Source organism: Coenobita brevimanus, chromosome 45 (genome assembly GCF_032717465.1).
Source record: "Coenobita brevimanus isolate Jiangsu-jjx chromosome 45, ASM3271746v2, whole genome shotgun sequence".
NCBI classification, from domain to species: Eukaryota; Metazoa; Arthropoda; class Malacostraca; order Decapoda; family Coenobitidae; genus Coenobita; species Coenobita brevimanus.
The window spans coordinates 29,427,883-29,499,971 of NC_136998.1; the positions used below are offsets into that span (position 1 = coordinate 29,427,883).

The following is a 72,089-nucleotide window of genomic DNA, read 5'->3' on the forward strand; positions in this document are numbered from 1 at the left end:
TTACTAAAAATCGATGTGGAAAAAGCCCGCATAATGTACATACAGACGGCGGTGAAAACAAGGACATTAAACGTATGAAACGTTGGCGGCGTGGGAGGACGTTGTAACTTCACGTTCTGTGTATCACAAACACAGGAGATCTAGAGTTCCGGACATTCCCAGGGGCTACGCATCTATGACGCCAAGCGGGGTTATGACGCATCGCTGACGTCACACGTGGGGAAATACAGCTGTTCTCCCTTTAACCGGTAGTTTCAACACACTTTTCTCGCTCAGTCAAGATGGGCCATATTTTCTAGGGTGCTACAGAATCTATTCACAATATGATGCACACAGTTCTGCAATAGTATCTGTTTTAATGGTTAAGAGCATTTTAGTAAGCTACAAGCAAATCTGGAGATGACTTGCCCGGGTATACATAATCTGCCACCACTTATAACAATAACTCCTTGTGTGTGATAACTATTTATTTATTTATTTATTTTATTCTGATTAACACCGGATGACCGATGAGGTTAACCTTTGTTGCTGTTGTTGAGTAACCACAGTCTGTTTGGCCGGGCAGACCAATCAACCGCAGGCAAGCAACTGGCCCTGTAGGGTCATCCCGTCCAGTGAATCGATGTTCCCTTATGGCAGACAGCATCTCGTTACAGTGAAACGCAGAAATGTGTGGAAGTTTGGTAACCGGATGGACGCCGAATTTGCGTCCTTTCACCCTGTTAAGAGGAACACCATAGCAGGCTCCACAGCATCCCTTTATCTGACTAAATGGTTACCACACACCGTTGAAAATGGCTTCCTGGGTTACTGGAAACCATTAGGCTTGTCACACAAGGCAGAGCCACTGAGGCGGAAAGAGTATGGTAACAAAAAGTGACAAGAAGAATAGAGAATGGAAAAAAAGACGGCAGACACAGATGGAGAATGACAAAAGCGAAGGAAGAAATAGGCAGCATTTCATCAAGTCAGTGGATGATTGTCGCCACCACATACCATCCGAGGTCAACTAAATCTGATAAATAAACCACCACAGAATCGTAAAGTGACCTACTGTACTCATACCACAGTTGTCAGCAACGATGTGCACCTTACTGGTAAAACAGGTGCCATGGCATGTGTGCACATGGTTAAAGGTTAGACCTTTACAAGTTAGGATTCCGGGAGAATGAACAGTGAAAGAGTGTTTGGTCCTTTTTCACTGGGCATGCTGCTAATTATCTCTTCTTCTACTGTGTTCTATCTTTCCCTATTTTCTGTATCCTACATCACATTCTTAGGTGGGAAAAAGAAGCGATGATGATGATGATGATGATGATGTTGATGATACCTCCAGAAGTGTTCTCATCTTTTGATAGGCTCTGAAAGGTGATACTGACGGCTTCTAAGTAACCTTTCTCGAAGTCCCCCCAGACCAGAATAAATCGCCTGGAGACAGCATGAAGAAATCAGAAATAAAAATAAAAAAGGCGTCTCCGTAATGAAAGGGTAAAGGCTATGCAAGGTCTAATGGTGAGATCAGCTGAGAGTGTCATAGCAGCCTGAAAGTGTTAACGCGTAATGTGCAAAATAAGTTGCCCAGGAAGAAGTGTTACGAAATCTAAGCCAACGAGAATACGGCTTTATAAGAAATAACATTACCAGCGAAAGGCTATACGCATAACAAGGAAGAGTGTGAAATGACAACACATAATTTTACCCTGATTTGCGTTCTATTTAACAGTGCACAGTACCGTATCAAACAAAAGTAAATCAAGTCCATTTCCGATACGTACACTATGAACCGTAAACCAGAATATCACAAAATACAAGATTACATGAAAAGTCTATTCGATTTTTTTCTCTCCTGTTTTTGTAATACTGACTACGAGGCTGCTAATAAGAGGGAAGTTAACGGAGGAAGAAGACAGACGTGAAGAGTAGAATAATGCAAAGAAAGGGATTTTGCGGGCATGCTACTACTGTACACTGATTTTGCTCTAACCTGGCCAAAAATTGCCATCTCTAGGTCGTGTATGCAGAGTGGTAACAAAAGATTAACACTGGAACATGATGTTAGTCACAAAGAACTGCTATGGAAAGAATGTCGAGCCGAAGTGCTGCCTTTTTCTGCCACCGAACTATATGAAACAAGTTGAAAAGGACAAAAATCTGCGCCAAGTTGGAGTAAAAAAACAGTACAGCAACAGAGACGTAACCACAGAAAGCTTTTCAAGGTCGACTTCGTGTACAGTATACGCACCAGATAGTTGAGTCTACATACATGACATGAAAGAGTCGAGGTTCCCATCCTAACGGTATTATTAGCCCTGGCTGGCACAAAAACACCGGTAGGGGAAACAAAGAAAACGGCTGTTGTTCACCCTGATGACGTATAAGACCGCCCTTGAACGCACAACAGGAAACTATGCCAACCCGTCTATAAAATAAGCACACAATATCATACCACCTGCATAGCACTGTTTCACCTTATCACAGAATCTTCCTGCGACACCTCTATCACGAATCTCCATTTTATTTCCCTGTCGTAATAGTCCCCTAAGTAAAAAAATCTTCCCATGCCCTTTTCTCCCTGCACAGTCACGATCAATCCTTGTCGTAACTGTTAAGCGTTTCATTTTGCTGGAATGTTAAAGAAGGAACAGAATCATCCCATGTGAGCTGTGTATCTTGTTCTTCCTGCAAATACATACGATCACTTCTATGGCATTTATTATTACAGGATGGACACGAAGAGGGCAGAATCATGTCGTCTCCGTTCTTCATGTAATAAGCAAACTTACGAGCAACTCCTTGTCGGTTCTGGTCTAGGGCATGATTTGTTTTGACAGGAATGGTAAGCAGACTGCATAAGCATCCTATGAGGGGCATGTCTCTTGTTTTTCATACTAAGCAAAGGAAATACACGTTAAGACTGTTAGGTGATCATAAGTTTGTGCACTTCAGTACTTGTCTTTTTAAATACTCTGGATACCATGAGACGATTTAAGCTACTAGAGTTACAAAAGACATATCTAAGGAAAGGATTAAGGCTTCACCCAACACTTAGGATTCAGTGTGTCTCCCGTAAGCTGAATAAAATTTTCTGGAGATGGCAAGAGAAAACTAAAGGAAATCACCGTACTGAAATGTAAAGCATAAACTGGCTACTGAAGGCCCTTATGGCTACGTTGATACTTGTTCACCTTGTTCGTACAATGCAAGGTTACAAGTGTACGTAACTAAATGACAAACAATCTAGGCGTCAGTGTCGCCCTCAAAACATCTCTATTTCCTTCTACGTTCCATCACGCCAGGTATATAACTGAAGTGAAGGTTAAAAGCATCCCGTAGGTTACTTGCTTCCACGTTCTCAGTAAACTGGAGATTTGTAGTGAAGTGGTATCTGTAGATCGCTTTAAGGAAGGTCAGTAGTCTGTGGGTCTGCGCAAGAGTAGGTATTAGATGTTGTTATTAATTATCCTACTAGACCACCCATATGGCCTGAAGACCAAGTTGTCGTTGCGTGAAATTTGATCAGTTTTAGTTATGAGGTAGAAATAGGTCCCTTTTGTTGCTGGTAAAATGGGCCCTTACTCAGATTACACTTAGCCTTCCAGCTGAGAGGGGTTTGGGGTTGTTGTTAGGTCTGAACAAATGCGTTACAGTTACAAATAATACCGGCTACTGATACACCGATATTTGAATCTTCCTCATCAGTATAAGCCAGTACACAGCCACTACCCACACAAGTTGTATCTGCATTACACTGGTACACGGTCGAGCACACCTGAGAATACAAACTTCTACCAATAATTTTCGTCCAGGTAAAAAATATGAACAATTACTTTTCCAATGTACACAATCAAGCTATCTATTAACTATATACCCTTACAATGGCTAGAGGGAAATCAGCCTGGAATTTACACTAAACGAGGACCCGCTGACCAATGTTTTGAAAATATGGTGATGGTAGAGGCTTTGAAAGACACGAGAGTAACAATGTCGTCACTAAAGCTTCTCGTGTCGTAGGGCAAAGCATCCACGTACCACCTGACAATGAACAATATGCATCTATTCGGTGTGAATCCCCACCTATGACTTTTCGCTCTAGCCCGTGACAGGGGGAGAGGGTGACCAAAACTACTGCTGGATAATATATTCTCTCTCTCTCTCCCTCTCTCTCTACGTCTCTCCTGCAGCCAGTGGTAAGGGTAGAGGGTCATCAGAAAGTATGGCTCACGTGCACAGCCTACATGTGTTGCATACTCAACTACAGTATGTACAGTCATCCACAAGAGTCGTGTCGTGTATCCTGGCCTTCAACTCCACCCCCAAACACCTAACCCTCCCACCATCGTGCCCTCATTAACCCATACCTGATTTACTTTGTTACCATATCAACGTAGCTCTCTTTGCTGGGTCAATTTAACTGTCTTTCACTGATGGGGTTACTGCCAGGCTGATAGCTACACGATTTCTGTGGATAACTATATTGGTATGGCATACGTGTACGTAGAAATGATAATTCATACTGGGATATCTCCACATCAGTTAGCGTTCGTGACATGAATAGTAATGAACAAGTGTGGCAGTTAAGCATTACTGTAAAGATATATATACATATATATATATATATATATATATATATATATATATATATATATATAGATAGATAGATAGATAGATAGATATGGATAGATAGATAGATAGATAGATAGATATAGACAGACAGATAGATAGATAGATAGATAGATATAGATATAGATATATAAAGAAAGGAAAAGAAAGAAAGCATATGTTTACTTATAATAGTGCGCTAAGAGGCAGTGCAGCAAGGCCAAGACTCACAGGCAAACTTAAGATTACTATAACGTCGTAACTACTTACTTGTTCTTGCAGGAAAAAAAACAAGACATAGGAAATTTCTGTACATACTTTTCACAATCCCCCCAGCAAAAACAAATCATAATTACGACCAAGTTTGTCAGTCAACGTTCCTGTTATTGTCGCCCGGCTCTAGTGTGTAGGTACCTTGTCTTTACTAGAAAAAAAAAAAAAAAAAAAAGACTCGGAACGGACAGCAAGTTGTTTAAATCAGCCGAGGAATATGTTAATCCCTTCAGCCCGAGGACGTATTTAATTTTTCATATACTACCGCCAGGCTATTATATTTGCCTGGGGTAGAGTTCCTCTCAGTGAGTGCTAAATTAAAGTTGTACTAAACCCACCAGTTCATCAAGTGCTTCGTAATCTGAATAAAACCGTCTGCAGCCAGCAAAAAAGGTCTATAGGCTTACTTTTTCTACTCTAACTTGGCCAAAAATTATCACCCTTACATCTTGAATGCGGCACTGTAACAGTAGACTGACGCCGGCTAGATTATGGAAAGAATGTAAAGCTGCAACACAGTCCTTCTCTGCCCCTGAACTCCGAGCAATAAGGTAAAAAACAAAAGTCTAGGCCAAGTTAAGGTGAAAGAACTATAGAAATTATGTTATCAAGGTGACGTGGTTAACCACCTACAGTACGGCAGATCATTCATATTTCATTCCTATTACTTGCTGACTTACTTAAACATTAGGTTCAACGGGCTAAAATGAAATGCGGTACTAGTGCTGACGTGGTTAGAGTGGAGGAAATAATATATACATCATCGTCCTGAAGGTGTCCAGTGAACTTGGTCTGCTTACGTCAGCGCTGGAAGGAGTTGCCACCTACACCACGCCTGAGGTTGACCTTGAGCCAAACCAGCCATCAAACTTACATACAAAAGCGAGGTTGTGTGCACGCGAACACTAGAACAAACATAGGAACAGTACTCTCGTTTATTAAGCAAATTTTATAGTATTTCTTCCTTGGCATCAGCTTTACCTTCTTAATATCAACATAATTTTATTAACCTAAAAGAGAAATCATAAGAACCTGATAGTACTCGCAGTAAGACAGTCTTGTCCTCGCTGGTTCAGGAGACCAAAACACCTCCACCTTAACGAATAATTTTATATATCAGTTACACTTTAATATGTCAATAATAATAATAATAATAATAATAATAATAATAATAATAATAATAACAATAATAATAAATGAATATAAACAAAATAAAGTGATATAGCACAGAAAACGACAAAAACGTCTCATTACTCTCTCCCGTGAAACCTTATATTTAACATTTAAGGGAAAAAAATACAAATAAATAAAATGCAAGACGAATAGTACATCATCAAACTGCAACAATCTGGCTGAGCAACACTGACGACGAGGCATGACAAGTATATAACGTATCATACACCCTCCCCCTCTTAACTCGCCACCACATCCTCTACACTGCTCTTTTTACGTAAACACCCTGATACATTGCTCTTTTTTCGTAAACATTCTGATACAATGTGCTCTTTTTACGTAAACACCCTGATACAATGTGCTCTTTCTACGTAAACATCCTGATACACCTCTCTTTTTATGTAAACACCCTGATACACTACTCTTTCTACGTAAACACTATGATCCCTTCAGCCACGAGCACGTTTTATTTATCATAACTTATTTATTTTTATGTCCTCTTCACCTTCCCAAAAGATTCTGCTCAACCGAGAGAGAAGTTTTGTGGTGAATCGGTTAATGAGGCCCATTCTTAACGCCTCCAGTTTCAAGCGTTCCATAAGCTGAATAAAGTCGCCTGTTATTGACAAGGAAAAAAAAGGGGAGTGCGGAATCTGGCAAAAATAATAATAATAATAATAATAATAATAATAAAAAAAAAAAGTCCTCCATCGCACCACACCCCTCGACTCAGGTGACTCTTTCTTCATGTATTCTTGCTTTTACCAGACCTTTTTCTTTTTTAGCTTAAAATTAAAAAGTGAAGGGTAAGACAGATATCAATATCCACTTACTTCTATGGCGCTAAGTTGAAGAAAAGGTTCTAGTGAGAGAGAGAGTGAGAGAGAGAGAGTGAGAGAGAGAGAGTGAGAGAGAGAGAGAGAGAGAGAGAGAGAGAGAGAGAGAGAGAATGACGTCCTCAAGATAAAAGTTACTGCATCACGCCCCTCACAGGACCTAAACATTCTGAAACGTGGGACAAAACACTGACACAAGGCCCACCTGTGATGTAAGTGCAAAAAATAAACAGGTATTATTCACATCTTACGTAAAACGATTAGATATGAGATGTTAGTATACTTTGAGGCGACATATTTTTCCATCCGTGTCTTAACTCCTAATGAATGACGTCCTTTTTTATTTTTCTTTCTTTCTTTTTTTTTTTCTTTTTTCTACTGTACTCTTCTCACATTAACCTGGCCCAGATTTTCGTACTCATGTAGCTTGTTTCACGTGGTTCAATAACGGAAAGTGCTACAGTTCTCCATCTTTTCCCTAGCGCTTCTTCGTGACTAGTACAAAATTCTAGTGTCAAGCTATTTACAGGACTGAAGATTGAAAGATGGTAATGTTTGGCCAAGTTTGAGTAAAAGCATGCAAGACGATTTTTTTTCCACGTTTAGAAGAGCCGCTCGTGCAGGAGGGGTTTACTAAGGCTGTGTCTAACCCTGCTAGTTGGAAAAGTCTACCTTAAGCTGAATAAAATCGTCAGGAAATGGCAAGATGCAAAGTTAAAGACGCCCCTGGGGTGAATAAGTAAAAAAAAAACTGGTTCACTCGAATCCCAAGGGCGAGGCATTTTTTTTTCTTTTTTTTAAGCTAGTCCAGTCGCTACAAAAATAGTGTCTAGATTTCCCGTCTTGCCATTTTGAAGGATGAAGCGTTTGCAAGTATTCTCCGGTGAAGTATCATGTAATGTGTATCCTTGACAGCTTTATCAGTTCAGCATAAGGAAAATATACGTTAATTACAATATATAACCGGTATCCATTCACCAATCCGTCTAAGAAATCAAGGACGTTCTCTGATCACCTGGGTAATGATATGCTTGAAACGACTGTAGCGGTATCCATTTCCTGGCCATACTCGTCATGTTCCCGCTAGCTTAGGAGATTTCGTAACACAGACTCCCTTAGTGGTATACTGTCTAGAACACCCTAAGGAACCCAATCTCCCTATGGCTAACTCTGCTGAATAATATCGCCTGACGTTAGCTTAGGCCACTAGAGTTCTCCCGACCATGAGAGGGTTAAGTAACGATACGGTAACTAATGACACTTTCAGGCTCATACGATTCACCCTTAATAAAATCGTCTCGTAATAGCAAATGAAATACAAGAGTTGACGAGGCAGTGGGAGAATAAAATAATCCTGTCACCACTTACCTTCTCATGGTCAAGACAGCTCGAGTATTTTATTTTAGCCAGGGCCATCCGATTTTATTCATCTGTGTCATAGGAGCCTGAGAGGGTTAACACTGAAGTTACTATGAATCACTCAGCTGAATAAAACCATCTGGAGTTAGCTGGAATAAAATACGAAGACGCTGCCATGATACGGCTGGGCATCTTGGCTATGATAAAAAAGTGCAGCAAGAGACACACTCGAACCTAAAATAAATAAACAAATAAATTATACTATGAATAAAAAATACTATAAAGAAATAAAGAAGAGCAGATTATTAAGGTGTAATATGCAAACTAAATCGCTAAGGAAAAAGTGCCAGGACCCCCATGCCAGCCAGAAGACGTCTATGTGGGCAGGGTATTAACTAACCAACCCGGCAACTGCGCAGTGAAGGAGGGGAGGGGGAAGCAGGGGGTTGAATCTACGAGCACCAGGAGCAGTATATTAGTGAGCATCTTAACCCATTGAGCTTGGGGATGAGTGTGTGTGTGTGTGTGTGTGTGTGTGTGTGTGTGTGTGTGTGTGTGTGTGTGTGTGTGTGTGTGTGTGTGTGTGTGTTTTATTCTGGCCATTTCCAAACGATTCACTCAGCTTAGGACAGACATCTTTAAATGAACAGATGTGGTCTCAATACACCCCTCCAATATGGATGGCCTTTATAAAGCTGAATACAATCGTCTGGCAGCACCAAAAATACACAACGGCATGCAACAATCCAATTAACAATCCAGGTCCCTGATTTCAGCTCCACGTAACCACAGAGCAACGTGGCCTAAAATAATGGACCAGAATCACGATAACGCATTTATTTTGGTCCTAAAAACTTCATAACCCGTTTCAACTTACGCTGTGGACAAACGCTGTCAATTTGGAGGGTCAATGCAACTGGTAACCAAGGAGACACATTTTTTCCTCATATCTAAGGTTCATCGAATTTTCAAGTGTGGGAGTGGCTTAGTTCCGTTGAATGGAAAAAAAAAATATATAACTAACCTTTCTCTGACTAGAATTTGCTCTTGGACGTCGGACAAGGATAAGCAACAAAGTGGGCCCTATTGGTCAGGACACAGACTCACAAAATAAACTTAGCCTACGATCAAATTCCTCTCGCAACTAAGATTTGTTGTCGTTGGAGGGACAAACACAAGAGTGGGTAGAAAATTCCAAAGTCTCTTGACCCAGCTCCAAAAACGAATCCTGGCTGCGAGATGGGGATGATCGTAAGCTGCTAGCCCAGAATCACACAGAAATTTTAAGCTACGATCAATTGCCTTTCGTAACTATGATTTATTTTAGGAGCAAGGAAAGGGCGTCTAAAATTTTCCTCACACTGTGTTTTATTTATTTATTTATTTTTTCTGCAAACATGGATAATTACGAGGGGAAATCTATCATGAACTATTTTCTGATTCTGCTGGGAAGACACAAAAAAAGGGTGTAGAAACTTTCCATGATATTTAATTTTCCTGCAAATACAAAACTGCGCCACACGAGGGACTTGGTTGAGTTATAGTGGATTTGCTTTCACCCGACCGAACAGGGCCACTCACACACCTTGAATACTAAATCGCAGTTGCATAAAATTTGGTAAGCATGTGAGGTAGTATCGAGTCTTCTAAGCTACGAGACAAATCTACCCTCCACTCTGACTACATCTGGCCACCAACTCGGCTGAAGGGGGTTTGTGATCTTCAGGTAAACGTGCCATTTTCAAACGAACCCTCTAATCAGACTACATTCGACCATCAACTGAATTGAAAGAGGTTGGGGAGGAGGTCAGGTTAGAAAAAATACAGAAGGAGGTCAAGTTAGAACAAATACAGAAGAGGGTCAGGTTAGTACAAATACGGAAGGTCAGGTCTGAACAAATACAGAAGGTCAAGTTAGAACATACGCATCACAGTCAGTCATGGCTCCTACTCCAGTTCCCCTCCACGTTTCAGGGACAATGCTAGTGACGTAGGAAGTAGCTACCTCCTTAAATATACCCCTAGTCTGCTCCACGTTCCAAGGGCAATGCTTGTATGGCGTAAGAAGCACAGTATCTTCTCACCTCACCTCGCTTCCCTCTTTCCCTTTCGCTAACTTGAATGTTATTTTTGTTTTATTTTCCAACATAATAACGTGTGGAAGAAGAAAAGGTAGGATTAATGACTATACGACAGATATGATAGCAGACTCTCTCTCTCTCTCTCTCTCTCTCTCACCCTTCACCTAGAAAATAATCAGCAATAATCGATGCTACATCCAGGTCCCCAACTGTACTGCTGGGTGAACAGGGACAAGAAGGAAACAAACTTGGTCAATGAGTCTGACCGGCCCCAGAATCGAATTAGGGTTCTTCCAGGTGCAAGCTGGAAGTGTTAGGCTATGTACAATTGCACAAAAAAGTATAGTTACTCAGGGGTCCGACAGAAACGAAAACGAACACGACAATGGCTGCTGTCTCCGAAGGGCCCTACTGCATTTCAAAAGCCATCATCGTTTGTCATGTTTCGCACAAAATTGTAACGGTACTTTTTTGTAAAGCTGTACAGTACTCGTACCACCAGCTCCAACCCAACGCTCCAACCCAGTGCCCCAATCAACTTGATATCTTACACCCCACAGAGCACTTAATGTAATGACGACGACGACGACAATGATGATGATGAATTTTTCTCTTCTCCCACAAGGTCTACAACAAGTGTAAACGAGGTCGCTGTGTGTAGGGCGGTGGGGCATCCTGTTTGTGTTATTTATCGCACATCCGCACACACAGTCACTGCAATATCTATGCTACGTCAGGACAGTGCCACATCCGGTTACTATTACACACACACACACACACACACACACACACACACACACACACACACACACACACACACACACACACACACACACACACACTGCTCTTACTAACAGCGTCTGGTGCGAGAATAAACTGTATGGCACTATTTGAAATGAAGTATCAAGAGCTGTGAAGGCCATGAGAGGGCTAAAAACAATTGTCAACACACCAGGGAGGGATGGACAAACCAGTGAGATCAGTTCATACCGACATACCGGTACTTGGTACAGGTAGGGTTGGTAGCTCTGGTAATGAGGCGTATCCTTAGTGGCACAGGCGGCTTTGTGGTATCTCTTCCTTGGCGGTTTATTTTACATATTACAACTTAACAATCTCTGACGTGCTAGTTATATCGCTTTAATATCGACATAACCTGCATCAAGAACATACAAGAGGGCACTGGTATGTGGCTAACGCACAGAAAAAAAAAAATGCAAAGAAAGATGTGGTGGGGTAATTGCTGAGAAAGATAAGGTACAAAATCTCTCAAGTAGTTACAATACAACCCATGCAGTCCATTACGAGGCTCGAAGATAACCCGATAGCAAAGGCGGATGCAGCGAGTGGGGTGGGGGCGGGGTAATCCTGGGCAGAACTCTCCTTTACTAGCCGTGCTTTTCTCTTGTTTTTTTGTTCCTTTTTTTGTTTTGTTTGTTTTTAAGACTGCATGAAGGGAACAAACGTGTCTACTGACCGCGTGCCTTGCGTCGCGCCATGAAATCGCCATAGGGAGGTAGAGAAAAGGATGTGGTGAGCAAAGGACTATGCTGGAATCCCCGTGGTGGGGAGCGGGGTGAGAAGCTGGGAAAGCATACCCTGTTAAAAATGGGTAGTGTAGGATTATTGATTTGAGTGTCGGAATGAGGGGAGCGGATTAAAGGAGTGACCACGGCGGACGGAGAAATGGGTGGGATGAGCTAAAATTGTGCCGAGAGGTGAGGATGGGCCGTGGGGATGGGCCCTGTGAACATGGGTGTTGCAGGATTAACAGTCTGAGCGATATATCAAAGTTTTACCCAATATCAACAAGATATGGAATACTTTCTGCCAGCATAGGGAATGAACACACAACCATTAATACGCAAATCGAATTACTGAAAGGAATAAACAATGCATTCTTTCCAGTACCGCCTGTATGAATCCGATCCTACGGAAACAGCTTTATCATCAATCAGGAAAAAAGTGTTCAGAGTATTAGCCTATACCTCCCCCTCACCCACTACTAAATGTTGGATTCTTCCCTGTGATGGGTGCGAATTGCGGCCATCTAAATTTGTCCACAAAAACTGAAATGAACGGAACCTGGATATAGCCTACAATTTCACTGCTCGCAAACCCACCACTATTATGCATAAAAAAATTGTATTTGAGGGACATTAACTCCCTTAGTTAAAGTCATTTTTTTTTTTTTTTTAGTTTATTACTGCTGCTTCCAAGCGATTTATTCAGCTAAGGAATGGCGGCTAGTACTGAAACTCGAAGTATCCCTGAAGGTGGATAATATCGTCGGCCAATAACAAGAATAAAACCCAAAATTCGTCATCGTAGTGATGGGGTTAAACCGTAATGTTGTAACGGTATGTATTGATAACCTTTTTTTTTTTCCGAGGCGAAGATGCACGTGACAGGTTGGTGATGGTTGGCTGAATGCAACAGTACTTCATAATCTCTTTCCTCGTTAGCTTTATTAACTGACAACAGATATCCGAGGGGGAAATTTAGGTTAGTAAATGTTGTTCAGACATGTTGCATTCAGCTAATCATCACCAGCCTGTCAAGTGCATCTTCCCCACAATAAAAAAAAAAAAAAAAAAGCTGAGTGTAGGTTAGTTCCGATGACGTAAAGCATGACATGACCATAACTGCACATAACGCGATTGTTTCGCAAAAAAAAAAACAAGAAAAAAAAACAAGAAGAAATAACCACCCTCCCGTGATACAAAACAGACATATCTGCAGCACAACACGACTGATACAAAAAATACAAAAGAAAAAAATCAACTAGCTTCCCGTGGTAGTAAACAAGCACACCTGCAGCAGCTTTAAGTCAACAGGTGCCAGCGGGGCAGCTCTGTCAATACATGAAGACAGCCACTTGTTGTCCAATATTTCATGCCGCCTGGGGTCTCTAGACGACTTTTTTTTTTTTCCCCTTTTGACCCCTTTCATACGATGACACATTTCTTTCGTTTTACATAAGGTAATTTCAGACAATTTTATTCAGGATGACAAAGAAACTCTAATGGCGAAAAGAAGGATAAAATCATCTGACGATAGTAAGAAAAAAAAAAAAACGAAATTAACGTCCTCGGGCAAAATGGGCTTAGCAGTCATTAGCACATAAAAAACCGAACTAATATTCTAGCTGACCTAGGAGCCTTCGTAGCACTTGTTCCTAGGCGACTTACTGCGCATATTACACTTGCTTATTCTGTTGTGCCAGTACCGTGTATGTTGCTTAAATGTTTTAAACTTAGATTCTCGTCATTCGCTCTCACCTGACGTTAACTGAGACTGAATGAGGGTTTACACAGGCGCTATCATTCTCAGGTTCACCCTACTCACTCTCTGCAGAAGAAATATGCCTCGTGTTAGCTGGAATGGAATATACAGACTTGTTCCGAACGTGAGAGGGTTAACAGTAGCAGTTATTAATACTTTCAGACTCCTAAACTCACCAGATGAATACAATCGTCTACCATTAGCTGGAATGCAATACCAGAGTTGTTCCGACCATGAAAGGCTTAATATCGACACAGTTTGCATCACGTACCAAACACGATACTGAGATGTATATAAGAGGTTCCATAATCCGCTGAGGAAGAGGTGTTACGAAATGTCACATGTCAAAGAAAATCCGACCTCTCACCCCCCCAAAAAAAAAAAAATAATAATAATAATAATAATAAACTAACCAGTCCATCAATCAAATGTATCTGCTTACCCTATCATGATAAAGTTACCCCTTTGGTTATGGATGTTGTATTTGAGCATCCAGTTCCTTAAAAAAAAAAAAAAAAAAAAAAAAAAAAAAGGCTTCAAACACTTAGGAATTGTATGTAAGCTAACACAATATGATTTTTGCTCAGTCAGGGGAAATTTTTAGCAGTAGACGGGTCAAAATACTGATAATATGCCCTGGCTCTCAAAATATCTACGGTAGTTATATACTGAAACTATGTCCATCTACAGTTCATTTGTTTTAACTAGGTGGAAACTTTCGTCTTTCTGTAACTTATTTCACGTACTTCAGTGACAGAATAAGAGAAAACGGCTCTACATCCTTTCTATACAACTTCTTCGTGACTAGCACCATATTTTAGTGTTAATCTATTATTACAGATGAACAGTGAAAATGGAGATACGAATTTTACGCCTACTGAAAGTGAATAGGGTATATATATTTAGTAAGACAGAATAAATGCTAGAGAAGTCAATCTTGCCTTGATGTGGAATAGAAATATTTATAAAGGATCTTAACTATTTCATGCGGTACGTCTTCAAGTTAACTATTATCACATTATTTTTCATATTCTGTCACTTAACTATTCTTTCCCATTTGATTCCAAAGTGTTTCGTCGTCAACCATGTGAAAACAAACGTATATAAAAACAATCATATCCTCAAACCTACAACGGATTTACTCTGGCAAGTCCCGATCCCCTTCAGCTAGTCTGATGGCCAAGCTCAGACTGAAGGATCGCTTTAACCAGTAACCAAAGACACAATCCTACCTCACAACTGGTTCATCGACCTTCATACAGCCGTGGCATTGTATTCAGTTATGAAAGCGGCCCCATTCCGTTTGATAAAATGAAACAGACTACAGTACAGTTTATAAACACGATCCCCGTTCTCCAGCATGTTTTTTCCCTCAATACAGTGACTAGGATTACAGTAACAGAACAATTTCTTGAATTTGACAAAATAATGTTGTCAATCCAATGTAAAATATTCTTTCAGTGGTTAGTTTGTCCATAAGACGCATTCCTTACTGCAGACTGCAAGTCATGAGTAAAAAAGTCATAAGCAAAGTCATGAATAAGAATTCCCCGACAATCCTCGGCCACATTCTGTCACGCCTTCCATATTTCTCATTCCTCCCCAAACGACAGAGCGTATCCCTCATTCTCATTGTTCTGTTGTGTGCTTCCTAACGGTATCGTTACCGGTATCACAAAAACATTTCATGTAACATTATACTGCCACAAGCGGCAAAGAAACTTGAGCGAACTTTTGCTCATGGCTGTACATTTCAAGGCGGAGCAGAAAACACCTGTGGTATAAGTTAACTTTATTCAGCTTCGACGTGACATTAACTCCTTCACTTCGATATATTTTATATTAATTTTCTGTCTCTCTCTCTCAATATATTTATTCAGTTCCGGGAGGGACAACAGACCCTTCAATACAGCAGGACTTTCCTTGGCTGAGTACAATCGTCAAATGGCAGAAGTGGGGGAGATGGGTTAAAATTAGTGACAGCATGCCCACAGTGTGCATTGCCTTTACTTATCGTGACAGCTGACTTGACAAACTTAGGAACAACCCATATGCAGTTTACAGTTACCATATAAATAAATAAAATATATAGGTCACCAGATATAGCACCTGCTTGGTACGGTACAGTGCGACGAATATCAGTATGAGGACGAGGCCCACAAATACTATCATGTCAGCCTGATTGGTACCGTACGCCTGGCTATTAAGGGCTTTATCACCGGCATTAATTTCGCACCAGTCTATGCAGCGTGTCCTCAGAGTCATGCATTTATGGCCGAGATACCAGAATGTCTCGAATACACTGATACAAAGAGCCACGTTCATATTTTACCTTCCTTGTTCATAGATATGTAATGCACAACGCTTTAGAGTGTTCTGATACTTATGTTGTTGACGGCAATACATACAGAAAATCCATACGTCAATACTGCATACATATTTACCATATCGATCTGGTCACGTGTCCACATGCAAGGAAGAAGCATGTGGAGGTACAGTAATCCCGTGTGGCGAGGTGCTGACGTAGATATTGTACCGTCCAGGGTTCACAAACTTATCACTTCCCTTCCCTAACTTAGATTTGTTTTTGCGGGAAGAACAGACATAGGAGGAGTCCGTACTCTCCTTCCTTCGTTATTCCTCCTTAAAGAACACCTTGTGACATACCGGTATTCCTCTCGTAATTAATAAAAGAATTTAGGTGCTGGGTAGGGACGCCTGCATGTAATGGGAAGGATATACTCAGGAGACTCAACTACCGGGTTATATAAATGACTTGCAGTTACTTCCCTATCCCCTAAAATACGGATGGTGGATTGCACAAACTTAAACCTGTAGTCCACCGGTTTCATACTGAGCTGAGGCAGAGGTTGCAACTACTATTATCACTATACATTTACGATTTCTTTTTGCAGAATACGGAAAAGGCATGGGAATCTTCCACACATTCTTCGTCCATCCTTTGAAAGAGAGGGGAAAAAAAATATCATAGTTACCGGTACGTGAGCTTGCTGATCGTAAACTGGGCTGAGATACACAAATTTATAACCAATTCCCTGTCATGTGATCTTTTTTTGCTGGATGGGGAAGAAGGGGAACATGTAGAATCTTCATACGTCTCCTATACTTCCTGTAAACATAAATCTTGCGTTAAGACGGGGAACTGATTGTAAATATGTCTGAGAATCCCACCACTTGGCCAAGGCTACCTGAACTCGTCGCTGTTACCGTGCTACAGTGTGACTCATCCACGTAGTGTAAACAATCGATAGAACTAAGTCACTCCCTGGGCACCGTGTACTATCTGTGTATCATTTAGGGAGTAGGTGGCCTAACCAAGACACACTGGCTAGACTACCACTTACGGTTCTGGGTTATATGTTCGTTGATATTATAACTTCATAGCACCTCTTGCACCTTAATATCCTGGTGCATGTAACCAATATAAACAAAAAGACTTACAACAAAAGATAAGTATAAATCTACTGAACTCGCATTATTCGCTACCAGTTTATTTTTACACCAACTTATTCAACGGTCATTAAGGTGAAGTGTTCCATGAGTAATTACAATATATAAAGCTTAATAAGTGCCCCAAAGTCTCCAAACGCCAACGATAATTCGACTCTCTTACTAGGGACCTTCTTACATACAACATAACACCTGTGCACCATGTATTACTGAGGATGTGAGCGAGCAGCAAAGATATATTTCTCTCTCTCTCTCTCTCTCTCTCTCTCTCTCTCTCTCACACACACACACACACACACACACACACACACACACACTAACCCGGTAGCGCACACAGCTGAGGTTAAAAGTCTTCCCTCACTCCTCTACCTGTACAGTCAGGGAAAAAGTTCGCCTACTAATCCACTGCGTCTGCTTCACACTCAGGGCATGTCCATCACTTTTCTCCCTGACACCGCATATTAAAGACAAACACCTATGGAAAAAGAAACATTCTGAGCCTCTCTAAGCTTTGAAATACTAGCTTGCAGAGGACAGGGTGAAGAGGTGAAATATTGCGTGAACTTTTGTAATAGACTGCGGCACACCATTACCGCAACCGGAAAATTTGGGGGGAATGTCACACTCCCTTCCCCTTATCCCCCAAACAAACATATCTATTTACTTTTCTATTTATTTATTTATTTAACTGCCAGAAGCCGTAATCCCGGAAGAGGTGGACAACAAATACTTTAGTCTCCATGGTAACCTGTCCTGTCAAGCTGCATTTTCTCCAACGCGCATCCCGCTCCCTCACATATATCTCCACACCATCCCTCTATCAAATCCTCTCCGCATGGCCAAAGATAGGCTATACGGTGATATTAACGAAAATACCAATCCCATCACTCCAACCTGGCCACGATTTTCGTCCTTTCGCAGATTATTTCACGTAGGTCAGTGGCTGAAAAAGACAATGTTACGAGTCAAGGTCATTTTCACGTAACTTCTTCGTGACTAGCATCAAATTCAAGTTCGGTTATCTCTTGACACAGATCGGCATTCAAGACGGAGATAAGGCAATTTTAGGTCAAGTTTAAGTGAACACAGTAAACCACATAACTATCTAATCTATTCAGTTCGAAGAGTCTCACCTTAGCTCTAGAAAATAATCTAAAAAAAAATATATATGAAGTCCTCTGACTGAACGGGTGAAGAATACCTAATTACCGGAAAGTGTTTCTCTCTCACTCTCTCTCTCTCTCTCTCTCTCTCTCACACACACACACACACCAAATAACTGTCGCGAGAATAGCCTATCACGTTATACTCCAGCTCAACGTAACATGACCGATATTTCCTTGCATTCCTTCCCACATACCGCTCTCTCACGCCACACTTCCGGCTAGGCATAAGGAGTGGGATTCTCGAACGTGTTTACGATCGATTTCACGTCGCAACTTAAGATATATTTGAGAGAGAGAGAGAGAGAGAGAGAGAGAGAGAGAGAGAAATATTTTTCCTCTCGTAACTACTGTATATTTGTGTTTCTGCAGGTGGAACGGGAGACATGGAAAACCTCTGCACTCGTCTTTCCTTGTATTTCCGGCAAAAAAAAAAAAATAATAATCTATCTATCTATCTATATACCTAGGCTGCTTCCCCCAAGGAAAGGGAGGTAGCCGAGACAGGATGACTCACTCTCCATTTACTCATCCATTCAAACACATTCATTCGCATCTTAGCCCCAAAGGGGAGAACGGACAGATCCTCACCGCACCACACCGCACAAGGGTCAACTGGGCAATGCAATCAGTGACATCCGCAGCAGGGCCCGACAGCAGAACTGGTTTACCCCTGCCACATCATAACAGACCCATCCCCTTACCCGCACCTGACCTGACTAGCTGATCAGACCAAATGCGGGAGAATATCCCCTCAGGGCTGCGTCATCACTTATTCATTCACAATTTCTCTCCATTTATTTCTGTCACGCACAGCCACTCTTCCTTGCTCAACAGACATCCCTCTCGCATCCAGCGCTCTCTTCACACTGTCCATCCATCCTATTCGTGGTCTTCCTCTCAGCCTTACACCTCTCACATCAGATCTAGTTATCTTTTTCACCAATCGCTCATTATCCATTCTCTCCATATGCCCAAACCATTGCAACACCCTCTGCTCAACTCTGCCAGCCATCTCCCGAACAACTCCAGTTCTCCTTCGCACTTCATCATTTCGCACCCGATCCATACGCGTCACTCCACACATACTCCTCAGACATCTCATCTCCATTACATTCAAACTTTTCCTCTCTGCTACACCCATATTCCATGTTTCAGCCCCATATAATGCAGTCGGTACCACAACACCCTCATACAGCCTTCTCTTTACATCCATTCTAAGCGAACGACATTTAAACACTTTTTTCATTCCTTCCAGCACCTTTCCTACTTCATTTATTCTAAACTTCACTTCTGCATCTATTCTTCCATCCACAGCAACATGTGACCCTAGATATTTAAAACAATCTACCTCCTCAAGCAACTCACCATTCAAAACTATATTCATCCCCCTACCATCTATCAACCTCGTACACTTCATCACTTTACTCTTATTCTCATTTACTTTCAATTTCCTCCTTTCACACACCCTTCCAAACTCCTCTACCAACTGTCTCAATCTCTCCTCTGAATCAGTCACCAGTGCAGTATCATCTGCAAACAGCAGCTGCTTCAGATTCCACTCTCCTCCATCAACATTTACCAGACTCAGACCACCTAAAACTCTTGCATTCACCTCCCTTACAACACCATCCATGTAAATATTAAACAACCAAGGCGACATCACACATCCCTGTCGCACCCCCACTCTCACGGGAAACCAATCACTCACAGCATTTCCCACTCTTACACACGCTCTACTATTTACATAAAAACTTTTCACCCCTTTTAGTAACCTATCATCAAGTCCATACAATCTTAAAACAGTCCACAAAGCCTCCCTATCAATTCTATCATACGCTTTCTCTAAATCCATAAATGCCCAAAACACATCCTTGCCTTTCGCTAAATACTTTTCACACACTTGTCTCACAGCAAACACCTGATCAATACATCCCCTCCCTCTCCTAAAGCCACACTGCTCATCACTAATCACTCCCTCTGTACCCTCTCTAACTCTCATAATTAACACTCTACCATACACCTTACCTACAACACTCAACAGACTTATACCCCTAAAGCTAGTACATTCATACTTATCACCCTTGCCTTTATACAACGGGACCACACAAGCACTTGCCCAGTCAATTGGCACCATACCTTTCTCAAAGCACACATTCAACAATCTTACTAACCAGTCAACAATAGTCACTCCACCACCCTTCAGGCATTCCACAGCACACCCATCCATACCTGCAGCTTTCCCTGTTTTCATCTCCTTTACTGCCTTCTCCACTTCCTCCTTCGTGATCAAAGAATCATTCAACTCTCCCAACACATTTATTCCTTGCACCCTTCCATCCGCCACAATCTCAGCCACCCTTTCCTCCTCTACATTTAACAATCTTTCAAAATACTCTGCCCATCTCTTCCTTACTGCATCCATCTCAATTAACATCCTTCCATCCTCTGATTTTACTCGTTCTTCCTTCCCAGACTCTCCCTTTCGCACCCTTTTCACCTCCTTCCAAAACATTTTCTTATTCTGCTGAAAATTCTCTGTCAGCCGCCTACCCCACCTCTCATCTGCTGCCACTTTAGCATCACGCACAGCCCTTCTCGCTCTATTCCTCTTCTCCTTATACCTTTCATATGACATGTCATCCTTCCTCTGCAGCCACACTTCATATGCACGTCTCTTCTCAGCCACAGCCATACTTACTTCCTCGCACCACCATTCACTTCCTTTTCTTACACCACCACCCACACGTCTCACACCACACACCTCTTCTGCATGCCCCACCACAGCACTCTTAAACAACTGCCATTCCTCCTCCACGCTGCCATTTTCCCGATCTTTCACTGCGTTCCACTCATCTTTCAATTTCTCCTGATACTCTATCTTTTTCTCTCTTTTATCCAACTCACTCACTTTCAAAACCTCCCTGCCACACCTAACCCTCCTAGCTCTCATCCATCTCTTACCTACTCTTAACTTTCCCTCCACCAGGTAGTGGTCAGACATACCTCCACCCTCCCCTCTCAGAACTCTCACATCCAACAATCTTCCTATTACATTCCTAGACACAACCACATAGTCCATCAAGGCTCTATCAACAACCCTTCCACCCTCCTGTCTCACCCATGTATACTTATAAATATCTTTCTTCTCAAACAGCGTATTCTCAATCACCATCTCTCGCTCAACACACATCGCTATCATTCGTTCCCCATTTTCATTTCTTCCAGGCACACCACGCATACCAACTACACCTTCAACTGCTACATTTCCCACTCTAGCATTCAGATCTCCCATCATTACCATATTCACATTCGCTTCAAAACTCTGCAGACACTCATCAACATCATTCCAGAAAGACTCCCTCTCTTGTTCATCCCTTTCACTACCAGGCCCATATGCACTCACAAACATCCACAACTCACGTTCAAATTTCGCTTTCACCCACATCAGTCTCGATGACACCTCCTTCCATTCAATCACATATTGCTGAACTTCCGGACTCACTAACAAGGCCACACCTTCTCTTGCCCTTCCTCTATCAACACCTGACAATCTTCCATTTACACTTCCAAACATAGATTCCCCCTTCCCTTTCATCTTCGTTTCACTCAAAGCTAACACATCCAACTTTCTTCTCACAAACATTCTCCCAATCTCCTCCCTTTTAGCCTCAATCGTACTACATCCATAATATAATAAATCATGGACGCGACTGGGAGCTGATTATAAGTACCGGTATGTACGTGAATCCGGGGTGGAGGAAGGTCACACCAAACCAAGGACTCTATTCACAACCCAACACATCAATTCCGTCTCGTATATAGTTATTTATTTACTGAGGAGGACGGTCGCGCAAATCCAGGTCCCGGTTAAAAAAAAAAAAAAAACTTATCAACGCCCTCTTCTAACTATGATTTGTTATAGGGAGACATGAAGATTTTGCACTTTTTTCCTTATCTTTCTAGTTACAAGATCATAATCCAGACTTGACCAGTTCCCTCGCTTATTTCTCCTTTTTCCCTTGAAGAACAAAAGGCGTGGAAACTTTCGTCACTCATTTTCTTATCTTTTATGCTGAGGAAATTAACTTTATGATACTTTCCCTCAGGTACAGTATTTTTTTTTTTTTTTTTTTTTTTTTTTAGAGAGAGAGAGAGAGAGAGAAACTAGAGACAAGAACCCATATTCCCCTCGTGCCGCATAAACAAAATAAATAAAAATAATGGGGACTTCGTGGTAGGTTTATCAGTGAATCCGGGCCGTGACCCTCAACCCCGAACCTCCCGATCCTTTCACAGTTATCCTTCCTCCCTTTCCAGTCTCCTTCCCCACCTTCAAAACATCCGTAAAACCAACACAACTATCCACCTCTATAACAATTACAAGGCACAATTATGCAGTTCAATTTTTCCTCCTTTTCCGATCTCTACAACAATGACATGGAACAAGGATGCAGTATTATCCTTCCTCCTTCTCCCATCTCTTTCCCTTACCCATTATTAACACACAACATATTATCCAATGCCTATCACTACAACACTCACGGCACAATGAAGCAGTTTCTACGGCATACATTCCCCACACTGGTGAGAAACTAAGGTGTTGCCCCAATTCAGGACTTTAGTTGAAGCGTGAAATACTTTGCTACCGGACACCTTCGTGAGATCAACCGATGGCCCTTGGGTGGGAATGAATGCTCAACACCTGGATGGCTCGCGTGCACTCCAACCCACCAGACCACGGCAGCTAAATAAGCTGACACATTACACCTCCCTTGCTATTACGAAAACTTCCCCAACCACATCGGCACGTGCCTTCCTCCTGTGGACAAGCACTCTATACCAAAAGCATGGAGACGTCAATTCTTCCTTCAAACTATAGTTACCTTCATCTCAGCGGATACTCTAGCATACACCACTATACTCTTATCACCTTAACCTGGCCACGATTTTCTTCTTTTGCTGCTCATTTCACGTACCGTAGATCAATGGAGGAAAAAGGTAACAGCTACTACGGGTCTAAATCCTTTCTAGGGCACTTCTTTGTAACCAGCATCGTGTTTAGTGCTAATCTATTTTTTACAATGAAGCATTCAATATGGAGAGATGGCAGTTTTAGACCAGGTTAAATTAAAAGAGGTACAGTCTACTACAAACTCAAGCCCCGACTATCAGTTTTGTACCGTATTCTCATTGGTTAAAACGGCTCCCTACCACTTCTGCATTACCAGCATCTGCATACGGTGAACCTACTCCATCAACCCTTAAACACATCCATTTTATTCCTGCAATCTGTAGACCATTACATTCACCTTCGGAGACTCTTAGTGTCCAAGGGATTAGTAATGGCAAAACATAACCCCTCCAAGTTCGAAGAAAATGAATCAAGCTAACTACAGTACAATTATCTGAAGGCAGCAAAAACACGTTAAAATGTGTCACTGGAGTGAAGCGCCAGGGTGTCTAGAGGGGTGATTTTTTTTTTTTCTAATGCAAGGAAAAAGGAACCAAAAGCCAGGAGACCACAAACACAATAACCACTTGTCTATCAGAGTCCAGCCTCACACATACGAAACAATTTTTTCCCCAAAACATTGTTCTTACTTTTCTTATCTGATGAGTACGAATATCTACCCATCTATCTGTCTGTCTATCTATCTATCTATAAACACACACACACACACACACACACACACACACACACACACACACACACACACACACACACACACACACACAATTACGATGCTACAACAAAATTACGAATGTTAAATATCACTAAGCCCTGTCTATGTAATTTATTCAATATAAACCAGGACTCATCGGTAAGACTACCTTACTCGTAGACACCTGACTGCTGACGCATACCAGGAAGTGTCGGACCCACCCAGAATAAAGAGTTCCTCGATGCCATAAAAATTTCTCTTACTCCCAAATACAGCCGCTCCATACTGATTTCCTGTCATATGTTCTTCTCACCTAGTTGCCTACACCTACTGTACACCCCAGCAGCCGTCCACACCTAGCTACTAAGGATCGGGTGAGGGCGGGTCAATTTCCTCAGACAGAGTAGTGCTCCCTGACCGTAAGGATCACAGTGCTACACTGTGCTACTGATCATTTGGTCTTTGGGACCCAGAAAACACTGCTGGAACGTATAAAGTTGCCCGTCCATATCGAGCGTGTGCATAGCCTACCTGTGCACAGGTAAACTACCGTACAGGTAATATTCAAACGACTACCGTTAACTTTAATGTTACGGTATATCATTAATCATTGGTCATGTGCCAGTTATCAGTCAACAGTAAAACTATTACGATTTAACCTACGGTACCCTTCGGGAGAGTACAGTTTTATTCTGGCTGATGCTGGAGTACCAACCCGCTTTTTTACTCTGGCTAACGACAGATAAAGTAACTCGCCAACTGGGAAACATCTTAAGGTCAGAGGGTTAAGCAAAACAGGATAACTCGTAGCTAAGGGAACACTGGTAAGGTCGGGAAACCATAGAGGGCAGTCCCACGTGCTTTGACGAAGGTTTGGTGTGCTTCCCCGTATGTGTGTGGACTTGGAATCCCTGAACCAAAACATATAGTACAATTACCGGGTATAACCACCATTTTACACAACTCCCTACAAACACTGCATAGTAATTTACCAACACCTATCTGCCGTATACAACACAATTAAGGCGCTAGACGCCTACACATGGTGGCACCTACTCGTATGTAGCTCCATCATCCTCCCCCAGGAGAGGATGGTGGATTACAGAAGATAATTTAAGGCTGCAGTCTACCGGGTTTACATTTCAGATGTGCATGGGTCTACAACTACTATAACTGCTACTTCTACTACGGCGGTACTACAAAATCAATGAAGTTATTGATTAGCCAACATCCCTGGGGAGTCCCAATGACACCTTTCACAGGCCACTTCACATGCCGAAACTGAACGTCCTAAATTCCTCGGATCAAGATAACAAATTTTATTTTATATCTGCTACATCCACGTAATTTAATACAGCTTTCGAGATTCAGACTGGAAGGATTAGATTTAGCCTTAATTAACCTAGGCTACATCACTAACTGGATGCTACTGTAACCTGAGTGTATATAAATCGCTTGTTAATAGCAAGAATGAAGTACAAAAACGTCATCTGGGTAAAGAAGCTGTCACTATGGCATCCCTATGGCACACAGTCACTGATATTAACCCTTTGAATCGGGAGCCTTTTTTCCCCCTACTTCCATTTGATTCTATTCAGCTTGGGAAAGCGCTGCAATATTGAACGATAATAACAGTTGAATACAAGTCTGAATAAAAATGAAAACAAGGGCTACCAACAAACTAACACGTCACCGGATTCAGGGTTTAATGACCGTACCGAACAGCATGTCACTGGCTATTAACTTGACTGGCTCGTTCCTCACCGCGCCATCACTTTCCCTCTCACTTCAACGTTCTGCACCCGACATCATATTCTTATCCTGAATGGAAAATCAACGCCCTTGGAGTGAACAGTCTTACATGTCCCTTCATTTAGAAGTTATAATTTATGTACCTTTATCAAACATTACCTACATACCATGTACACTGACAAAGAACTGTCATGTCACTCAAGCTTGTACTTAGTACGAACCTGGCATGAATAGGACTATACCACTAAAAAAAAAAAAATGTTTCGAGAAAAATTAGTCAACTTTGTACGGTATATTTTCTTGTTCTAATAGAAATATGGTTTGATGTTGAACATGTTGGTGTTAAAAGTTAGTATTTCAATATGACTGGAAAAAAAGGGAAACAGGAAAATACAACTGGGTCAGCTGACGTCACTTATTCACAAGGTCTCGCATACGGTTACCATACAATGAACCATTTACAAATCTACTTGCAACACTATGTACAGATGCGAGTACATGAGAGGAACTGCCAACACAAAAAAGCCCAGGATCGTTTCTGACTGATGAGTGAGTGTAAGGGGAGGGGGAATGGAAGCAGGAGAGAGAGGAGGGGTGGATGATGGACAACCGGGTGGCGGGAGAGGAGAGGTGGGAGGTGGGGGAAAACAGCTTGAGGAGATAAGAAAGGACAGAGAAGAGAGGTTGGTGTAAGTAAAAGATGTGGGAGGGGGTTTGAGAAAAGAGGGTGTAAAAATGATGGGGAGTAGAGGAGAGAAACGAGAGAAGACGGCAGAAAAGACGGGAAGGGGGATGTAGAGGTGCTGGTGTAGACGAGAGGATAGTACGAAGAGGAGGAGGAGAGGGGGGGTATAAGAGAGAAAAGAGGATAGAAAAGCGAGGAGAAGGTGTAAAGGACAGGTCAGGAGGTGCAGATGTGAGCAGGTATAGGAGGGGGTGGCAACAGAGGAGAAAGAAGAGGTTTAAAGGAGAGAGGAAGGGGATGCAGAGGAGATGGGGGTGTCGAGGAAAGAGGGAGGTGCTGAGGAGAGAGGAGGGATGTAGGGGGGATATAAGATGTAGAGGATAAGGGAGAGACGGGATGGTGTCGAGAAAAAAAGGGATGTGGAGGAGAGATGTGTAGCCTGGGAGAGAGGACAGGGGCAGTAGAGGAACGAGGGGGATGTTGAGACAAGACGGAGGGTATAGAGAAAATCGGGGGGCCCAGAGTAGACACGGTAGGAGGGAGGTGTATGAGATGAGGGTGGGCGGCAGAGTTCAGGTCAATAAATAGATGTATGATAAGGAGGTAGATCAGGTGGACGGCTGTGGTGTACAGTACGTGCCATACTAGCTTTTTCTTAAGTAAATTACTGTACGTTGACTGAATAGTTATTAACACTAGGGGCATGAGGCATGATAGCCTACACTTTAGCATGTCATGAAACAATAAGTTGTATATTAAATTAATGGAAATCGCCATGGCTACTAATGGAAACCATTCTGGCTTCTCCATCTAATCAAACTATTAGGCTAATTTATTTTATGTACGACAGCTAAGGTTCTATCAGTGACGCCTCTTCATCTGCAGTGGTTAATCGAGGTTCGCTGGTAAAACTGGAACGGTACACCAGTAATAATTGCTTACCTGGCCAAGGGTGCAAACAATATTTATGAGTTATACAAGGATGATACATTGGGCTACACTAGTTTTACATACGGCAGTACTTCAGCATTAACTACACCAATATTCTTTATCATCTTGCTCTTAAGACTTTCATATGATTAGACAATATTCAGGTTAAGGAAAACCTTTTATTGTGAGGATTAATCAAGGTTATATACCGGTACTGTATATCTGCCATAACTAGTTTGAATCTCTCACTTACGGAAAACAGTCTGGTGGTAAAGGAAGGGGTTATGATGCCTTGTAGGGTAAAACAATTCCTGGGGATGCCTTAATTATATCGTTTGCATTAATCAGAATAGGAAAAAAGTCCCCCAGGTGAATGGGTTTATTTATTTATTTATTTATTTTTTTTTTTGGTGGTCACAACTCTTGTAGTCTATTTCAGTTACTGCCAGATGATTTCATTCTGCTGAGCATGGGTCACAGGAGCCTGAGTTCATTTATATTGGAACCATTAACTTTCTCATTGTTTGGACAACTCTATTACTCCTCCAACTAACACCAACTATTTCATGCAGCTGAGAGTTGGGTTATGGATGCTGGAGTGTTAACTAATCAGAATATGCAACACAGTGGGAGCCAGCTTTTCTCAAAGACAAAACAGAGTACCTTAGGTGAATGAGCAGGCCACAATTGTGAACTGATTTTGACGACTGCATTATCAACTGAATCTTCAAGTGATGGTGTGCCCTTCTTTTAGTAGTCGACATGCTGAGGTTAACACCGTTACAGTGACCAAATTAAAGGTAGCTAAAGGCCATAAGCTATATCAAATATTTCTTTATTTACAGGAAAACCATAAAAATTATAGCTATCACTAGAATGGACGGCCATAGACCTATATCATTTATTTATTTAGCTACAAAAGGAGAACCATAAAAATTATATCACCGGAATGAACATTCAAATTGTAGCAATTTATGTCCCCATCACAATTTTGAGACAACCAGCTGGAAATTGGTCAAGTGCACAAAGCTTAAGAATGGTGCCGTGCCTGCGTTGCTATCTCATCAGGGGGCCATGGAAAAGCAACAAGAAAACAAGTTCATCTACTACATGCCTAATACTTCCTGGTGAAACAATGACATTAACAGAGTGATTGCAAAACCAGAAATCAGAAAACAACAAAGAATTTGCTGCACACAGTAAGGATAATACTGGTAAAAACTTCATCAGACTCTAGCTTGGCAACATGCACTTCGTTAAATTATTGTACAGTAATTTGGAGATCGTTATGAACAAAATAAGTGGCATGTGAGTGACCTAGCAGACTGCACTGTAATGGAACACAGCACTTACACACATCTGTTAACAAAAGGCGTTAAACATTCATTGAGATGCCACTGCTAACACAAAAATTGACAGGGACAGTCAGAAGATATCAATAAAGAGTGGTATTAGACAAGGATGTAACAGCTGCCTGGAATGTGGTGAAAGCTGACTGCTGCCACGTCTGCTTTTTTCAAACAATCCTCATGCATGGAAATAGGATGCCTGTAAAGTACAGTACAGGCAAACGTGGGCATGTTAGCCAATTCTCCTGCTTGGGTACAATACAACCTGCAAATTAGTTGTTGTTACTGGCAGACTCTTAGGATCATCTGGATGTGAACCCACTAGCCCACAAGAAACCAGCCACTTTGACTGGATACCCACAAAAACAGTAGCCTACTATAGAGTCAATTAAACATGGGTTTAATGGGGAGACATTTTTGGCCATGGGTCACCCACCCAACATTTAACTCACCTAAGCTGGTAGTTATTCTTCACTACACATCACTTGCTGCTTACCATAAAAAGTGTCTAAGTTAGTTTCCAACTCATCTAAGTTGCTAGTTATTTCACTTCACTGACACTAACACACCCAATAGTGACAGTTCAAAGGCCACCTTGGAACAATGGATAAAGCTTGTGTGTCAGCAATCATATAGGCAAAAATTGTGATCGGGATTGAGGCATCGTACGAGATCAATATGACTGTACAGTATAGGATGGGCAAAAATGGGATTGTGTATATAAAAAAAAAAAAAAAAAAAAAAAAAAAAAAAAGTCCTTGATTTATAATCACCAATAAAGCAATTCATCGCATACCTGTTCCTTGTAAAAGAAGGATCTGGGGTGCATGGGAAAAGGGTGACATGGGCTGAGTGGTCAGAAATAAATTAAAAGCGGTTCTCAGTAGAATGCTTATCTACCAGTATAAATCACATGTGCTTACCCAATAACCAGTGTAAATGTATCAGTAGGTAAGAAACAAAGTCTAGTGCTGGACTCTAAAACCTCTAGCATACCATAAGCTATACTGGCATATGTACTACCGGTACAGTATATTGTAATTTGTGGTACAGTACAAGAAATTACTGTAAAAGGTTTCTTTACACAGCTTTATGGATCTTATAAAAACCAAATCAAACAAAACCTAATTGTGAATGCACCTAACAGAACTTCCTTTCCATAGTTGTGATCACAGATAGGGCACACAGCTGCTGGTCTGGTCCCAAATGCTTGCATCAGTATAATGCTCACAACAAGCAACATGGCCAAAACAGTACAACAAAGTTATATAAGCAAGGAATTTCCCCTACTGGTACTTGTAGATTTTTACCATTCTGATACTCAAAATGGAATATGTATAGGGAATTTTTTTTTTTTTTTTGATAGCTTACCACATATATCTCAGAAAACTATTGCATACTCCGGATATCTGTATATTACAACACTGCCGTATCTTGGACAAAAATGAAAATGAAATTCTGACAAATGAAAGTGATAGATCTGATGGGTTTGTGTATTCCAACGGAGGCCCTAATATAAAGACATTCATGGTCAGGAACTTCTCTCTAGTATATCGGCACAAGCATTAAAAAAAAAAAAATACAATGATTGTTTACATACACCTACCTTTTGTTGGGGACAAATGTAAACAAAAGCAGTTTGGTCCCACAAAAGAACCTTGCGTTCTCGAAGTCTGTAAATATCAAATAACCAACAAATACATGAACTGTGGCCAGCAGTAAATACGCTGCTTGGATATGAATAAAACAAAGAAGGCTAAAATGCCACCCAAACATAAGCCAAAACATATGTGCAAGATAAACATTAACATTGCAAGGTCAGACATACACTGCTATTGTCCGTGTAGCTCCTATATCTCAACTAACGCAAGCATCTGAATTCTTACCTTCGTTGCCAAAGAGACTCCAAAGCTTGGCGATAAGGATCCCCATAATTATGAAATAACAGGTTAATGGGTATGTGAGACAACTGGCGAGAGCAACACACAACCTCACCCTCACGACTGGCTATATAGAACTAACTGTACATTGGTCGCTCAGCCCGTGACGTCGTTGTGATGTCAAATGACGTCATACTAAAACAACGCCTGACAGCAAAATGAACACAAATCGAACATTTGCCTAAATATTGTTGTCTTGTTTTTCTTCATTTATTTTAAAACTAACATCGTATTCTTCGGATAGCAAGTTAAGATATTAGCACTTATTTTTTACTTTGCCATGTCGTGCAGTATAATTAATTTTTCCGTTATGACAAGCACATAAATGAATTATGCAAATGAACTCCTAATAATTCATGATGCCAAAATACTTTTTAAGCAGAAGTAGAATATAAACAATAGTAAAACCGCGGGAAGTTTAACAGCTGAGTATCAGCTGGCGGAAGGGATGGCGGCAACTGTGTCAGTCTCAAAGGTAACTGTTTACTTCGTATATTAGTGGAGGTGCTGGAGAGTTTCTCTCAATGGCACTGATATAACCAGACGACTTCGCAGCCCGATTATACACACGTCCCACGAATCCTGCTCCGTCCCCCGAAAGGAGGATGGTGGACTCCAGGAGGAGGGCAGCTTCAGTCTGCAGTCCACAGGGTTCGCTTTTCAGATAAGTCTGGGGCCACAACAACAACATAAGCGGAGGTATCTCATGCCATTCAGGATGATCAAGAAATTCTACTAGGATAAGGTTCACTACTTTTTAGATGATAAAGAATGTAAAATGCATATGAACTGTCGTTCTTTTTTTAAAAAAATCCGATCCTTATGGATATCTCAAAGAGAAAAGAGAAGAGAGTTAGCAGAAGCTCCCTCTCCTGATAAGTGTCAAACACATAGGGGGATATCAGCTTTCATGACCTTTGTGCAGTTGATAAGGACCCTATTTTGATAACAAAAGCTTGTAGTGGTAAATATCATATTCATATAGTGTACAGTATTATGATTTGAGTGTTCCCTGTTGTTTTCCAATTCATATTATTCGTACTCCCGAATTCCATGTCTCATGTTGTGACAAATGGGTCCTTCAAGAATTTTTCTGAAAGCCTGCTACCAGTAAAGCTAACCTAACCTAACCTACCGTAAGTAATGTTGAATTATGCCCAGGTTATGGTCAAAACTATGAAAAGCTCCTTCCTATACAGTGGCATAGCCAGCATCTGGAGCACAGGTTATCCTGGAAATAAGCCTGGAGCACAGGCCACCCTGGAAATATGCCAAAGGCTCTGGCCATCCCAAAAATATGCTTGGGGCATTGGCTATCCTGGAAATATGTCTAGGGCACTGGTCTCATGTCTAGGGCACTGGTCACCCCAGAAATATGCCTGGGGTGCTGGCCACCCCTTAAAATACTGTGTCTGGCTAGCCAGGAGAATTCTCCTGGATGTCTCTAAGTAGTTCTTTGTGAGCCATCCCATAATAAGGTTCTTTGAATCTTAGTTATGCCCCCGATCCTGTAATGCAATATTATATTTTTCCTTTTATAAAATGTAACAGGATTATGAAAATGCTGGAATGGATGTAAAAGTTGCAAAAATATGTAATTTTGACATCAGAGCCTCACTGTTATGGACCAGCTGGGGGGAAGCCTGATCAATTAAAGCCAATAATCTGCTATATCCAATGGTCCCCCCCTGAGGTGGAATTTCAAAAACATGTCTGAAAATAAATGAGTACAGTAGCATATATTAGTACTAAAAAGTGAAAATTATACCCATTTTACACTAAATTGGCCCATAATTTTACCCTTTTGCAGTTTAATTCACATCATTGTCACTGGACTTCTTCATGACTAGTACTGCACACTTTTACTATAGTCTTATTACAACTCAGTAATCGTGACGGGGAGAGGGCAATTTCAGGCCAGGATGGAGTAAAAAAGGATAGGAAACAATACTGCATTCAATATAAGACATTGTTTGTTATGACTGACGGAAGTCCAGAGGCTTCATAGCGTTCAGTAAATCTGATATTTGGTTTATTGACGTACATCAAGATGGGGGTCTACTGTATTGTAATTAAAACTTTATTAGTCGTAACCCACAAAAAGTGGATACAGATCACTCACTTATAACATTGCTTTTAACTCAGTCAGTCTGGAACATGAATCCATTTTGACAGAACCTGAAAACATTATTACACATATTCTATCCCATTTACATTAAGACTGACAGTCATGCCTACCAAATCATGCCTCTGTGGGTAGTAACCGTTCCCCCCTCAGGTGCTGGTGTGCAGAGCCAGCAAACTGGCAAGAGACTTCTTCAACTTCATGACAAATGCTGCATGATTTGATGTTAGTGGGCAGGTGAGCAAGTGAGCCAGCTAGCGGTGGTGGGATGGAGACAGATGCTGTTGCAAGGGAAAAATTTATCAGAGTTGTAGGCCTCACATGGGCATTTTGGAAGTGAGTAGCGTTCTGGTAACTGGGGGTTAGTAATTGGGATCATGTAGTGAGATGAAAGGTCAGGAGTGTGATTTTGGGGTTGAAGCTGGGACAGAAACATAATATTCATAAGGTAAGTTCATTCTAATATGCGAGTCAGTGACAGAATGCCTGTACTGCACTGTATATAGATGTCTTCCTTTTACAGTAACTATCTAGTTTCTCTCATGTCACCATGAAAGTACTGTATATACCGTACACGCATGATCGCTTCTCCCCCACGTAGCCTATGTCAGCCATTGTGTCATATTAATATTGCTATTAGGTTAAGATTGCTAATATCGTGCATCTAAATCTTATTTATTTTGATTTTAGGGTGTGTTTGCCTTCAAGAGTTCCAAAGGAAAGAAGAGGAAAGATGACGGTTTACCTGTACTGGACCATTGGACCAGGGATGATGACGATGATATCAAAGAACGTACATATAAGAACTACACTAAGTGTTGGGAAAGTGTCACCAAAATCCTTACAGTGAGTTTAATATACTGTGCTTTAGTGTAATTACTGTCCCTCTGTATTACCATAAAAGTACCAGAAGACCTTAGTTTTGAAAGGCATATGATTTTGATATATAAATGACTGTTTGTGTGTATGTGTGTGTGTGTTTGTTTGTTTCCCCATCTGTAAAGGTCACTGCAGCATTTGAAAAAGATGCTGTCCTGCTACTATTGTCAGTCAGCTTCTGGCTTATAAGGGAGATAGTAATGGAGTGGACTGCGTAGTGAACTTGGAACTGTGCAATTATGGGTTCAGTCCCAACTTTTACTGGGGACACTGTGAGAAACTGGTTTTATTCAATTGTGTTCATTATTCCACAAGGTCACCCGTACTAATACCCAAAACACCCGATTTGAATTTTATATTTGTCACATATTACAATAAAGAAAGAGTATTAGTACTGTACTCAGGTGTTGATACATGAGGGCTGTGTAAGACCCAGACTCCTACTGATATGTGGTATGTGGACTGCTGGACCTTGGGTGCAGGCTTCCAAGCCCATTTCTAAAACTGGAGATATTAATAAAATAGAGTATGGAGTAGTAGAAGTAGTAGTCAGTGTCAGTGAACAGTGATCAAGACAAATGGTGCAACACTGAATACAGTACAGTATATTACTGATTCTTGTGAAGGTGAACTACTTTAAACCACCCACATGTCCAGTAACCTCACAGAACCTTCAACAATGACAGTTTTGATACCTGTCTCATTTTGTCTCATGTGAAAAATGGCAATAGTGCCCATAGTAGACAGATAGCTGTGTGAATATCTTGGGTATGAGCATACTTATTCTTTGTTATTTATTTTTTTTACAGGAACTTCAGGATCATGTTCATGCCAAAGTATTCCAAGAGTTAGTTGACTTTGTAAGAGAAGCTGGAGAGAAGATGAACATGGATAGGCTGGGAGCAGTAAGTGACATTCCCACTGCCTGCCTAGTGACTGGAGTAAATATGCCTGACCACAACTCAATCTTCATGAGCCTGGTGCACCTTCTGACTGAAGGAGTTACATTGCATATTGCTAGACTTCGCAGCAGAGATTGTACCACTGTCAGGTATTATCCATAAAATCCTGGTGAATGTAAACCATTATCATCATCATCACTATCACCATGATGATGATGATCATCATCATCATAATATTATCACCATCATCGTTTGACCATACCAAATTTGACTCCATAAGTTAAAACCTATCTTAAGTCACTTAAGACAACACACAGCTGCATGCACAGTCTCCTGACATCCACCCTTCTGAATCCTATCTCCCTCGTGAGGACTGGGTCCACCTGGCCAGGCTGAGATGTGGGCACCATCCAGCCCTCTTGAGCTACCAGAAGAGGCTGGATGACTCCATCGCTGATGCCTGTCCAAGATGTAGCACGGCACCCCATACTATTAAGCACATTATGGAAGACTGTATTGCACACAATCATCTACGCCAACAACACAACATACACTCTTTGAAAGCTCTGTGGGAAAGCCCAGTCTCAGCCATGGCCTTCCTAAGGGACTCAGAGCTGTTCGGCCAGACTGCCTGGGGAACAACTACTACTACTACCTATCTTAATTTACCTCAACATGGTCAAGTGTATAGTTGGGGAAGGTGGCGGGTGTCTCTGGGTTGACTGCTGAAATGCTGAAGGCCTCAAGAGATGCTGGAGTGACTTTAGTTACTAACTATCTATCTATTGCCAGATGTCTTAATCTCATAAGGGGTATAGTCACTGATTTGATAAATTTAATTATATATGAGTGTGTTGTCCCAGATGACTGGCTGGAGAGTGTGATTGTGAATATGAATAAGAAGGATAATGTCATGGAAAGAGAAAATTATTGAAGCATAAAACTTTTGGACCAGGTATTGAAAACATAATGAAAGTAAAGGAGAGAGTTCTAACCAGTGATGTCATATTCACTGTCTAACTTCATCAGGAAAAATATGTAGGACAGATAAGGGAGCTGTTCTTTGTTTTTGTTGATTTGGAGAAGGCCTTTGACAGTCTCTAGAGATTGTCGTTTTCGTTTTTAAAGGCTCCAACATGCTTGCATGTGTCGGCCTTGGTCACCTAATGGCGGCTCTCCATGCTGCACGATCCATTGCAGCCTCCCTGTTCAGTCCCTTAACCCTAAGGTCACACTTAATGACCTCGTCCCATGTCTTTCTCGGTCTACCCCTCATAACCCCACCCCCAATATTAACACTTCTCACCTTCCTCACCCAACTATCATCCCCCATCCTCTCCACATGTCCAAACCACCTCAATCTACCTCTCCTCATCACAACACCAATACACTCCAGTCCCATCCTACCTCTCAACTCTTCCATTGTAAACCCAGCCCCTCCAGGCCTTGGACACAGGGACGCACTGCACATCCACCTAATCATTGTCATTTCTGTACGTCTGAGCCGGCGAATGTCTTCCTCCTTCACTGCCCAGGTCTCACTGCCATACAGCATTACACTCCTAACACACGCTGCATACAAAGACCCCTTAGCACGTAGGGAGAGCCCCCTCAATGTCAGGAGAGGCAAGAGCTCCCTGAACTTCTTCCAACCACTTCTCACCCTAGCCACAGAGCTAGCTCCAGCCCCACCTCCAGCACACAACATGTCTCCTAAATAACAAAACTCTTCCACACACTCAAGAGATTCACCAGCAAGTTCAATTCTTTCACGTCTGACGATCTCCACCTGCTCACCTCGGCACGCCGTACACATAAAATCAGCATTATCTCGCAGTCTACCTCTGATACCACTACATCTCTTATGCACCCATTTATCACACACACCGCACAAGATGGAATTACTTCCCACGCCCTTGTGGCAAACTGCACATGGCCACTCTCCCTCGTCTTTGACAGTACCGCCACCAACCCTAGATATCATCACTTTTGTTTTATCTGCATTTACCCTTAAACCCTTTTGCCCCATACCATCTCTCCACTTCCTAAACCTTTCCTCCGCCTCCCTTTCATTCTCTGCAATCAACACCAAATCATCAGCATACAACAACTCCCACGGGAGTCCGTTTCTAAAGTCACGTGAAAGGGCTTCAAGTACCATGATAAACAACATGGGACTCAAGACTGACCCCTGATGCACACCAACATTCACGGAAAACTCATCACTCAAATCTCCATTCACTCTCACCTGGGTGTGAGCACCCACATACACGGCCATAACCACCCTAACCAGCCACTCCTCCAAGCCAAGCTTTCTCATTGCCCACTTCACCACCTCTCTAGGGACTCTGTCAAAGGCCTTTTCCAAATCAACAAAAACAAAATAAAGATCCCTTCTCCTACCAATATATTTTTCCTGAAGCTGTCGAACAATGAATATGGCATCAGTGGTCCCCCTACCTGGCATAAACCCAAACTGCATCTCATCAATATTCACTCTTTCTCTAATCATACCTTCTAAAACTCTCTCCATTACCTTCATTATCTGATCTAAAAGCTTTATACCTCTATAATTCCCTCTTTCCAGGGCATCACCCTTCCCTTTATACACATTTACAATTACACTCTTCAGCCAATCATCTGGGACAACACAGATGATTGGCTGAAGAGTGTAATTGTAAATGTGTATAAAGGGAAGGGCAGTGAGATGTGGGCATTGAGAAAGCTTGGGGTCGAGGAGTGGCTTGTTAGAGTGGTTTTAGCTATGTATGTGGGTGCTCGCACCAAGGTAAGAGTAAATAGAGGTCTGAGTCATAAGTTTTCCATAAATGTTGGTGTGGATCAGGGGTCAGTCTTTAGCCCCATACTGTTTGTCATGGTGCTTGCAGTTCTCTCATGTGACTTCAGAAATGGACTCCCATGGGAGATGTTGTATGTTAATAACTTGGTGATGAGTGCACAGAATGGAAGGGAGGTGGAGGAAAGATTTAGGAAATGAAGAGACAGAATGGGGCACAAGAGTTTAAGAGCAAATCCTTTGCAGAAGTGCAGTGTACAAGATGATATCTCAGCTGATGAAGAAAAGTGACTTGGTAGACCCAGAGATAATGGAAGAGGTTTCAGGTGTCCCTGGGCTAAAGCGAACTCAGTGTACCATGCCTGTTCTTATTGCTTGGTATAAGGTCAGTTATATGTGTGATGATGCATTTCTAATTTGGTCATGTTATCTTCAGGCTATTTTGTATGCCTTAAGATTGGCATTTCAAACTATAGAGGTTGTATATAGCCTTCTTTGCCTTTTCTCTACAAGTGGTGTCTCTTAATCATGATAGAAACATTTAGTAGGAGCAAAAATAAACTGCAAACAGATCACCATATTGATGGGGTTAATATTTACTTAGCTCCCATTAATTGCAGTATATATTCAGTTTTCAGTATATTTATTTACTTTCTATATTTTCTATATCCTTTTGTCACTATCTGTTCATTCTCATCCTGCAGATTTTCCCATTTAATTTTGTATCTGAACTCTTCTGAATATCCCTTACCCATTTTGACATTTTCAGGAGCTAACAAGTGATGGGGATGATAACAGTATCTTCCCAAAGACTGTTGGATCTCCTCAAAAGATTGCTAGAACCCCTAAGAAGACCCCAGCATCTCCTCTTAAGGCTCCTAAATCTCCACATAATACTCTAGGATCTCCAAGAAAACGCATGGCCACGACATTCTCGGAAAAATTATTAGGTTCTCCTTGTACATCTTCAGAATCCCAAGGAAAGCCATCAAGAAAGAAGATAAAATTGAGCACCAAAACGAGTACAGGGAAAAGTCACAAGTTACCTCTAATTGTTATTTTGGAAGATGTTGAGAGTTTTCCTCCCAATGTTCTGAATGACCTCATTTTGATTTGTAGGTAAGTAGAGATTTTCACATTTTTGTTCTTAAGAAAAACTGCCTTGGATTTGTAGTTAATTTTAAGATAGTGAAAGTTGTGCAGTCATTGCATACTCTTTGTCTGTGTTTTCTCTCCTTGCTTACTACATCCTTCAGTGGGGAAGAAAAAAATAATGATGATGATTACTTTGTTTAAAGAATCCTTATATAGGAAACAAGGTCAGGATGATGAGGGGGATGAATAAATGTTAAATATGCTTATGAAACACACTGAAATATTCCAGTGAACACAAGAAAGACTTGCCAATTGTACTAGTCTTTGGAGTGGCCACAACTTCTGCTGCAGTACACCAGAGCTTGTCTCAGGAAGCCTCAGCTTGTGTTGCCATGGAAGTGTTCCAAGCTCAGCCCTCCACACACTACCTCAACCATGTCATTGAAAAGGTAAATTTTGATTATTAGATTTTTTTATTTATTTATTTTTTTTTTACAAGAACACTGTCAGTTCTGGTGATAAGTTTAATCTGATAATCAGAGGTATCACTACGGTAAATAAAATACTCTACTAAATTTCATGCTTGACCATGGAGGGATTAATTGAGGTAGTTTTTGACCCTTTAATCAGTAATGGTTCCCTAAGCTGATTAGAATCATTTGGCATGGGAGTTATATGCAGATGATTTGGTGCTGACAGCTGATGAAAAGGAGGGTGTTGTGGAGAAACCGATGAAGGAGAGTACAGTGTCAGCATTTTTGTTTTACAGACTACCATTAACACACAACCCAGAACCAGGTAATTGTGAATGTGGGGATTCAGCTTTAATACTGTACCTTGGAAATTATCTTTCATACCACTACATCTCTTTATGTAACCCACAAACACCACACAAGCTGGGGTTTCTATGAACCTTCAATCTCATTCTGCATTTCCACACAAGAGGATGACAGTAGCTGCCGAAACTTCTTGTAATATATCGTTTCCTCTGCCAGTGTGGGTTTCTCCATCCTCATTGATATTCATGATGCTGTGATTCTTTATCTGTTCTATGAATCTCTTTTCTGCATCTAGCACAAGCTCACTCATCTGTCTCATCCATGAGCCTATGTCTTCCCCACATTTACTCAAACTTCTAGACTGCTGGGTAGATTGTCTGCCTGGATCTGAGGAAGGTACCTGATAGGATGCCACACAAAAGATCACTGCAGAAACTGAAAACTACTGCAGGGGTGCATTGTTCAGGTCAATGGAAAGTTCTTTACGGGGAGACAGATGAGAAGAGTCGTAAAAGAAAATTTTTCCCAGTGGAGTAGTGTAACAAGTGGTGTGTCCCATGATTCTGTGTTGGCTACAGTTATGCTTTTGATATACTGTATGTAAGTTACACACCAGAAGAGTTTGCTATTTATTGTTTATGAATTTTGAATGCAGATGATACAAATATTGTGAAGCATTGCAAATGAAGGTAACTGTAGTGAGTTGCAAGATGACTTGGACACAGCATAACTGGAGCCATACTTGGAGAACACACACACACACACACACACTAAAAGGAAGGAGAGAAAGGGGAGACATGATTGCAGTGTTCGGGGCCATGATGGAAATAGACAGAATTGATAAAAATGATCTGTTTGTGTGGGATGGGAAAGTAACAAGAGGACATGGAATGAAACTGAAAAAGCCAAGTTGTTTGAAGGATATCAAGAAATATAGCTTTCCATATAGATGCATAGACCTGTAGAACAGCCTGGACAAAGAGATCATCCAGTCTAAAAACTTAAATGAGTTCAAAGCAAAATTTGACAACGAGAAAAAGAGACGGGACCCCACGAGCGTAGCTCATTTCCTGGACTAGGTAAATACACACACACACACACACACACACACACACACAATGTTTTTGAAACAGGAGAAAGTTGCAAGGGACCTAGTTGTGAGCATGAAATTGGAAGAGAGAAGCTCAGTGCAGTAAGCAACATACTGGTATAGCTAGAGTGCTGGTCAACCTAAGAAATACCAGTTTTTATACAAAAAAGTTTAGTTCCCAAACAGAAGCATAGCTAATTGGAACTTTGGGCAGGGGGGGGGGTAATGTGACTAATGAATTTCAGTTTATTTTTAAAAACTGAATACAAGATATGGAGACGATTTTTTTTTTTTTTTTTTTTTTTTTTTTTTTTTACTAATGTTGTTGGATTGTAATTTCCTGGCACTCAGGCGCCATCTGTGGAAATGTGGTAAGTTACTTTCATTTACATTTAATAATATCAGTTATTTGAGTACCATAATTATACTTTTCTTTCAGATACTGATGTCCAAAAATGTGCTCTTCCGTGTTGGAGGCAGACCTTTCAAATTACTCCTCGACATATTCCTTTACAATGATCTCTCTGTTGAGAAGTTTGTGAAGGGACTGAAGGTAAGTGCAACTTTATTATTTGTGTTCATTGGTAAAGTAGATCAGTGTTTCCCAAAGTTTGTCAGTTGATACCTGAAACAATCTTTTCCTACCATGGCGGCCCAGGTTATTGGTACATAATTGAATATCAGGTTCGCTGATTAACATTATTTCATTATATTTCTAACTGGACAAAAATCAAATGATAATTTATCTAGGAATCTTAGCTAACAAAATAAAGGAAGCAGTGGATGAACGATTTGTCTACATGTGAGTTCCTATTTGGCTGTCATGGTGCTGGGTGGACTCATGAAATTTCTGATGTGGGTTTTAACAGGAAACAGATGCAGATAATTTGATGTTGATTGCGCTTTTTGTGGTAGGTGGGGGCACTCACTACCCACTCACTCGATGTAGTGCTGCTTTGGGTGTCTGCCCTTTCCTCTCTTCCTTCCTTCCTCTTCTGTCTTTCTTTCCTTCATTCTTTCCCCTTCCTTCTGCCTGTGGGTAACTCTACACTGAGTGACAAGTCAAATAGTTTCCTGTTCACCACAAAACCATTTACTATGCTGGGTGGTAACCATATAACCAAATTATGGCACCTGGTGGTTTAGTGAGTAATTACGGTGTTTCAGTCGGACTGAGCCAATGCAGGTTTATATCCAAGGGATGGTTGGGGTTTATTGCACACGTAATGCCACTCAGGGATGAGTGAGGCTGGTCACTGTCATCTTAAATGTCAGGACCAACTTGCCTATCCCCGGACTTCTTCGCTCCTCATGGGGCAACGTAGTATTGGATGATGAATGAATGAATATGTATATGTGATATACTGTATATGATATACTGTACATACATATATATATATATATATATATATATATATATATATATATATACATAGTGTTAACCTGCATCCCATCCCCCCTCCCCCTGACTTTTTTGTAATACCCGGTACATTGTTCATAATATTGTGGTCTCTCACTTCAGGTGTGCATGATTGAGCACTTTTGGGGGAATCCTTCATCCTTCCTGTGCTGCAAGGCCTCAAAGCGAGCATCAGTCATCAAGAATATGACACCATCTCAGCTGAATGTTATCCGCAAGTTACCTTCTTTCAGGTCACATGTAGAGAAGAGCCCACCTAAGGAACAAACTGCCCTCCTCCTTGATGAAAAGATCACAAAGGTATGGACAGTGATACATGTTATAATCAGACAAATACAGAAAGTCCTTGTTTTATTTTTTAAATTAAATATTTGCTATTAATTCAGCAATATATAGCAGAATAATTACCTACAAAAGTTTTATTAATACCTGTTTAGCTGATTTGCCAGTTTCCCCAAAAGTACAGTACTGTACCATATTTCCCCTCCCCTACACCTAATTCACATACACTCTCCTGATCATTTGCAATCTCCATTCTCTCCACATGGCAATTCCATCTCAGGGTAGGCTGCTGTACTTCCCAACTTTCTAGCACATGCACATCAACACCACAGTTCTCCCAAACTTTCTTGGTTGTCTGACTGTCTTTCTGCATAGTTTCATATTCCCCTTTCATATAACACATTTCCACTCCTCTCACTTTTGTGTACTTCCAACAAAGTCCAAGTTTCTTTTCCATTTGTTAGAGTGAGGATCACATATGGAGGTTAAATGATATGTGAATGAGGTTAAGTAACCCTGGTCTGTCAGGCCAAACAGACCTATCAACCACAGGCAAACAACCACCCCTGCAGGGCCATTCCATGCAGTGAACTGATGTTCTTGAGTTATAGGAAACCATTAGACTTGTCTATCAGTGCAGAGGCACCTGAAGTGGAAAGAAGAGTATCGAAAAGTTACAGGAAGTATGGGAGGAATAGGAATAGAGGATTGCAGGTATAGAAAAAGGGTGACAAAAATGAAGAAAGAAGTAGGCAGCACTACAACAAGTGAGTGGATGATGGTTGTGAACACCCACTGCCTCGTGAATGAGGTATATGAAATTTATAAATACAAGTGTTGTGGGTTGGAGGAAAGGGAGCCTGATGGCAAAGGAGAGAGTGATATGAGGTGATACTGTAAATAGAAGACAGAAATTCATTTTCTCACATTGGCTGTTCAGTGTACAGCATACTGTATAATGGTGAAGTTGTCATGGGGTTGAAAGTGAGGACAGTAGGTACAGAACAGTGGTTCACAAACTTTATCGTTCTGTGGCCCCTGTCTAAATACGATGAAATGTGTCCCCCCCCCCCGCACTCATATAACATCTGTGTCAGTCACCTGTGAAGAAGCAAACAAAGGAACATTACTCGAAGGTGTTTGTTGGCCTGAGATTACAACAGCTCGAGTGATTAAAAATATAGATGCCCTGCGTGCTCATACCTGTATATAAACACGCAAAAACTCAATTGATAACTTAGTGGTATGGCTGAAACTGCATTTTTGTTATTATTTGGGTGGTGTAAGACAGAAAAGGGACAAATGAGCTCTTCCATCTAAAGCTGATTATTCCATTTAACTCTGATGCTAAGAGGCTTGAAAAAAACATAGTGCAGAGAAATATAGACGAAACTGAAACACCCACAGACAGATAATTTGTTGACATCAAGGCAGTGTCCCATTCCTTCGCCAAACTACGTCAATTTCCATACGAAAATGCATATGGCAAATGAGATGCTTCTAGGTTTGGGTAATTGACATTGCATTGCCTCTGGGCATGCATGGTCTGTGCAAGACAGTTTAACAGAAAAAAATATATATTCATCATCATCTGGACCTCCTTTCCCACTCTAGGCCATTCCTCACCAATGTTACCACCAGAAAATGATTATAAAACTTTATCACCAGTTAATTCAAATACTTAAGAATACACCATGGCCCCTTGAAAGTGTATCATGGCTCCCTCAGCGGGCCATGTTCCCAGTTTGAGAACCACTGGTGTAAAACGCAACTCTGATATGGAGAGGTTATTACGGCAACTTGTTTACATGCTGAAGATGCACTGTTGCTGGCAGACAGTAAGTGATCTAAAAAAGTTGGTGAATGTATTTGAGAGAATTTTATGCAAAAGAAAACTGAAAATTCTTCCCATCTGACCACCCAACAACACATGCATGGATGGGAGGGGGGGCTGATGAAGACATGTGTGTGAACTAACTGTGAAAGTTTATGAAAATGGTCTGTTTCCAGTGTACTACATAATATCCAGGGCTGAAGAACAATTATTACCATAGGACTTTTCATTATTATTGTAAAGTCTATTAACTGGAGGATTGTTAAACAGAGCCTTTGCCTATATTAGTTATTCCCACTTCTCATAGCGACTTTTTTACATACTCCCTTTAGAATTTGTATTTTCAGACTGATTCCCATGATATGTCACCTTTGTTTTATATCTCTTTTTGCTATGTCATAATCTACAGAACATTAAAGAAAAATTGCTTCTTAAAAGGTGATTTGCCAGTTTCCCCTCACTTTATAGTTCCAAATGAATGGAAAAAGTCATGATATTTTGGAGTACATCCATTTGTATGTTCTTATTTTTTATTTTATTTATTTATTTATTTATTCCATGCTGCCCACTAGACCAAGATTGGTGAACTGTTGACATCATTAGAGTGCTGGTATATGAGGTTCTGCTGTCTGGTGAAGGTGGTGCAAACGCTGACCTCCACATTGCCTCAGTGCCCCCTTGGCCGACAGGTATTACTTTCATCTGTTTAGATGTAATATACTTGCATATTACTTTCGTTCAGTTGTGTATGGTAATGTTTATGCCTCCCTTGAACCAGCATAATTGTAGAGTGTAGGCCTACCTAATAGATCAGTATGGTACGGTAGTTGACCATACTTTTATAACACAATTAGGAGCCAGTTTGCATTATAATATATACAGGGTGGTTCAGCAAAGCATACGTTAAATTGGAGGATGGACCTCCTTGGGTAATTTTAAACAACAGTGTCTTTATGGTAAAATGTTGAATTCTGAATACTGTAGTTTGCCTGTTACAATACATTTAAGACGTAGTAATGAGGGTGAAAACTGAAGTGAAACCTGGGTATGTTTTTGTGATTATTTATCATACTTTCCCCAACCATCCCTTGGATAAAAACCTTCACCGGCTCAATCCGATTGGAGCGCAATAATTACTCACTAAACCACCAGGCGCCAAAATTTGGTTATATGGTTACCACCCAGCAAAGTAAATGGTTTCCTGGTGTACAGGAAACCATTTGGCTTGTCACTCAGTGTAGAGTCACCCACAGGCAGAAGGAAGAGAAAAGAATGAAAGAAAGAAAGACAGAAGAGGAAGTGTAAAGTTACCCATAGGCAGATGGACAAGAAAATAATGAAGTAAAGGAAGACGGAAGAGGATGGAAGGAATGGAGAGAGGAGAGGAAAGGGCAGACACCTGACAGCAGCACTCACTCAATGTAGTGCTGCTGTCAGGTGTCTGCCCCCATTCCCTGGCCACCCCACTCCCCGGATCCGAAACCTTTGGACTCCTACGTATAGGGTCATTTAAAGACATTGGTGTATGATACAGAGGTTCAAACAAGAGAGGAATTATGGCCATGTGTCTGTGACAGGTGTGAGCACTTTAAACAGTCCAGGCATTTTGGAATCCATCAGACGATCAATAGGACGATGTGTACAAGCTTGCTTAGAGGTACATGGGAGTCACTTTGAACATTTCCTTTAGTTTATAACAAAGAGGTGGACACTACAGAGATCTGTGAATAAATGAGTACAAAACCTACACGAGTTTCACTTCAACTTTCATCATTATTACGACAGCATCTTAAATGTCTTGTACAATGCAAACTATGCAGAATCTGACATTTACCATAGAGCCATTGTGGTTGAATTACCCAAGGAGTTCATCCTCCAATTTAACGTACTCTTTGCTTAATCACCTTGGATAATGCAGCTGTTACTGTTGTTTCTTGACCATGGTCATACCTGGCCTGGCAGACCTGTCAACTACAGGTAAGCAGCCATCCCTATGAGGCTGTCCTACAGGTTCCTTACGTTGCTGATGTTGTGTCTGTGTCTTAATGTGGCATCTGTTGTGTGGTGCTTCATAATGTGGGTTATGTTCTGTGGGCCTGTTTTACTAGTGGGGCACATATTATCCATGATTCCATTCAAGGAGTAACAGAGGAGGGCTGGATGATGACTTGATTGAAAGCCTGTTTTAGTAAACTTGTTCAGCTCTACTTAAGGATATCTTTGATGTGTGGATGTTAGGAGGGGGAACTTGTAGTATAGTGTTTTGTTCTGGGTGTTGTACTTCCCTATACATGAAACATGAAATGTGTATGTAGGTGTCATTTCACTGCTATGGTCCTTTCACCGCAAGAAGTCCGTTCAGGGTGGGGCCCACCTGGTGAATCACCTCTAGCGATGCTGCCAAATCAACCGTAGTACATGCCTCTCTCTCTCTTATTTCCTATCTATGTGCTATTTGAAATTGTTTTTTATGTTCTGTATATAGTAAAGGAAGCTATATAGTACATTGAGTATCACTTTTTAGAATTATAACAACGATTTGAATTAATTCTATGACACGTGGCAGTGCTTTTTTCCCATGTTGCCACGCCGTAGAGTTGCCAATTTGACCATCAATTATCGGATTATCACCTACCCCCATCCCACCTGTTTCTCTCTCCCTCTCTCTCTCTCTTTCTCTCTCTCATCAATATAACAGAAAGTTCCGATGACGAAGAAAATTATGATTAAAGATCAGAGAGAGGATTAGGCCTACAGGGGAAACCTCTTAAAAATAAAACGCGCCTATACTTTTACCTCATAAGTGGTGAGGAAAAAAAAATGGAAATAAATAATATATATACAATATATATATATATATAGAGAGAGAGAGAGAGAGAGAGGTGATGGGGGTAGGTAGGGAGACAGAGTGATAATCCGATAATTGGTGGTCAAATTGGCAACGTCGCACTCGGGGGAATTCCAAATTCTGCCACACCCTGAACGGACTTCTTGCTGCGAAAGGACCATAGTGTTGCAGTATGTTAAGGTGGGATGTTGTTGAAGAGGGTCTGGTAATATTTGTGGGGTAATTGTTTTGTGTGCTTAATTGTACTGTCAGGCTTGGTCCTAACCATATATATAACAGAAGTACCTGTAATGACCTGTCAGATACTTTAATGTGAAGCTACAGAATGTGGTGAAAGTTTTTAGCTTATCAGATAGAGCCAGGATTCTGGGGGCTTGAATGATGAGTGAATGCAAGCATGGCCCATTGGATTGGGCAACCTTGGGCTGTCTGGACGTTGCTACTCCTCACCCTATCCTAGGGTGGGAAAGGAGGTCCGGATGATGATGATGATGATGAAAGGCCTATGCTAGAAATTTAACATGTATTGTACATATGCTAAAGTTGACCATAAATGGTTTCACAGACAAGGGAAGTGCTAGCTTCTTGCTTGTCCCAGTCAATAGTTGAGACAGAGGAGTACCTGGAGGCTACCAAGTTAATCAAGCTGATGGCACGTGAGGAACTACTACCACTGTTGATTAGCATCATGCAGCAGTTACAGGGTAAGGACACGTAAGGGCCTTTAATGTACCGTGAACAGTGTTTATGGTAATTTATGACTATTGAATATTTCATATTTGAGTTACAAAGCAGCAGGAGAATACCAGGCACTGTTATACAATAACTCCTCCTTTAGTAGTATCTAATATACTATAGCAGTGGCCGTGTGTCTGTGTGTATGTGAATTTTAGGCAGCTGAAACTACACATTCAAATCGCACCAAAATTGGCACAGAAATCGCAAAAAAAATCGCTGATGTGAAAAAACTTGGTCCCACCATGATTGAAAAACTTTTACTATATTTAATAAGCGATCACATTTTGACCAAAAAACGACATTCCCAGCGCCTGGCATAGGATCTCCGTAGAATTATTTGCTCGTAGCTACAACAGAAATATATTATAGCAGCGCGAGAGCTGTCCACAGGAGCAAGTGCAAGGAGCCCGAAGGGCCAATGAGCACTTGTTTGTCATTTTATGTTTCTACACCATGAATACTGGTACATCTTCAACACTATTTAAATAATAATATCAAATTATATTTTTCATTACAGCTGCAGCTACAGAATATTTTAATGAAGTATTCTTTGCTATCTGTGTTGGTTATTAGTTTTTTTACCGAGAGAGACTGTAACTCAGTGTGATCTGTTGATGAATGGACAGAGAGTTGATTGGTGAAAGAATTTAAGTTCTTGATGCAGTTACAGAAAAGAGAAATAATAATGTGTATTGGAAATGGAGAGTTGAAAGGCACAGGGAAGGCCGGTGTCTGGCGCTATGAATGTCTTGATACTGAAAAGAAGTTTGAGTGTGGCTACAAGAGGATTGCATAAAGGTGTGTTGTGCACACATTACCCTAATATGTGAATATGAGACAGATGTGGCATGGGAGTGAAAAGCCAAAAGTGAAAGTGGGATTATTGAGTAATGTGTATGAAGTGTGTAGAATGGATAGTATATGAAATAATGTCAGTTGTCAATTACTAATACAGTAGAAGAGAATGCTTTGATGCTGTGGTCATGTTGTGAGAATGGATGTAAATAGAATGGTAAAGTGTACAGTATATTTAAGTGACTTGAATGTGGGAGGAGTCATTGTTAAGGGAAAAGAGTGGGTGGATATGGTAATGAGGGTGTAAGAAAGTGAGATATAGAAGTTGATGAGGCTAGGAAATTGACAGGGGATCGAGTTGGTTGGATGAATTATGTAAGGGGGAGAACCTGACAAGGGTTTGGCACTCCATTTCTTAGTAGATGGATTAATTGTCTGGCAGGTATGTGTTAAGTGCATTTATAATGAAAAAGGAAAGAAATTGTAGAGGGTTAAGCCTTTGAGATGGAACTAGGTTTCTGGGGTCTTAATGGTGTGTGAATGTGTGTCTGGCACTTTACATTGGGTGTTTCTTTTGCTTTCTGTTTCCTTGTTTTGTGGAACCTACCACACCCCTTCTTCGTAGGGGAAAAGGAGGTCATGATTATGATGATAAAGATAATATTGTATTGATATGGGTTTTTATTTATTGCAGGATTTTAGTTTCCAAAGAAGGGTTTTTGAACCTCTGGTAAATATACTTAATTGTCAGAATGAGGGTTAAATGAAAAGAATCCCAAATTGGCATAAGAAATGAAATACATTTTTAGGACTAACTGATCCAGTCCTGGATAGAACTGTTGATCAGCAATAGGTTCCGTCATTGGTAAGTTTACTTTTCACTGGATTTTGTGCACCAAAGATGGCAACAGCAAATATTTGGCTGGTATTGGGGTTCAGAGAGTACATAACAGGACTGTATATGATAACACTGAGCTCATCCTTTGTCATCTGGAAACAGCATGACAAGACTGTATATTCATCATTATTCATGATCACAATCCCAACCTCTTTTTCCCACTCAAGGACTGCATGAGATAGGATTCAGAAAGCTAGAAAACTTAAAGCACAGGAGATGGAGAAGTATCAGTGATATGGGCCAGACACTCGTTCACATCATTCAGGCCCCTGGAATGTTGGCTTTCCTTCACAGGCCTAACCATCTGCTTTTTTTTTTTTTTTTTTTTTTTTTTTTTTAGGTACGTTATGATCAGTTCCCTGATAGATTACCTTCAACAGAACATGGTGAAGATGACATTTTGTCTGAGGTTCACTATGAGTTGTCACTGTTGGTTGGGCAGTTGCAAAGCTTGGATCAGTTGGATGAGGTGGCTGAGGACCTTGGGGAGGAGGAGAAGCCTGTCACCCTTCGTGCCTCTGACAGATTCAACCTGAAGGAAGTATGTTGCATGTGATAAAGCTGTGTCAACTTTCATTATGCTTGATTACCCATGTGTAAGTCAAATGAAAGATTGTAGTGTTGCATCATTACCCATCTACAGTCACTGTGCTGCTTTCATGTGACAACACTGAGTGATAAATGGTATTGTTTAGGCCAGGAAACCATTTATTACAATGGACTGTAACTATATAACCAAATTAATCCTTGATGGTGTTATAACCAAATTAATCCTTGATGGTGTAGTGGGTTAAGGCATTCCAACTGGATGTTACCTGTAAAGATTTACATCTAAGGGGTGGTTGGAGTTTATTGTTCACACAATACCACTCAGAGGCTGGCAACTAGGCATTTACCCTGTTATCTTATACACCTGATGGGGCAGTAAAGGACTGAATAGATAATACACACTTCTAAGACGATACAATAGCAGAGGTTTAATCATTAGCAAAATACCTAGAGAAAGCTATAAAACAAACACAGCAATGTTAATATCACAAGGTCACTTCTGCCAAAAGTTAAAACTGAATAAACCCATGTTTTTTAAGATAGTACTGTAATAGACAAAAGGAGGATAAGCCAGAAGCATTATAACATATGCTGCCAGAAATAACTCATAAATAAGCTAAAGTTCTGCCAAATTGAGAGTAAAAAAAGCTGTCCAGTTAGAACAGTGCATATATGGTTATAAGCTGTCTGCACATAAGTTGTTGTAAGCACATGAAATGAAAATGCAAACAGAGTAAACATACTGAGGAAGCACAGACTCAAAGTAAACATGCAGGAAATAGCAAAGAACCAAGAAGAGGAAGTGCCCCATTTATACTGCTGCAAGAATAAATGAATGGTGAAGCAGTAGTATGATCATGAGGGGGGTAGGGACAATCATCAAAGTCTTACAACACAGAAGAGCAAAATCGCCCTCTCCTACCTGCCGGTAGTTCACAGGCTCTTGCTGAAGTGGAGAGAATATCCCAAGATGGTGTTAGATTTGAAAGCTCTCAACAAGAAACCATATGGGCAATTCAAGTGTCTTAGCTTCAAAGTGGAAAAGTTGAGTAACTTTACTCCTCAGACTAGTTATGAATAGTGTACAGCTGTTTAGTATGTGACTGTAGGTATGGTTCAGGATATGCAGTACAGTGTAGTAGTACATTTATCATTATTCTAACTCTTACCCAATAGTAAGATTAAAAAATATATATATATATATATACAGTTTACTGTGACATACACTGTACCTGCACAGTACTTTTCTTTTTTTTCTTACAGAAACTTCTGGAAATGGCAAAGAAAAAATCTAAAAAGACAAATGTTTATGACTCATTACGAAGTGATGTGATACAGCTGCTGACAACAGCATTCGAAAAGCACCTGCAGCCTCCATTTTCACAACCACTTCACGAGGTTATGTTCCTCAGTTCCTCTTCTAGTGTCAGGCGGCTTCTGGTCGGGATGCCAAGACCTGCCCTCACAACAGCCCTTGTCAATCCTCACCATTATTTGCAGGTAGTGCTCTTTGTCTTATATTTGATTTACCCCTGGTGCTTAATGTGACCATTGTAAGTGTTGTCTTTTCATCACTTGTTACATTATACACTGTACTGTACCACATAAAGGCATGTAATCATTGAATCTCTTGGTAAATTCTTAAATTTGAGAGGCTGACCATTAATCCCTCTATTCCTGATGAAAGGGGCAATGAAAGGTTGGATGATGGATGGATGGAGTTTTATAAATACAGTACAATATTATGCATTCATGCTATATACCCATGACATAGATCCATCCATTATCCACTCATTTGTTTAACCCGTACCATTCTAGCGTCGTAGATCTGGTTCCCCCTCAGAAACGCCAGTGATGTAGATCTACATCATGCAGCATTGAGAAGTCATTGCAAGCAACCGAAGTGTAATGGAAGGTAATAATGTACCGGTATATCGCTAACTTCAGACATTTCTCCTCTATGCTGACAACAGTGATTTAGGAGCTTGGAAGGCAAATGAGTCTTCACAGGCTCACAGCCACTCTTCTGTCTCAGCAACCTTGAAGATTTCAGAGGTCGAGCAGCACCAACCTGACGCGAGTCAGCCAACTTTCTGGCTTTTGTGATTACTTTTATTAGTGCCAGGGATCTTATATTGATGTATTAAGCCCATTTAGCCAAAAAACAAAAACAAAATCTGTTCACAAGCTCACAGGCGCTCTGCTCTCGCAGTAACCTCAAAGATTTCAGTTGTAGAGTGGCACCAACCCGACTCTGTTTAATCAGTTTTCTGGCTTTAGTGGTTAAGGGACTTCTGTTTGTGCCAGAAATCTTATATTGGTATATTAAGCCCATTTAGCAAGAGAAAAAAAAAATCCAAAATCAGCCAGCATAGAGGAGCCCCCCCCCCTCCCAGCATGGTACGGGTTAATGAAGAAATTACTGTAATTTACAGTTACTTCTTCCTTCCTTCATGCAGACAACAGCAGGGTTTACTCTCGTTCTTGAAACCAGGTATGGAATATACCATCTGCATGTAATGTGATTACCCATATTTTAACATTACAAAATGCGAGTGTATCCACTTTCGAGGATACACATTAATATTTCGAGGAACATGCTGTATTATTATTCGTGAACCAATGTTTGTAATGCTGTTGTTATTCATGTGTCTTTAATCCAGTTGCTTATGTACCTTCTCATATGAAAGCAGAAAGCTTGTCTGGGTCTTCACTGTTTACGAGTGCCCTAATCAGTTTTCCAAGTCCAGGTAGCATCCTCTTGAGTTTATTCTTGCTAATACCTCACTATTTTGTTCATACAGTATTAAGAAAGGCCTCATTTGAAGATTATGTTTAACCCCCCCCAAATCAGAAAGTGTCCTAAGCTGAATAAAATCTTTAGCAGATGGAAAGAAAAAAACAAAACTTCCCAAGGATCAATGGATTAATGCCCTAAGGACCATGGCTGAGGCCGTCATGTCTCTTGTTTTGACTCTAGGCTCATCTGAATGTAAAAGCAGTAGACTGCAGGCTGAAGGTGTACTTCTGCAGTCCACTATTCTCCATTCAGGGGATAGGGAGGGAGGTGAGGGACATTTGTATAGTTAGACAGCAGACATGGCTTGTTATATCAGTGGCACCATGTGAAGGCATCCCTTGAGACTGAGGTAGAGGGAGCCTCTTGCCCAGGCCCCTAGTGAGTTTGAGGTATGCATGCAGGATCACTAATGGATTTATATGGTAGCCTTTTGTGTGATCCTGGCTGGCAAGGTTCCAGTATTACACTGCTACCTTTTTTTTCTTTCTTTTCTAATGCATGGAAGAAGGAACCAAATGCCAGGAGCCCACAAATTGTTCCCTCTAAGAAAAAACAAAAACAAGATAAGAGAGAGCCAAATTCAAGATCCATTCATATCGAGATGCCTGGACACACTGTTTGAAAGACTGGAAATCATAGGCAGTTGGAAATATAGACAGAGGGAGAGTTCCAGAGTTGACCTGTTGCATACAGGAACGACTGGGAGTAACAGTTAATTCTTGCATTAGAGAGTTGGATAGGAAAGGGCCGAGAGTTCGTTGCTAGATAGGTGCTGCATGCCCGCTGTAGTGGTGGAGGGAATGCAAGCAGACAATTCAGAGGAGCAGTGACCACCGAAGTAGTCATAGAAGAGAGATGAAGATCCAGAAGTGCAGCGAAGAAACAGAGATTAAAGGGAGCCAGTAAGAGCAGAGTTAATGAAATGAAAAGCCTTTAACTCCACCTTGCTGAGAAGAACTGTATATATAGGAAGCCTAAGGGGACAGTTTGGAAATTATTATTTATGCCAGACTCGATCAAAAGCCTTTGAGATGTCAAGTGCAATGGCAAAGCTTTTGCCAAAGTCCTGAAAGGAGGATGACCAGGAATCTGAAACTTAGGTGAGAAGGTGCTAGTGGAGTGTCCCTGACAGAACCCATACTGGCTATCAGAAAGAAGGTTGTGATAGGAAAGATGCTTAAAAAATTTTTTAGTTAATAGATTTGAAAACCTTTGAAACACAGGATATGAAAGCAATTGGGTGACAGTTAAAGGGATGGGAATGGTCACCCTTCTTTGGGACAGGCTGAATGAGAGCAAACTTCCAGCAAGAATTCCGGAAAGGTTCAAGTTGACAGGCAAAGGTGTAAGAGTTTACCTAGGCAGGATGTAAGCACAGAAGCACAGTTCTTGAGGACAATAGAAAGGACTCCATCGGGCCCATATGCCTTGTTAGTATTGAGACCAGTGATGGCAGAAAATACATCCATTTAAGAAATTTTAACATCAGCCATGGGGAAGTCAGAGAGGGGAAGTGGTGAAGGAATAACACATCTAAGGTGAAATTGGAGGAGAAAGTCTGAGTGAAAAATTCTGCTTTATCAGTTGAAGAAATAGCTACTGAGTCATCAGAGTGGAAAAGAGAAGGAAGGGTGGACAGGTAGTTTCATGTTTATGTTCATTGTTTTCCATGAACTTACGGAGGTGTAGGTGTCTCTGGATAACTGAAGACTCTTATGATCTGCAGACCATTGGTCATAGCCACTAGAATGAGGACATTCTACCTGAAATGTAGAGGTGTAGGTGGATGAGCTGTGTTTGTCATGAAGGATAGAACATCTTGATATATTTCATAATTATTGCATCATCTGCAACCACACTCGTATAACTACTATATCATTTCTGTCTTGTCATTTCAAAACATAGCTGAGGCCATTAATAAACTCAAGCCCTCAAATAGTTATACTTCTTCATAAGGAAACTTGTCCCATATAACAGTTCCCATCTACCTTCACACCAAGTAGTTCTTCATCCATTTCAACACTTTCCCTTGCACCCTTCCAATAGTTTTCAGTTTCCATTGTAATGTGTGCTGTGTTTTTGTAGCTTATATACTACTTTCAGTATTTGGAAAACCTCTTGATGGTTTGTTATCCTTGACAGTTAAACTAACAAGAAGTAAAGCAAAAGCTAACAGCACTATCCTATCCATGTCACGCCAGCGTTTCATGTTCAGTAATGATATGTCACACATCATTTTCTACTGTTTTTCAGTGTGACTGTTGTCAGCTTGAAGATCCTTCAAGCATTGTAACAACCTTACCAGACATAAGTGTGGCCTACAAGCTTCACCTTGAGTGTGGTCGACTTGTTAACCTGTATGACTGGCTGCAGGCATTCATATCTGTGGTTGGTGAAGATGACGACTCTACACAGAAGAATGTAGATCAGCTATTACAGTATCCTTTGTACTTTAATGCCAGATACTAGTGTATGAAAGAAAACACTATTTGATAACTCAGTGTCACATACTAATCTTGAAGAAACCTTGCCTTTGTTTCAGGAAAATATAACCAGTTTTCATTAGACTGTATTAACTTGAGAGTAGTGTTTGGTTCCAAGCTCGGTGACTAGCTATGTAATCATGACTTGTTATTAGGGAACTCAGCCCCACGAATACACAGAGCTATATTCAACCAGAGACCCATAAATTTTTACAAGTCTTATGTTTAAAAAATTTCTGTATCCTGCTTTACAGTACAGTAGTTATACCTATAAATAAGGAAGAAAGAAAGATTAGTCTGCCTTAGAGAGGTTTTGTAGTATTGTGTGGAAAGTTTGCTTGTAAAGTAGAACCAAAACTTTTTGAAGACTTGAAAGAGGCATGAATGAAAGTGTGGCAAAGTAGCTACATGAAGTTCTTCAACCTTTACAATTTGTACTCTTATATCATACCCACCTTATTTGCTGGCGGATTCATGGCTAGGATCATGATAAAATTTACATATACCGTAGTTTTTTCTTTGTTCTTTTTTTTTTTCTTTCTTTCTTTTTCCTTAACGTGTTTGCAGAGCTCGGTTTGTTCAAGCTGTGTCTGAGATGCAGTTCCTTGGCTTTATTAAACCCACCAAGCGTAAGACTGACCACGTTGCCCGCCTCACCTGGGGTGGTTGTTGACACAACTGCATCCAAAATTATAGTAAGTAGAGTTTTTACCTCCTTCATTTACTTTTCTCTTTGTACTGTCTTGTATTGATACAACAACTTGCCTCAGTTTTGTGTTACTGTATACAGTATATGTGTTGAAAAGAAATTCATTTCATTCATTCATCATCTAATCCTGTATTGCCCCAAGAGGAACGTAGGAGCCGTGGGCTAGGCAAGTTGGTCCTGACATTTAAGTTGAGAGTGACCAGCCTCACTCATCCCTGAGTGGCATTATGTGAGCATTAAATTGCAACCAACCCTTGGATATAAACCTGCCCAGGCTCAATCCGATTGGAAAGAAATTCACAATACAAAGAAACTATGAAAAACACAAATGCCACTCTTCTGGAGTGGGGTGTGATTGTAACAGTCTTTCATTTGTGTTGCCATCTTGAGCAAGTGAACAGTAGTGGTTGTCATATATGTTTTGGGTGTGTGCTTTTTTGTCTTGTTTTAAGGCTTCTATTTCACTTCCCTTTGTGTCCTTGAGACCTTAGAGTTTCCTAGGTCACCTTGGGCTTCCTTTTGGGGTGGGTTTTTGTTTACTTGTATTTTGTACTTTTCTCTGTTATCTCTGTGTCTCTGTGTGCATGCTGCAAATTCTTGGTCTTTCAACTTAGTCACCTGTCTGTCCATATCAGTTTCAGGTTGTCTTGTTTAACTTTGTTTTAGCACCTAGAATCTTGACAACCAAATGAAATATATACATTACTAATCAAAACCAGTCATCAGGGACAGACTTGTTAGCTTATTTAGATCCTTGTACCTTAAAGCACCATCCAAGGCTACTTGCATACAAGTGGGCTTTGTCTTCAGTGATGCAAAGTTGCATCAGGATTCTATATAACAGGTCATCTGGTTGAGGATGGTATGGAACACAACAACAGTGTCTGTCTGCAGACGGTAAAAGATATTGCCTCCACTGAATGACCATCTTGGAGACCAGCATACATACCTTTGGGAATCTTGTGGGATCTGTAACTTTTTTAGTAATGGGCCCACCTCAGGATCACCGAAAACACTGGAGAATAACATTCACAGGCAACATAAGTTCTGTCCATTGTAGATCTATATGCACTTCAGTCACTACCTCCCTTCACAGTTGGACAGGTTGGGGTCTGACCAAATCAGAAGCCTTGAGAGGCCGAGATACTCAGGACTTCGTTGCATCTTGACCTGGCAATCCTCATGGATGCCTCAACTATGGGCTAGAGTTTCCAGATACTGGAAGGATACCAAAATCAGGGACAGTAGTTCTTCACAGCTCAAACAGTTGCATATGAATGCTAAAGAACTAGTGGGTCTGTTGTTTTAGCTTGTTACATTCCTTTTGGCCATGTGGAGAGGATGGAGTGAGACACTAACAAGGTGAGTGTGAGTGAGACAGAGTGGAGGAGAGGGAGGGGGAGGCTGAGGATGGTATGGAGAGATGGGGTGGAGAGGTATATGACAGAAGAGGGTGTGGGTTGGAGGGAGGGCAGCAAAACGGCTGGGGACAGGGCGATTTGTTTGTGGTCGCCCCTTACGGGATTAAGGGATCTGGCTGGAGATAGATATATAGACACTCCTTTTCAAGTACACAGGGTTCTGGTATTCACAGTGGACTCCAGGACAACAATATTCTTTTCAAAGAAACAAGGTTCTGGTATTCACAGTGGACTCCAGGACAATATTCTTTTCAGAGAAACAGGGTTCTGATATTCACAATGGACTCCAGGACAACAATTCTCTGCATTGGCTGCCATTGGTTGTCCAGATATTTCTCTCAGAAAGGATTTATTATCATGTGTAAAAGGTAGCTGCCAGTGACCAGTATATCCTCTGGGTGAAGAGAGCATTTGTTGGGGGGCACTCCCATGAAAGTTGCCAGTCATGTGCATCCTGTCCTAGTAAATCTATACCCATCCTTAGTTGAAATGTTAGACATCTTAGGCTTGACGCACTGGGAATAGGCTATTGACGTAATATACTCCTACCACACACACTTGACAGGCATAATTCTTTGGGAACTTTGCTCTTACCTGAACCCACCATTTTTTAAATAAATAGGTTTTGTCCGAGTATAGTGAGAGCATAGGAGGGTGTTCTTACTCAGTGTAGTGACAATAGAGATAGCATTCCTCAAAAATGTGCAAATGTACAGAGAGACATGATTCCTGCATGGGTTGAAAGATCTGTTGAGTAGCAGACTTTATGAAAAATAATCAGACAGTGATATTATGAACTTAGGCATGAATAAAATTAACTGTACTACCTATTATTTATTATAATTGTATATGACATTACAGTGGGAGCAACAATAAGAGTCTCAAACATTGAAAATTTCTACATAAAAAAAGGAACAATAGTATTAAGTGGATGTTTGTGGCTGTGTGGGAGCATGGTTGAAACCTGGGCTACCAAAACACTACAATATTATCACCACAGTCACCCAGGGTATCTAACTCATATTCCCACCTATATTTTCTGTAAGTAAAATACTGGTCAGTAATATTAAAAGCTGTGGATCTTTTCATTTGTATATACTGTAATTTCATTCATTATCTTCATGTATTGTTTTTAATGTTTTGGATTCCTCGTATGGCAGGGCTGGGAAGGACCAATGGAACCAGCTGGGATATCCTTAAGGAAACGGACAACATAAGCCACGACTGTTCTATATTCCGTTTGTACGAATCACCAGTTTTGTCTGTTAGCCTGCTGATCACGGTAAATCTTATACTCAAGTGGGTAGACTAATCATCATGAGGTGAGCAGCAGTTAACTTGTAAACAATAAATACAACAGATATCAAGAATTTTTGTCATACATTCCAGAGAAGGGTACCTGATTAATAAGCTTGCAGTCTCTAGTGGAATGTTGCACAGACTGCGAAGAACTATGACAGAGCAAACTGTAACAGCATTTTTAAAAATGTACTGAGGACTTTATAATACGGTATATACAGCAAGTATTTCAGAAAACAGCCATTACAGCATAAGAGTGTGAGTCATCCAAATAATTATGAACTCATTAAATAAATAAATTTTGTAAATGTTTAGATCAAAGTAAAAGTATTGCAATAATTTATAATTTAAAAAAAAAAAAAAATCGGGAAACTGGGTCATAGTACAAACACTGAAGCACAAAACCAGAGCTCTCCATCCTCAGTTTATTATATATAATTTATATCACCCACTTACTGAGTTTGGAGACACTGGTTATTGTGACCAGTATCCAAACTGCTGACCTAGTCAGTCTACATTTTTTTTTTTTTTCCACCACATATATAGATTTGTCAGAGCTTTTCTTCAGTAGTTATAGTTAAGATATAAAAAATGCATATTAGTAAGCAGTTTTTGCCAACAGAAGTAGTTAATCCCTTCAGCCTAAAGAGTGTCTCCTCTGGCAAATAAAGATACAGTACAGTATCTGGTTTTTAATATAATGAAATTTATTGATGTCTTTGGACTGACAGGGTTAAACTGCTGTTCTAGTTGACAGGAAATTGTACACAGGCAAAAACTGTGAAAAGTTTAGTTATACTCCACACCGCTCAGTCTCCATTTAAAATGAAGTACAATACTGCTTTAATAATGTTGGTACTGTACCTCCATTACAGCCTCAATAGTTTCATTATCATCCTATAATCCATACTGTTCAAAAATTATCAGTGGAAGAATTGTGTTCAAAGGAGACGTCTGGACAGTCTGTTAAATCATACTGAATCTGCCTTTGGTACTCTTCATTATAAGTACTTATTTGTACCATAATCAGTTTTACTTTATGCTGCATGTGCCCTTTAAGCTTTGTATCTTAAGGTTATGGTCTTTGCTATAGGTATTACCCTATAATGAAGTTTTTGGTTCACTAGCCTGAATAGCCTTGCTACCACAAGGCAGGTTGTAGGTTAAAAGCTACAACTATCCTGGTCTACCTGTCAGATTTTTTGTACCCTATCAGGATTACAGACTGTAAAAACTGATACATGGCAGAAGTTCCCTTATCCTAAACATCTAGTGTTATGTGTCACAGAAAGCAGCATTGTCCTTTCAACTACTGTGGTATATTTTTTGGGTACATTATTTAAGATGATTACATTATTATGCACTTGCCTTTTAGCAGTAAAGCGTCAGTAAACAGACATTGTCATATCAGGAAGGGTTGATGTAAATAAAAGTGATCAGCATTACAAGAGGACCTGAGAAATAAGCTGCAACAACCTCCTCATTCAGGACTATAGCGGAGTGAGGGGGAATATACTGTATTAACAAGAGAGAGTCATGAGGAGAGGTGCTTTCACTCCAAAAATAATTAAAATATTTAAGAGAACTTCCCAAAATTTGTAGAAATATTACATTTCAGTACTATGGAAACTTTTTTATGGAGTCACAGCCATGTCCATACAGAAAAGGGCAATCGCATGTTCCTGACTTTCCCTAAACCAGTTTGTCGTATAAATGTCTCCATTCGTGCTTCTTCTTCATCATCTCCTTTCAGAGGTTCTTTACCAGAGGAGCTATCCATCTACCTCATTTTACTATTTAGTGAATTTGGTGTGTGATCATAGACTTTACAGTTGTCCTTCATATTTAATCTGAATATATTTGGAGCTATGAGTTCCATTTAATTAATTTTCATTCTTGTTGTACAGTGATGTAAAAATGCCTCTCATCCTAATTCACCAGTGTTATGGTAGTCCTTTATGTGCCACTGCTGTATACAATTTTTTGGAATGAGGTGTAACTGCAGCTTTCTAAGGTGCCTCTGTACTGTACTATTCGTGGAATAATATGCTGGCTAATTTTACAAATCTACATGCAAACTATTAACATTTTTAGAGCAGTATAGGGCTACCTGAATTTTTGTGGCCAACACAAAATTCTATCATGCTCATTCACTGACATACATGTATAGTCTTAGTGGCCCTAAGGCAGTAGCCATTGGTTCTCATAGGCTGCAACATGCAGTCAATAAAGCAGTCTCTAGTAGGCTACCCCTAGTTGATGTAGTCAATGGCATCATCAAACTAGTCTCATACACTAACAATACCCTCTGATAGTCTAATACAAATGGACACCTCAAGTCTACAGTTTACCATATCACAATGTTTTTATATCCAAACATGTGTCTCAAACTTTTAAAACACACAATGTAATGTTACTGTGCCAGGCAAAATTGTTAATTTTGTTTGAATATGCAGCACTAGAGTAATTACTGTAATTCAAATATCCAACGGGTTCCTCTACTGCTTTAATCATTTTTTTTTTTTTTTCTAACATGTATAAGAATAGTTGTGAAAAGACCACAAGTAGATGAGCCATTTCCACCAGTATACAATTCTGGATTCCAAATTATGTAATTATAGTGTACCAGTTGGAACCTTACCAAATTTTCCCTTTTTTGAATTTAAGTGGTGTGGTGCATGAAAGAAGACAACTGCTGAAGTTCCTACAACCACCACCATGCTTTGTGGGGTTCCAAAGAATATCTCAGACCAGTTGTTGTAGCTGAGGTAAAGATTAAGAAAATCTCACCATTGCATTAAACATTGTATGAAACCTCCACCAAGGTTTTGTTGTAGCTGCCACCTCTGGGAATTTCTTGGCATGGTGATATGCCAGCATCATACGGCAGTGTGTAGATACACCATCGCAACAGTAGTTTTCCCCATTGCACCAAATCAAATGTGTTGGCATGGTCTCCCTACAGATTTTTTTTTTTTTTTTCCAGTTTTATATATTGACGAGAATAAGATACTTTTACTGTATCTTCCCCTCCATATGGTCTAAGAAGCTTTTGTGCCCAGATAAAGATTTATTATGCCTGCCAATCCCTGTTAATCATTGTATTGCATACAAACTTTTCCATAATCATGATAATTCAATTTTAGTGTTTTGCAAACCCTTTAAAAAGCAGAGGTTTCTCTGAACTGATCAATATCAGCTGACATTAGCCACAATATAATGCTACAGTGCAACACAAATCCTGAATGGACAAGACTGTGAAATATAAACACCACCTACAATGTACTTATTTCCCAGCTTTTACTGCATGACCTAAGTACTGTAGTGCCTAAAGGAGGAATGTGGTATTAAAGGTGGCAAAACTAAGGAAGAGAAAACAGGGTTATCATAGGTAAGCAGTGAGTGAAAAATGATGAAGGAAGGGTAGTGGTTGATCGTGAGGATATTAAGGATTCTCGGAGACAGCATTATGACCAGCTGCTGAATGAGTCTGGCTGGAGTAGGGATGGTTTGGAGTCAGCAGATCCAGTGTTTGGCCCTTGGCCTATAACTGATGTTGATACTGTGAGCAGGGCAATCAGATGAATGCAACTGGTCAACTGAGAGAATTCAGAGATGCCATCTAAAAGCAGTCTGATCTGAGAAACTCATAGATGAGTAGTATGCTTATGTGTATAGAGTGACAGTCTCAAACTGCTCTGAAATGTTCTGTGTTACTGAGGACCCTGCTGAACAATGGAATGATTTAAAGTGTCTTCCAATGACAGTAATAGATTAATGTGATTGATACTGCCCAACACCAAGAAGGGGTATGTCTTATCAAGGACAAAGACTACAACTGACAAGTTGTGCTGCAAGTTGGCTAAGGATCAGGAGTTGCACAGACTTTTTCTCATCTGGTAAGAGTTTCACTGAGAAGGGACAGGGAGAAATATGTCATGAAAATATAGTAATCAAGAAGGCAGGGGGATGTTCAAGCAAATAACCTTGAACTTGCTAACTGAACCCCGAAAAAACTCTGCTCCAGACCCACCTCCCAGGTAACACTAATCGAACAATAGAGGAACAGCTTGTGTTGGGGGAGTTGAGCACAGACCTCGTTGGGTTGAGTCCCACCAATTGACAACACCATGCCTTCCCTATAAGTCAGGAAGGCTGAAAAGTGGAAGGGTGACTGGTGTTTGTGGCACATGGTACACTAAGGAACAAACATAACATGAACAATGTAGGAAACCTGTGGGACAACCCCCTGGTGGTTGCTTATCTGCAGTCCACGAGTCTGCTTGAGCAGATAGATTTGGGTTAAGCAGCAACAATCAGATTAGGGATACCATATCCGGACAGTGTACACAGACTGGTGTGCCCAGGCCAAGGGATTCCCTGGGATGGCAGATACAACGTAGTTTCAATATACAACTAAACCTTAGGGATATTATATTTTACAGAATATTTATGCACCACTGATTTTCAGTTCACCTTTGCATCCACTAGTGGCTGGTCTGAGATGCTCTGCCCAATCTCACAGTACTTGGTGGCAACTGTAAGAGAAGCAAACCTGTCTCTTCTTCAGCTGGATACTTCTGCATTCATACCAGAATAATATATGATTTTAACTATGCATTTACATATATAGTGCAGCAAACTCTCAATTATCTGTCGTCACAATATCTGGCCCAATGCAATATCCGGCACTGCTGGCTCGACTCTATTAAAGTAATATCTGGCAAAATTATGCAACATCTGGCTCTGAAACGGGACGTAACTGGCAATTCTATGCAATATCTGGCGTCAAAGCATATCAATCGGCCCTTGAGCAGTAGCCAACTGGCACCTGGGAAAACCATGAAATGTGCCAGCCAATGAGAATGCCTGCTACTTGGCAGTCAATCAGAATCCGTCATGGAAGTAGCTCACCCGGCACACCGAGCATACCGCTGCACTCTCTTTCTTGCCCGTGGCTCTCACTGAGCAAAGACACTCTTCTGACCACGTTGCAGCGAAACCCTTGCACTGCAACTAACCCTGTGGCATCCTATGCTTGTTGTTGTTGCAAAGCTTACAGCCTGTCAGTGCTCGTGTCCTAGTGCTCTATTGTGATCCTGATATTACGACTGCACGTGGTGTAGTACAGTACAGTACTGTACTGCACAGCGTACAACTCTACCCTCCACTGATGCAAGCACTTGGTGAGTACAGTAATCCCTTTAAGACCCGGACACCCCAAGTGCCGGACATTTTGGGCGTACATCAAAATGCAAACGAAAAGCCGACATGTGTTCATCCCTACCCTAAATTTGCAACAGGGAGACGAACAGCTGTGTTTTGGCATGTAGTTCCGGTGACGTCTGCTAGAGCGCCCCTGCATCCTCTCCATGTGACTGCATGCTCGTCGCCATGGCTGCCCACGTGCTCGCTTTTGTGAATAAACATTGAACAAACTGCAATACCTCGCCACTAGACCACATGGGAATTTACAGTGTTGTGCAGTGTTAAGAAATTAGAATTCAGAGTGCAAGGGATTAAGTGCAGAGTGCAACACTGGCATGGCACAAGTAAGAACAGAATGTGCAGTGTTAAGCAATTAAAATTCACAGTGCAAAGGATTAAGTGCAGCACAACACTGGATGACTGTACATGCTTCAAGTGCACCTTCACCACTGTCAGAGCCATAAAGGAGGTGGGTTAATCTTCGTGACGGCCACAGACATTTCGTAAGCACCCTGTACAGTGCTAAATATTTTCCTTACTTCTAATTTCTCATTCTCTGGTTCCATTTCATTTATTTTATGGTTTCTGTCCCTTATTTGTGTGAACAGGGTCTTGAATAGGTGCTGTGCATGTCCAGTAGGGAGTTATTTAAGTGGCTTTCAAAGTTAGGTTGGGTTGGGGTCTATAAGTACCTGTCCAGGGGCATTTTTCCCAAGTCCCGGACGTTGCTTGGGCTCTATTATGTCGGATCTTGGAGGGATTACTGTATATATATTAGTACTATCTGTACTGTACTATATTACTGTGCTGTATCATTACAATACTGTATACCTTGCAATGCTTAGTATTCATCTTTTGCTTAAGGGAAAGTTTTTTGGATAGAAAGTCGTGATGGATTGTAACACAATATCCGGCTTGATGCTGAATGTTGAGTCGATGGAGGAGTATTATGCAATGTCTAGCATTTCACTTTGTTCAGCGTAGGGCTTGGCTGAATTATAACGGATAATTGAGAGTTCGTTGTTTACATGGGTATGGTATGTGACAGATGTTAATAACATAACCAGAATAAACTGCTACAGGCCTGTGTGTTGGACAGTACTGTGCAACAAACCTTCACCACTGTGGACTTTTTTACCAAACAGTTTAAACTTACGTCCTTTACTATGTTAAATCTGTTACCGATATGATTGAAAAAAGGTCTGGTATCTTGATTTTTCTATAAGATCACTAAGAGTTACAAGTAAGCAAAGACACTTCCTGCATTATTCAATATTGTATACTGTTGCACCCAGCATTGTTTTTGTGTGCAAACTTTACATTACTGAGTACTGGGCTCACTTGGCTGAACTGAATTTTCCCTCATATATCTGACCATTGTCCAATACATTTGAAAAAGAAAAATTACACTATACAAAAAAAAAAAAAAAAAAAGGTGGAAGCTCCCATATCGGACTTTTTGACTTTATCAAAATTGGGTCCTCCCATAATCGTCAGAATAACATTTTACTGCATTAGTCTTGAGTGAAAAGTACGTTAATAATGATGCATTCCTTCCTGTGCTATGATGAATTCAGGAAAAAATTAACATATATCCAACAGCAAGATGTGGTGCACTTGGGAGGCCTGCAACACACCTTGGTGTATTTAAATGAACTTAACGTGTAGTGTATCAAACTAATGACAGCAAGACCAACTTTAGTGTTTGAGGGAACAAGACTCTGCCTTACTGTACAGGTTCCAAACTTGGTGAAGAAGACTGCAGCCTTACTGCATCTGACTAAGAACCAGATAACCATAAATACATTTGAAGACAAAACTAAGAAGTGAAGTTCATATCAATAACGTTATTTGCTTAAAAAAAAAAAAAAAGAAAAAAAAAATCTTCACCGTGGGTGTGTACCCATCATTTCCTTTACCAGATTAATGCCATCACCAGTATATACGATAATGTTAGTCATGCTTAATGTGCTGTACAGTACAAACGAAAATTCCACAAAACTCACATAACATATTGGCAAATTCTGTACTGAATAATTTGGAGAAGACCTATGCACGTATAACCAATACATTAACAGTAAATCATAACTTTGTACATGAATTTGAAATTACCCAGCATTTTACATATGGTATGAAAGAATGTTGCATGGCACTACGTAGTTAAGTGACACAGATAGTACTTACTGCAGCTGCAGTGTCGTAATGTGGCGGCAAAGGCCTAACACGTAAACCACTGCTTGCAGTAGCCCAAAGTACTCTAGTGCTTTGCTGTCCAATGCAGTGCTTTTGTATGGGTGCCAAAAGTACCATCTGTGGCATAGGCTTAAAAATATCAAAGCAGTAATGGATCTCAGATCTGAATGATTAATTTCCAATCAATGTCAGCTTGTTAAATGCAACTTAATTTACTGGATGTACCAGTAGAAGTTATTTTTCAATTGTTATATACAGTAGTTGTCATGAACTTTATCCTGGATAAATGGTGTACATCCAAAGTACAAAATTTACAACTCCCTTTTAAGAATGACCTGCGATCTGTCATAACTACTGAATTATGTTCCGAATACATAAACCAGTCAGTCCCTAGTTTTTGTTATTCAGATATGAGACGATAGCTGTTCTGCATGTCGAAGTACTATGGACGTACAGTACTGTATTTTCCTGAGCGGCCATCAGTACTGCCTGTGGTTTCCTGGGACATTATGGTATAAAAAGAAAAAGAAAAATCGTCAAAGGCTGAAACATAGCTACAGTGCAAAGACTGCATAACGCATAAGTTTTAAAACAAAAGATAGGTAACAAAAATTATGTTGTAGCACGTAGCAAGTTCCGCATTTTTCATAATGTCATCTGAAAACCACGGTACAGTACTGTAGTTAGTTTTATCCTGCCCAAACTAGAACACCTTCTGTAGGTTCTTTTTGACAGTGAAATTATACAAAGGTAATTTACTTTTAGGAAGCACAAGTAACAAACATCCTGTATGAACATTATCATCAGCTCTGTACAACCTGAAATCTGTCCTGTCACCCAAGGATTCGTAATGGAATGTTGAAAATGACGGAACTACACAATCAGTTCATGAAAATATCAAATACAGCAATAGTAGCCTATTTTGTACAGTATACCGTAGCTTACTTCATCATTTCAAGCTATTTTGGCACATGCATCCACTGAAGTGGGCACAGGTGGATACTTTGAAGGACTGCGGCTTTGGGTCTCAAAGTTTGTACTAACTTGGGTGACCAGAGCCACAATCAACACTTGGCAGCTGTTCAGATTTCCGCATCATGGCTATGGTGCATTTTATCAATCAGCACCAAAGGAAGATTGAGAGAAATGTTCTTGCCTCCTGCTGGAACTGGGTTTGAACTTCGTATCCCTGGGTTGAAATTGTCCTGTCATTTGTACTCTTGTTTGATCCTGAGGTAAAATTACTGTAGTGCACTTGAGGCACCACCTGTGAACCGGTGATACACAAAAGTTACATTTGTACATTTCTTAGGATGGAGGAACTACTGACATGGGGCGACACTTCTGAGAGGTGAACACAAAGACCTAAAATCCTTCATAATAAAGGTTTGTCCAGTTTCCAGAGTATACATCTTTATTTGGTACTCTACATGGTGTTTAATCCAGAATTAAAATAAGTTTACCCCCTTTCCTCCTTGGTGCACAAGAATCGGCCCACACACATACTGTACATCACCAAACCATGAGCTACCATGCCCCTAACTGAAGGAGACCTTGTTCACAAGTTACATTTACCACTTAAGATTGCCAGATGATATAACGCATTGATCAGAGAGAGAGAGATACTGAACTAACTCTCCCGTCCTGTGACATGTAACACTGGCATGGGCACACACTTCGCGCAGCATTCTCATTGGCAACGAGAACTTCGTAGAACTTCTTCCAGCTTTTTTTTTTTATTATTACACCTTCATACTGAGTGGCATGTGATCAATATATTTTCATACATAATTTAAATCACTAACACAGAAGAACACTTGAAGGGGTGTTAGAAAAAAAAATACAGAAGTGATGTTGCAAAAATCTGCGTCAGCGACAATACGGCCGTGGAAATTTACCTCTAGTTAATGTTTTTTTCTTTTGATACAATGATAACCTGACAATGGCGTCGGAGACCACTGATAGAAAACGTGCAGTTCTACCATATCGAAAGGAAGGCAGAATAATACTGTAGCCAAAACTGAAACACAGAGAGGAAGGTTGCAGTACTTATATTTATATCGGCATTTGTTATAGTAATTTTCCTTCATGCATTAGTAAAATTTCGTGTGGTTACATCAGCAAGTCTATCATTCCCTGTCAGCCACGTGTGTGTGTGTGTGTGTGATTACATTGGCAGTGGCAGGTTTGTCATTCCCTGTCAGCCATGTTAAAGCGCTTAACTGCTTCAGAAGAACGTGGTATGTATGCGAAAGTAGTTTTATACGTCAGCGCAGTGTGTAATGCAAATCATATTTTAACTCAGTACCAGCACTTTAACGCTGGTTCGATTATTAATTAGTTGTACGAAAAATAACGACCCAAGAAAACCTGAGGGTTGTTTTCAGTCGGCCACAGTGTGAGAGTTTGTTTAAGAATACGAGAAGACTGGGAAGCCATCTTGGTGACTGAAGAGGGTCATGGCTGGGGCGAGGAGGGGTAAACACTCCCAGCCTCATTACACATGCGTCATGGGAACCTTCTGTCTTGTTTCCTCCCGTACACCCCCCGCTCCCCTTGCCCCTCACGCTAAAGTCACCTTTATACAACTGCTCCAGTTCATGTCCAAAAACCAACATTGCCCTCGTCTTTAACACTGATAAATGTATAAAACTGCATATAAACCAGCAATCCATGATTGAAAGTCATAACTTCGTGATTATTTACTAACACAAATTATAAGCATTCTCCAAGTCTAATGGGTTGTAAATCATATAATTCGCCTATGAGCCTCAACATGCAGCAAGAACATGATTTACGTCGACACACTGGAACGCTATGATTTTTAGGGACTGAAATAAGTTAATTTTGTCATGACATTAATTAAAGCTGACACGACAAATGTATCTGGACAAAGACAAAATTATCTACTTTAAATTACACGTCGTTGCTGCAAAACGTGAGAATAAGACTACTACTATGTGATGAACTTTCCAGAAGGGCTGTAATTATTAGACCTACCACCATCGTTAATGATCGTTCTGAAAAGGCCCACTGCCGAAGCCAATTTCACAAGACCGTTTACCCTAAGCTAAAGCATGGCAGGGGAGTGGGCAGAAGTGAGGCCCCACAAGACAATATACAATTACTGACGACGGCGGTTGTTGGGAGGGGGGTCCAACGGCCGCCATGTGCGGATTTTGGTGTCGTTACGGCGCATACGGAAGCCCAGCGGGAAGTAGATCCGTGGGGTTACTCTTGGGTGTTGCCACCTCACACCACCCAGCCAGGGTCTACCATATGCAGAGTACGGCCCACCAAATGACAGCGTTAAAACAACATACTGGCTGCTATAGCATCTAATTCTTGAAATAGCCTACCACAAATAATGTCTGATTTCCTACCATCGCTTTACTGTGTTCACAGGGTGTTTCTGTAGATCCAGCTGTTTTTTTTTTTTTTTTTTAATCAAGGTAACAAAGTGTTTCTTCGTAACAATGAATACTTACAGTAAACGTACTGACACATTGATAAACTGGCTATGGTGTGGCCGCAAGAACCCCGACAGGCAGGTGAACGAGCCTAAGGTACCAGAGGTTGCCAAGGTCAGATGAACAAAACAACCCACCCCAGATAACAATTTGGCGAGTATCCCTCCCTGCTCTCACACTCCCACCTCATACCACAGATCAAGCCGATTGTAGAGAGATGTCACTTGTGTCTACTGTGGAATGCTTGAAACGGCAAGAAATCTTTGCTGTACTACAGTTTTCTTTGTCAAGGATATTTGAAAAAATAATGAAGGCGATGTTAAAAAAGCGCACGTAACTGAAAAAGTGCAAAATGTGGAAAAAACAAATGTAGAGCCTCAGGGTCGACGAAGGACAGAATTCCGGAGTATAATTAGCGACAATGTCCAGCCTGTGGCCATCACGGCGAAAAATGAGTCGTTTCTTCACTCAGGGGTGAAGGCAGGGCAAAGCTCTCCCCCCCCCCCGTTAAGTTCCGCGTTGAGGCATTTATATATAGACCTATAGGAGGATCACTTTGAAATTCAGGCAACTGAGAAATTACTGTGCAAAATTTAGCTATTGAAAGACTGCCGGGGGAGGGGAGGATGTTCACTCTTACTTGGATTCTGCTTCGGCATTTTTTTTTCTTTCTCTTCAAAAGCAATGTGAATAAAAAAATCCTACATGAGCTCTATACGTGGTAGCCAAGGAAGGAATGAAGCCGGCCTACATCATGAGGGGGGAGGGGAGGCGGTTGGAGGAAATTCGCGACTACAGTAGGAAAGACAAATGACAGTGGGCTGTCAGGGGACCTCTGAGCCTTTGTTTTGGCAGGGCTGCCGATGGCTCTCCCGCCGGCACAGTAAACCGACCCTCTCCAAAGGCATATTCGACCTATAAGCTACTGGCAGGAGCAGTTAGAGCTAACATGAGGTAAGAATGAAACCGCGAGCCGTACTCCAGATGACACAGGAGGTTGCGTGGCACCGCTTCCTTAACGATACTTTGCACATTACACTTTCGCATTCTCTTGTATGTTTGTCATATCGTTTAATATTGACACAGTTTGCAGCAACAACATAAAAGAGGTCGCCGAGATGTAACGTGGAGAATAAATCACTAAGAGCAGGTATGAGATCTCCAATGCCACCTAGAATACCACCCCGAGAACGCACTGGTGCTTCAAACTCACACACTCTCAAGTCCAGTTCCTCCTACATAATAATAACAATCATGCTCTGCACACATCATGACTGAAATGGAGGACATCTGCAAAAGCCACCCGAGTTATGACATATTAAAGCAGGATCTATAAAAAATGTATAATACAGCATTTACTAAAAACTGACAAGCGATACACAAGTTTAAGACATTTTATGTAAATGAATCCCAATTAGGTTTACGTAAGGAAACTTAAACTATAGCGCAGAATAGATACAGATTATGTTTTTATATTATTACCATTATGGTACATATAACCAAGCTTTAACCGAAACAGCCCATATGAAGTCCTAATGCAGTACCAGACTTCCTCCACGCAGGAGGGGTGGGGGGGGGGAAGGGTTAATAGTCGGAATTAACCCTTCCATATTGGGGTGAAAGAGGAGTCTGTAGACAATATTGCATGTGAAGTTAAGTGTAGGAATGGCTAGACAGTGTGTCAAAGTCTGTATATGTCATTGCTATGAATCGACACATAGAACCACCATTTAATTTAAATGTCCGTCATGGTATGGGTTTCAAATCAACTGCAATTACTTTTAGATCGCGCCGTTTACAGTTTTCACCCAGACACAAAATTGTATGCATCTGATTTACATACAAGTGATTGTTGAAGCAGAAATCTACAATTCAGAGGCATTTAATGGCAAAAACCTTTTCTTGGCAGGAAGGAGTACTATAGACAGGGATACCGATCGTCCTGGCGAAGAAAAAACAGAAGGGGGAAAGGGATACGACTGTTGAAGGCCACAAGAACAGAAAAGAATAGGGACTAGAAAGGCGGGAAGGGACACGACAGCGAAAGTTCAAGGCGGGGAGGGGGAGGGAAAAATGCACTTCTCCCGTCTCACGGAAAAAAAAAAAAAAAAAAAAAAAAAAAAGGCGTAAAGCAGGTGTGGCCGGCGGGGCAATATAAGTTTATGGTTTATGTCCTAACTCTTTATTGTTATGGTAGGGTTGAGGCCACACAATGCAGCCCGGGTCCCTCTCTTGAACAGGTCCAGTTTAATTTATCTCACGCTCGAGATTTCTTTACCTGTTATATATCCAGACCAGCTTATCAGGAAGGAAATAATGATGTTTTACGAGGTATATCAAAGGTTAGGTTGTGTGGCTGTTACATTAAACCTCTGTATGGAATGATGTTTCTCAAGGGAACTGGTAAGACCACCACTGTACTCAGAGTAAAAAAAAATCTGGGTACCCTTCATGGTCGTACGTAATAAAAAAAAAAAAAAAAAAAATCCTGTTAGTTCGAGCACTGTCCGTATATACAGTATGACGGACAGGATACTACAACCAGACCTACAATCACCTCTGCATACGTGAGAGCTTTGAATAATATTTGCCCGGTGGTGAGGGTACTGATGAGGGAGAAAGTTATGAGGCACCGAATAAGGGTGTCGCCCCACTATGCAGGCGACCGCCCCATGACCGCATTTTATTGCTAATGTCTTAACTCTTTACTCGGTGTGTTGACGGCCGGGTTTATGGGGTGTTTTTGTCGCCTCCTCAACCCACCAGCGGCCACCCTGACCACCAAGAAAGGGGTGGAGAAAAAACACCTTGAAAATGAGAGTGACGGGGAACTGCAGTCTGGCAGAGGAACAGGGGGATCGGAGGGAAAGGTACATGAAAAAGTACGGGAAAGGGGAGGGGAAAGAAGGGGAA

The 72,089-nt window shown here is 40.9% G+C and overlaps 2 protein-coding genes across 2 annotated transcripts in view; one reads left to right on the top strand and one right to left on the bottom strand.

Annotated features, from left to right (window-relative positions):
- Arl5 (ADP-ribosylation factor-like 5) overlaps nt 1-6,578 on the bottom strand; it is a 13,225-nt gene extending 6,647 nt beyond the window's left edge. Inside the window, exon 1 of the mRNA XM_080271190.1 lies at nt 6,551-6,578. The gene's annotated coding sequence lies outside the window, so the exon portion shown is untranslated. The remainder of the gene's footprint in view (nt 1-6,550) is intronic.
- A 24,432-nt stretch (nt 6,579-31,010) lies between these two features.
- On the top strand, nt 31,011-55,549 carry Orc3 (origin recognition complex subunit 3). Its single transcript, XM_080271351.1, has 14 exons — nt 31,011-31,037; nt 33,378-33,533; nt 34,376-34,617; nt 37,512-37,650; nt 38,035-38,384; nt 38,650-38,809; nt 40,669-40,782; nt 41,752-41,949; nt 44,338-44,454; nt 47,179-47,317; nt 49,425-49,585; nt 50,857-51,093; nt 54,647-54,831; nt 55,444-55,549. Exons 1-14 carry the CDS (start codon nt 31,011-31,013, stop codon nt 55,547-55,549), a joined length of 2,331 nt encoding a protein of 776 aa, XP_080127477.1.
- The last annotated feature ends 16,540 nt before the right edge of the window (nt 55,550-72,089 follow it).

What these genes read in the sequence shown, in the direction of transcription:
- Orc3 (XM_080271351.1), top strand. Translation starts at nt 31,011, where the DNA reads ATGGCGGCAACTGTGTCAGTCTCAAAG. An exon ending in AGAGATTGTACCACTGTCAG is followed by an intron (nt 34,618 to 37,511) that starts GTATTATCCATA and finishes AATCCTTTGCAG; the next exon opens with AAGTGCAGTGTACAAGATGA. An exon ending in TTCTTATTGCTTGGTATAAG is followed by an intron (nt 37,651 to 38,034) that starts GTCAGTTATATG and finishes TGACATTTTCAG; the next exon opens with GAGCTAACAAGTGATGGGGA.